Source organism: Malus domestica, chromosome 03 (genome assembly GCF_042453785.1).
Source record: "Malus domestica chromosome 03, GDT2T_hap1".
Lineage (NCBI taxonomy): Eukaryota > Viridiplantae > Streptophyta > Magnoliopsida > Rosales > Rosaceae > Malus > Malus domestica.
In genome coordinates this window covers 24,848,520-24,920,608 of record NC_091663.1, presented here as the reverse complement: position 1 = coordinate 24,920,608, position 72,089 = coordinate 24,848,520, and the positions used below count along the sequence as shown (strand labels likewise).

The window sequence follows — 72,089 nt, the reverse complement described above, 5'->3', positions numbered from 1 at the left end:
ATCCCTTGTTATTTCTTTTTGTTTATTTTTATGTATTTTTGTTCCTAGTTGATGACTTAACTTGTTTTCTTGTTTTTTGTGGTTTATGACTCGAAGTTCTCAACCTATTCATAAGCACATCCGTGACTTTGACGACGATTTTGAATGAACTTTGAGACGAGCAAGGAATCAACAAGAACCCCAACCATCTCAACCTGCACTAGATCTTGGAGAAGACAAAGTAGAAGAGCAAGAGGAGCCCACGGCACAGGTTGTAGAGGAACATCCCAACATGGCAGCGGATAATCAAACAATCAAGGAGCTTTCCGCTTCAGGATTGGACAATGCCGCTCCCCTATGCATCCAATACCCCATGGCTGCCCTAGGGAAGACGGACGAGTTCGAATTGAAATCAAGTTTGTTGCATCACATTCCTAAGTTCCACGAGATGTCCATGGAAGATCCTAATAAACACTTGAAGGAGTTTGAGGTTGTTTGTTAGAGTATGACTCCCGTGAATGTTGATGGGAGCATTTTGAAGATGAAGGCCTTTCCCTTTTCTCTCTTAGAAAAGGCTAAGGATTGGTTGTATGAGCTAGCCCCCGGAACTGTCACATCATGGGAGAGTATGAAACGGGCATTTTTTGAGAAGTTTTTCCCAACTTCTCGAGTCATTCTACTACGCAAAAGGATTAGTGGCATTCAGCAAAACCAAGGTGAATCCTTTCCCACGTACTATGAGCGTTTTAAAACCTTTGTTGCTTTATGTCCACATCACCAGATGAAGGAGGAGCTTCTTCTTCAATATTTCTACAAAGGGCTTTTACCAATTGAACGCCAAATGCTAGACGCCTCAGCGGGAGAAGCGGTAGGAGCTTTGGTGGACAAAACACCTATGGCTGCCAAGACCTTAATTCCTAATCGAGCATTGAATGCTCAACAATATGAAGGCGTTGGTCAAAGGGACACCCCACGGCAACAAGTGAATGAGGTAAGTTCCACATCCGACATTCAATTGCAATTAGCTAATCTTACTTCCATTGTGTCTTAGATGGCCGAAGGAATGAGGATGAAAGAACCAAGTGTATGTGGTGTTTGTTCTATCCAAGGACATGCCTCTGAAAAGTGCCCTCAATTGATTAAAAATGGTGGATGGGAAAGCGCCAATGTAATTGGATTTCAAGGCCAAAACCAGCCAAGGAACGATCCATATTCTAATACATACAATCCAGGTTGAAGAGACCATCCAAATTTCAGGTGGAGGGAGCCCCAACAACCCCAACAACAAGGAGGCTTTAGGCAACAACCTCCGGGCTTCTATACCAAGCAATAAGCACCAACACAAGCCCCATAACAACCTGCCCAAAACACCTCAGGTACATCTTTAGATAATGAGACACTTCTTAAGTTACTCACCAATTTGTCTCAGGGGCAAGAAAATCAAGCCAAAGCAATGCAAAAACAAGACAAAAGGGTGGACCAAATGGAGAAGCAAATTGGGCAGATTGCAGAGTTTGTAAGACAATTCAGAGAGCCAGGTAAGTTGCCTAGTTCAACCGTTGTCAACCCAAAGGGAGGATTCCAATTTGCCAAAGCCATGAGTTTGCGAGTGGAAAACAAGTTGGATATGATCCCCAACCTTCCAAATCACGTTCCAATGAGGTTGAAGAGTTGATAATTGAAGAGAAGAAACAAAGCACCCCCACGGAAAGGGTGGAAACACCTTTGCCGCAGGCCCCAAATGCTCTTAAACCATCCAATTCGGCCAACAAAGGTAAGGAAGTTCCAATTTTGGTTAATACTAACCATATTCCACCCAATGTACCCTTTCCTAGCAGATTTTTGCAAGCCAAGAACGAAGAGGAGGAAAAAGATGTTCTGGAGACGTTTAGAAAGGTGCATGTCAATATCCCACTCCTTCATGCTATAAAGCAAATCCCGAAGTATGCCAAGTTTTTTAAGAAGCTTTGTACAACAAGGAAACGTATTCGGGAGAAAGAAGTGGTACATGTAAACGAGAATGTCTCTGCAATGTTACAAAGAAAGCTGCCACCCAAATGCAAAGATCCGGGTAGTTTTACAATTCCTTGTGTAATTGGTAATACAAGGTTTGAACATGCTATGCTAGATCTAGGTGCATCAATTAATGTCATGCCATATTCTGTTTATGCATCTATGAATCTAGGAGAGCATAAACATGATGGTGTTGTTATTCAACTAGCCAATAGATCTAATGCCTACCCGAAAGGAGTTTTGGAAGATGTGTTGGTGCAAGTAGACCACTTAATTTTTCCTGCAGATTTCTATGTGCTGGACATGGAGGATGCAGCCCACTCTTCACCATCATCAATCTTGCTTGGACGACCTTTCATGAAAACAGCTCAAACCAAGATTGATGTGGCTAAGGGAGCATTAACAATGGCATTTGGTGGTGATATGATTCCCTTTAAAATTCCTGAATCTAATGTGAATCTTACTGATGTTCGTTCTTGTTTTGCCATTGATGTAATTAAAGATATAGGGCAAGAACCTTCAGCACCAACCAAGAAGGATGAATTTCCAACCACCAACGAAGAGGGAATTGGAGTGGAGCACAAAGAACACACCACTGACCTCCAAATGCATAATTTGGCCGAAGGCACATTTGGAAAATATGTTGACAGTGCTGCCACTTCATTGCAACACATTGGTAAGCCACCTATTTCAATTTCGATTCCCATTTCCACTAATAGGTTGTTACCTTGTATGGTGCAGGTCCCCAATCGAATCTGAGTTGGTGGGAATGAATATATTGACTTTAGGATGCTCAACGCCCCAATCAGGAAGGATTATTATTCCCTTCCATTCAGAGAGCCAATGTATAAGTATTTTAAGGAGCATGCTGTGGAGGACATACCCCTCCATACCGTGGGTCCTCTTCAAGCTTAACATGAGGTATCGTCCGGCTGCAAGACGTTAAAGCAAGCGCTTCTTGGGAGGCAACCCATGTATTCAAATAAGGAAGATTTTTTAATCGCTCCACAATCAGTTTTGCGTTTCTAAAAACCTTCCCTTTTCTGCATTTCTATTTTGCCATGATTGTCATATTTTATTTTTGTTGTTTATTTAATTATTTTTGGGTGTGGGTTTATTTTTGAAACATTGACAGATATGCAAGGTATTCTTACATTCATTTTCATGAAAAAAGGAACATTAAGCAGAAAATTACAAGAGGGAGCCTTTACAAAGGCTGCTTAGGAGAAGTCTCAGTAGTCGGCGGAGCCTCAGCAGTCGGCGAAGCACCAGAAGGATGAGGCAGCGGAGGTCGATAATTTGGAGCTTCAGTACGCGGTACAGCCCCAGAAGATGAAGGCAAATGCTGTTGGAACAAACCCACAAACCTCTGATGATCAAGTAAAATCTGACCATCAGATTCCTGCATATGGTCAATCTTCCTCTTCATGTTTGTAGTATAGTTATGTGTGAGCTTGTGCAACTGTTTATTCTCATGCTTGAGCCCTCTAATCTCCTGCTTGAGACTCATCACTTCAGCCGTCAATGATTCAACTTGACGGGTTCGAGCAAATAGGCGTTGGGCCATATTAGACACAGAACCTGCACACTGCATACTGAGAGCCAGAGAATCCTTAACAACCAACTCATTAAACCGTTTGGAAAGTAGTCTGTTATCTTTGGGAGTGACAAGGTTCCGGGCCACCACCGCAGCGGTCATGTCATTCTTTATCACCGAATCCCCAACAGTAAGAGCACCAGTAGGGGATATGAAGGATGGGCGCCATATGTTGTCTAGAGAAGGCGGGACTGCCTCTTCACCAAGGTTCAAGTCAAAACGACAGTCGGAGGGGCCAGACATTTTCAGAGTGTTAAAGAAAGAAGAGGTCGGACAAGTCAAGATCGTAGAAGTACAAGAAGGGAGTTTCTACAGGCAGAAATTCAAGTATGCTTTGAATGTCCTGCGTACCTCTATAAAAATAAGCACTCGATGGGATTTCAGAGATCAAAGAGGCGAGCTCAGAAATCGAAGAAGCCAACTCAAAAATAAAAAAGGCACTAGCTTTCTCAAAAGCTGGGCTTGCTTAGAAACCACGGCCAATCTTCTTTTCCAGATTTGTCCGCACTTGCCACATGCAACATCTGCACTAGACGGGATTTCAGAGATCGAAGAGACAATTCCAGATATCAGAGAGGCATCTGCTTTTCCAGACGTGTCAGCATCTGTCACATGTAGAGTAAGCTTTGCGGACATCACGGGTAGTTTATCGAAACACCGATTCTAACCATTTGCTTTTCGAGACGTGTCAACATCTGTCACATGCAGAGTCAACTTTGCGAAAATCACGGGTAATTTGTCGAAGCGTTTTTCCAGACGTGTCAACATCTCTCACATGCAGAGTCAGCTTTGCGGAAATCACAGGCAGTTTGTCGAAGCGCCGATTCCAGATATCGAAGAGGCACTTATTTTTCCAGACGTGGCAGCGCCTGTCACATGCACACTCTGCCTCGCAGAAATTACGGGCAATCTGTCAAAGATCTCTTGTGAAGTAGAAAGCACGTGAAGTCTACTATTAAATCATTCAACGGTTGCTGACAAGAGTAAAAGAATAGTTCCGGTTATTAATTCCTATAAATGTCACCCTTCACCCTCCATTGCAAGGCAGACATATGATAAGAGCATATTTATGTGACTTAGTTAGCTTGTTCTTGTGCATTTGTGTTGTTATTTCTTAGTTAATTATGTATTTTAAGCTATTTTCGTGTGTTTGTAGGTCATAATAACAAAGTTGGCAAGAAAGTGCATTTTGGAGCATTTTAGAGCATTTTTTAGCCAAGATTGGATAGTGCAAGCATGGAGACATGAGGATGGACGTTTTTGAAGATTTGAAGGCTAGAAATCAACATGTGTGTGTGCAAGTCTGTTGACCTACAACTCCAAACATCCATCCACTACACCCATTACATCCACTCATTACCAAACATCCATCCACTACACCCATTACATCCACTCATTACCAAACACTCATCCACTACCCCCATTACATCCACTCATTACCAAACACTCATCCACTACACCCATTACATCCACTCATTACCAAACATTCATCCACCACACCTATTACATCCACTCATTACCAAACATCTATCCACTACACCCATTGCATCCACTCATTACCAAACATCCACCAACTACACCCATTACATCCACTCATTACCACAACACTCACCCACTACACCCATTACATCCACTCATTACAACTCCATACACTCCTCTCCCTAGCCTATAAATACATCCACCCTTCACCATAATTTGGGGGAGATCTATCCAAAGACACAACATTCACATCTCACAACTCCATACACTTCCACCCATCCACCCTTCACCATAACTCACCTATATCCATCCACCATCATAATTTACCACTCATCCATCAAACCACACCTTGTGCCTTAACAAAGAGAAGAAGGAGTACCCTTGGACGTGCTTGCCATTCAAGTTGGATTGTTGGAGCGTTTTTAAGTATTTTCTTTCTTTTGTTTTCAATGTCTAAATTTGTTTATCTTTGCTTTGTAAGTATGAGGAACTAAACCCCTCTTAGCTAGGGGGAATTCGAAACCATGTTCATGCTTGCAATATGATTTGATTACTTTCAGTTATGATTTCATAAGTTGTGAATTCAATTTGTTTAACTGCTTGGTTGATAACATATTCGTGTATGTTTATTAAGAGTGCACACTTAGTTTGCATGCATGAATATGATGCTAGAGTATAAGGGAGTTTCACCTAATAGTTACAAACTTATATTCACAAGTAGTGGAGGTCGCTTATAAACAATCGCGTTAAATAAATTCTTGGCATAAGTTTCATGCAATTCATAGTTACAAATGTTTCGTCAATGCTTATGATTTTCATAGAACTTAATGATTTTTGCTTGTACCTCTATTTTGCAATTCATATAAGGAACTTTTGGGGAATGCTTTGGGTTGTTGTATGCAATCATCCAATTCAATGAAATTAGGAAAATCTGAGGATTAATTTAAGCGTACCTAATTAATCTGGGGTGTTGAGGTTCATGGTTTATTGAAAAGCAACTGGAAATCGTTTTATATGCAAGTGTGTCATGTGTGGAGAAAGACCTTCTAGCTAGCCCATCATCCATTCAAATCACCAAATTCGTCCAAAATCTGTTTTAAGTCTTTAGTTACTTGTTTTTACTTAAATTCATGCAAAACCAAATCCCCCTTTACTTTAGAGTGTTTAATTAGTTAGAATATGTCCTAGTTGTGTTTTTAAGTGTTTTGAGTTAAGTTAAAACCAATTTTCGTCCAAACTTTGTGTTAGTGGCAGAAACCGCCCTAAAGTTGTTTTTAGGCAGTTTTGAGTCTCTATAATCTGTTTTGAGTCTTGTGGCTTTGTTTTGAGTCTTGTAAGTTTAATTTCATGCTTTTAAGTTTGTTTTCACACATTTAAGTCAGTTTCAAGTGTTTTAGCAATCCCTCATAATCCCCGGCCTAGAACGATCCCTACTTACATTCTTTACTACAATTGACAACAAGAGGGTTTAATTTGTGTGTTAAGTTAATTTTCGCATCAAATTTTTGGCGCCGTTGTCGGGGATTAGCCACTTTGCTAATCCCCCGTTGTTTCTTTTTCATTTTTTTTTTTAGTTACTGATTTTGTTTCTATTTGTGTCTTTTGTTTTTACTTATGATATTTGATTTAGTTTTGTTTCCTTGATTTCAAGTACTAGAGAAGGAAGACATGGATTTTGGTACCATTCAAGCTCAATTGGCGAAACTTACTTCTCAATTGTTACAATATGCCGAAGGGACCACAATGCAAAGTGTCCCTACAGATGGTGTGTCCTATGTGCAAGGATATCCAACTCATCAATGTTCTCAATTCGCAACGAATGAAGATGCTTGGGGTTATCAAGGCCATGGCCAATCAGGGGACAACATGTTTTCCAACGCTTACAATTCGGATTGGAGAGATTATTCAAATTACATGTGTGGAGAACCGCAACAATTCCAACAAGATGGATATTAGCAGCAAGAAGATGAGTTCTATCACTGGCCATATGAACCATCACAGCCACCACAACAATCTGCCCAATTCAATTCAGGTACATCTTTGGATAATGATATGTTTAATAAGTTACTCACCTCTTTGAACCAGGATGTAGAAAACCGAAACAAAGAGGTGCAAAATCAAGCCAAGAAGACGGGTGAATTGGAAAAGCAATTTGGGCAAATTATGGAGTTCACGGCACAAATTCAAGAGCAAAGTGAATTCTCCAACTCAACTGTTGAAAATTTGAAGGAAGATTTTGAAATCCATAATGCTATCACTTTAGGAAGTGCTATGGAGGTTGGAGGTGAACCGAAGACATCCAAACCAAGCCAAAACATGGATGAACAGCTGCTGCTCGAAGAGGAGGAGAGTAACAAGGCCACGACAAGGAAAAAACCACCCTTGCCACAGCCCCATATGGCCTCTATGCCGTCCACTACAACCAAGGTAAGCCTAAATTAAATTCGTACTGACCCCGTTTCACTAATTGTCCTTATTCCTTGCAGGATCATGCAATCTAAGGAAGAAAAAGGTGAGAAAGGCATCTTCGAAACATTTCCAAAGAATCAAGAGCAAGAAATGGATGGGGAATGTCTAGAATTCATCAAAGAAGATACACTTGAGACGAAAATTCCCAAAGAAGTTGGATTTTATGACACGGGAAAAGTCCTAACTCTCAAAACACCAAATCTGGCCAAGTCCCATATCCCTGCAACCTTTAAAGATGTGGTGTTCGTAATTGAGTTTGTGTTGGAGCAAGAAAGTAAGCCATCTTCTCCAACTTCGATTTTATTTTATACTAACTTGCTGATTTTAATGATTCAGGCACCTAAACTAGAATTTAAACCATTGCCGGATCACGTCAAGTATCACCTTCCATTCAAGGATTAATTCCATGCTATGGGCCCTATCTAAGTTTAGAAGGAAGTTTCGTCCGGCTGAAGGACATTAAAGCCAGCACTTCTTGGGAGGCAACCCATGTATTCAAATAAGGAAGATTTTTGAATCGCTTGACAATCAGTTTTGCGTTTCTAAAAACCTTCCCTTTTCTGCATTTCTATTTTGCCATGATTGTCATTTTTTTTTTTATTTAATTATTTTTGGGTGTGGGTTTATTTTTGAAACATTGACATATATGCAAGGTATTCTTACATTCATTTTCATGAAAAAAAGGAACATTAAGCAGAAAATTACAAGAGGGAACTTTCACAAAGGCTGCTTAGGAGAAGTCTCAGTAGTCGGCGGAGCCTCAGCAGTTGGCGGAGCCTCAGCAGTCGGCGGAGCCCCAGAAGGAGGAGGCAACGAAGGTTGATCATTTGGAGCTTCAGTACGCGGTACAGCCCCAAAAGACGAAGGCAAATGCTGTTGGAACAAACCCACAAACCTCTGATGATCAAGTAAGATCTGACCATTAGATTCCTGCATCTGGTCAATCTTCCTCTTCATGTTTGTAGCATAGTTATGTGCGAGCCTATGTAACTGTTTATTCTCATGCTTAAGCCCTTTAATCTCCTGCTGGAGACTCATCACTTCAGCCGCCAATGATTCAACTTGACAGGTTCGGGCAAATAGGCGTTGGGCCATATTAGACACAGAACCTGCGCACTGCACACTGAGAGCCAGAGAATCCTTAACAACCAACTCATCAGACCGTTTGGCAAGTAGTCTGTTATCTTTGGGAGTGACAAGGTTCCTGGCCACCACCGCAGCTGTCATATCATTCTTCATCACCGAATCCCCAACGGTAAGGGGACCAGTAGGGGATATGAAGGATGGGCGCCATATGTTGTCTGGAGAAGGCGGGACTACCTCTTCACCCAGGTTCAAGTCAAAATGACGGTCGGAGAGGCCAGACACTTTCAGAGGTGTTAAAGAAAGAAGAGGTCGGACAAGTCAAGATCGTAGAAGTGCAAGAAGGGAGTTTCTACAGGCAGAAATTCAAGTGTGCTTTTTTAGAGATCGAAAAGGCGAGCTCAGAAATCGAAGAGACCAACTCAAAAATCAAAGAGGCGCTAGCTTTCTCAAAAGTTGGGCTTGCTTAGAAACCACGGCCAATCTTATTTTCCAGATTTGTCTGCACTTGTCACATGCAACCTCTGCACTCGACGGGATTTCAAAGATTGAAAAGGCAATTCCAGATATCGGAAAGGCATATGCTTTTCCAGACGTGTCAGCATCTGTCACATACAGAGTAAGCTTTGCAGAAATCACGGGCAGTTTGTCGAAGCGCCGATTCCGAGACGTGTCAACATCTGTCACATGCAGAGTCAGCTTTGTGAAAATCACGGGTGGTTTTTCGAAGCGTTTTTCCAGACGTGTCAACATCTGTCACATGCAGAGTCAGCTTTGCGGAAATCACGGGTAGTTTGTCAAAGCGTCGTTTCCAGATATCAAAGAGGCATTTGTTTTTTCAGATGTGTCAGCACCTGTCACATGCACAGTCAGCTTTGCGAAAATTACGGGCAATCTGTCAAATATCTCTTGTGAAGTAGAAAGCACGTGAAGTTTACTATTAAATCATCCAACGGTTGCTGACTAGAGTGAAAGAATAGTATCGGTTATTAATTCCTATAAATGTCACCTTTCACCCTCCATTGCAAGGCAGACATACATAACCTTTCTTCTTCTCCGAGAATGCCTTTCCAACAAACCCTCTCGAGTCACTCAGTGTTCCTTATTCCTTGGGGTACCTTTGCAAACAACTCATCCAAAGCAAAAGTATTTCTTATCATGAAGGTTGAAAGCAAGAGTATCTCATATCATGCTTTCTCCCTGTCCTTCTCCTTGTCTTTGTTTTGGGACAAGGAGAAAGAAAGCAAGAGGTGGGCACTTGGAAAGACTGAAGAAAGAAACAGACCAACACCTCTACCTAGTGCCTGCCCGCCATGCAGAAGAAACAAGCAAAGAAGAATGCAGACTGCACAATCAAATCAACCCAGCAGAAGGAGTCTGATTTGAAACCAATGAACTCTCATATTCGTCGCTCAGAATTCCAAACCAGTTCGAGATCACAGCTATGGAAAGATAACAAGATCATCTATCTCCAAAACCAGATTTACGTTCTAAAACTCTACTCTGTCTAATTTTTACTTTGCCATACTTGTCATGTTTATTCGTTGTATGTTTGTGTGAGTTTATGCTTGAAACATTGAGGACAATGTTTGATTTAAGTGTGGGGGAGGTAACCATTGTTTTGCATGAAATTCGTAGGAGTTTATCACCCGTTACTTCTAGTGTTGTTCCTTGCTATTTTAAGTGTTTTTAAGCTGTTTTGGAGTGTTTCAATGTGTTTTGACATAAAAATCTGAAAATCTCATAAAAATTTGAAAAATTGTTTTCAAAACCCCAAAAAGAGTTATTTTGGTATGTTTATTTGTGTCTTAGGGTATCTTCCAACACAAGGATGAGGATTTGGTTTTTAATTACATGACTGTTAAAGAGAATTATAAACATGGAAGAAAATTTGATTTACTCTTTGGTGTATGCTTGGTTGTGGTTATAATTTATGAACTCACATGCAATCATAAAAGGAAAATTCAGTTTTTTTTTTTTGTAACATGCTTGAAAGAAGGAACTCAAACTAACGTTACATCCTTGAGAGACTTGGGCCTAAAATGTTTATTTGGAGAGTTATTAATCTGTGCAACTTTTTTTTTGTTTTCTAAAGTCGTTGCATGATCTCATTATTCTTTGCTTGGTTGCTACTTAGAAGGCGTTTCATCATTTAGTTCCAAATGCTAGAACTCATGCCTATTTCATTCAAAGCATGTTATTGATTTGCATAACACATATTCAAGATGAAGTTGTTTAGTGAGCCAAGAGCCAAAATGCCTATCCCGTTCATTATGTGTTTAAGTTTAACCCCATTGAGCCTTGTGTTGCCTATGTTCTTTGTTACCCACACTATCCTCACCTAGCCTAGATTAAGACCATCCATACCCTTGTTCTTGAAGCATAGTAAAAAATAATTTAGAACGAATTCCTTTTGTTGAACTTTTGCAGAAAAACAAGCATAGAAAAGTTGTGAAAAATAGCCCTAAGTGTTGCATGAATCTTCCCTTTGTATTTAAAAGTTGATTCTGCATTCTAAAGTGAATTCCAAAGTGTCTATTTCATTGCTTTGCTTACTATCGCTTCAAGAACATTTGTTATTCCTACCTTTTCTTTATTAGCCAATACCCCAAGCCCCGTTACAACTCTTGACTTCTATCTTGAGTGTTGTGTGTTTCAATTTATGGAGTTTGAAATTGATATGAGCATAGTAGTAGCATTCCATTCATGAGATCATATATATACATGAATTAATAATTCCAGAAATTGCTTCTTTGTTGAAAACCATATGTGAGTAGTAGTTTTCATGTTTACATCAATCTTCTCACATATACCTAGTATAGGGAGTGTAGTCAGAAATTCTTGTGTGAAAATAAGAGTGTATCTAGTAAGGAATTGAGGAAATTCTCTAAGGCATGTTACTATATTCAAAATGCTGTTTTAATTTATTAAATGTGAGCTAGTGAATGGTGACTATGATTAAGTATGCTCGAGCGTAAGGAATGCTTACTTCTATGTAAGTGGTGATCTTTGGCATGTCATGTTTCATTGAAAATCCCTAAGGCAAATGTTGGAAGGTTAGGTTATGTTTTGTTTGTTTTGTTTCGTTTTGTTTCTTTTGTTTTGCTCAAGGACTAGCAAAAGCTAAGCGTGGGGGAATTTGATAGGAGCATATTTATGCGACTTAGTTAGCTTGTTCTTGTGCATTTGTGTTGTTATTTCTTAGTTAATTATGTATTTTAAGCTATTTTCGTGTGTTTGTAGGTCATAATAACAAAGTTGGCAAGAAAGTGCATTTTGGAGCATTTTAGAGCATTTTTGAGCCAAGATTGGATAGTGCAAGCATGGAGACATGAGGATGGACGTTTTTGAAGATTTGAAGGCTAGAAATCAACATGTGTGTGTGCAAGTTTGTTGACCTACAACTCCAAACATCCATCCACTACACCCATTACATCCACTCATTACCAAACATCCACCCACTACACCCATTACATCCACTCATTACCAAACACTCATCCACTACACCCATTACATCCACTCATTACCAAACATTCATCCACCACACCCATTACATCCACTCATTACCAAACATCCATCCACTACACCCATTGCATCCACTCATTACCAAACATCCACCCACTACACCCATTACATCCACACATTACCACAACACTCACCCACTACACCCATTACATCCACTCATTACAACTTTATACACTCCTCTCCCTAGCCTATAAATACATCCACCCTTCACCATAATTTGGGGGAGATCTATCGAAAGACACTACATTCACATCTCACAACTCCATACACTTCCACCCATCCACCCTTCACCATAACTCACCTATATCCATCCACCACCATAATTTACCTCTCATCCATCAAACCACACCTTGTGCCGCAACAAAAAGAAGAATGAGGACCCTTGGACGTGCTTGCCATTCAAGTTGGATTGTTGGAGCGTTTTTAAGTGTTTTCTTTCTTTTGTTTTCAATGTCTAAATTTGTTTATCTTTGCTTTGTAAGTATGAGGAACTAAACCCCTCTTAGCTAGGGGGAATTCGAAACCATGTTCATGCTTGCAATATGATTTGATTACTTTCAGTTATGATTTCATAAGTTGTGAATTCAATTTGTTTAACTGCTTGATTGATAACTTATTCGTGTATGTTTATTAAGAGTGCACACTTAGTTTGCATGCATGAATATGATGCTAGAGTATAAGGGAGTTTCACCTAATAGTTACAAACTTATATTCACAAGTAGTGGAGGTCGCTTATAAACGATCGCGTTAAATAAATTCTTGGCATAAGTTTCATGCAATTCATAGTTACAAGTGTTTCCTCAATGCTTATGATTTTCATAGAACTTAATGACTCTTGCTTGTACCTCTATTATGCAATTCATATAGGGAACTTGTGGGGAATGCTTTGGGTTGTTGTATGCAATCATCCAATTCAATGAAATTAGGAAAATCTGAGGATTAATTTAAGCGTACCTAATTAATCTGGGGTGTTGAGGTTCATGGTTTATTGAAAAGCAACTGGAAATCGTTTTATATGCAAGTGTGTCATGTGTGGAGAAAGACCTTCTAGCTAGCCCATCATGCATTCAAATCACCAAATTCGTCCAAAATCTGTTTTAAGTCTTTAGTTACTTGTTTTTACTTAAATCCATCCAAAACCAAATCTCCCTTTACTTTAGAGTGTTTAATTAGTTAGAATATGTCCTAGTTGTGTTTTTAAGTGTTTTGAGTTAAGTTAAAACAAATTTTCATCCAAACTTTGTGTTAGTGGCAAAAACCGCCTTAGAGTTTTTTTTAGACAGTTTTGAGTCTCTATAATCTGTTTTGAGTCTTGTGGCTTTGTTTTAAGTCTTGTAAATTTAATTTCATGCTTTTAAGTTTGTTTTCACACATTTAAGTCAGTTTCAAGTGTTTTAACAATCCCTCCTAATCCCCGGCCTAGAACGATCCCTACTTACATTCTTTACTACAATTGACAACAAGAGGGTTTAATTTGTGTGTTAAGTTAATTTTCGCATCAACATACATCACCTTTCTTCTTCTCCGAGAATGCCTTTCCAACAAACCCTCTCGAGTCAATCAGTGTTCCTTATTTCTTGGGGTACCTCTGCAAACAACTCATCCAAAGCAAAAGTATTTCATATCATGAAGGTTGAAAGCAAGAGTATCTCATATCATGCTTTCTCCCTGTCTTTCTCCTTGTCGTTGTGTTGGGACAAGGAGAAAGAGAGCAATCAGCCAGCACTTGGTATCAACCTTTCGAGCTGGAACCGACTGCTTAGAACCCCTTCCTAATTGCTTACCTAGCCTTGCTCTCGAGTACTCATCTTCATTATTTTATGCTTCCTCTTCGTCTACCACATCTACATGGGGAACAAATAAGGAAAGTGAAAATGATACCTCAAAGCATGTGGAGACAATTTGCCAATTCATCCTCAGCTAGGGACAAGGAGAAAGAAAGCAAGAGGTGGGCACTTGGAAAGATTGAAGAAAGAAACAGACCAACACCTCTACCTCGTGCCTGCCTACCGTGCAGAAGAAACAAGCAGAGAAGAATGCAAAGTGCACAATCAAATCAACCCAGCAGAAGGAGTCTGATTTGAAACTAAGGAACTCTCATATTCCTCGCTCAGAATTCCAAACCAATTCGAGATCAAAGCTGTGGAAAGACAATAAGATCATCTATCTCCAAAACCAGATTTGCGTTCTTAAACTCTACTCTGTCTAGTTTTTACTATGCGATACTTGTCATGTTTATTAGTTGTTTGTTTGTTTGCTTGTTTTTTTTTTTTTTTTGTGAGTTTATGCTTGAAACATTGAGGACAATGTTTGATTTAAGTGTGGGGGGGTAACCATTGTTTTGCATGAAATTCGTAGGAGTTTATCACCCATTACTTCTAGTGTTGTACCTTGCTGTTTTAAGTGTTTTAAGCTGTTTTGGAGTGTTTCAGTGTGTTTTGACATAAAAATCCAAAAATCTCTTAAAAATTTGAAAAACTGTTTTGAAAAACCCAAAAAGAGTTGTTTTTTGTATGTTTATTTGTGTCTTAGGGTACCTTCCAACACAATGATGAGGATTTGGTTTTTAATTACATGACTGTTAAAGAGAGTTATAAACATGGATGAAAATTTGATTTACTCTTTGGTGTATGCTTGGTTGTGGTTATAATTTATGAATTCACATGCAATCATAAAAGGGAAAATCAGTTTTTTTTTGTAACATGCTTGAAAGAAGGAACTCAAACTAACGTCATAGCCTTGAGAGACTTGGGCCTAAACGTTTATTTGGAGAATTATTAATCTGTGCAATTTTTTTTGTTTTCTAAAGTCGTTGCATGATCTTATTATTCTTTGCTTCTTTGCTACTTAGAAGGCGTTTCATCATTTAGTTCCAAATGCTAGAACTCATGCCTATTTCATTCAAAGCATGTTATTGATTTGCATAACACATATTCAAGATGAAGTTGTTTACTGAGCCAAGAGCCAAAAAGCCTATCCCGTTCATTATGTGTTTAAGTTTAACCCCGTTGAGCCTTGTGTTGCCTATGTTCTTTGTTACCCACACTATCCTCACCTAGCCTAGATTAGGACCATCCATACCCTTGTTCTTGAAGCATAGTAAAGCATAATTTAGAAGGAATTCCTTTTGTTGAACTCTTGCAGAAAAACAAGTGTGGGGGAAGTGATTCTTGTGTGTATGTGTGCCAAAGTCCTTCATAAGGCATGGGTAGAAAAGGAAAAGAAAAAGAAAAATTCGTGAAAAATATAATGAAAAGAAGAAAAGTTGTGAAAAGAGTTGAAAAATTTATGAGAAAAAGCTCTAAAGTGTTTGTTGAAGAAATGGTCCAAAACATTGAATTCGACCCTTAGTGTTGCATGAATCTTCCCTTTGTGTTTCAATGTTGATTTTTGCATTCTAAAGTAAATTCCAAGTGTCGATTCCATTACTTTGCTTGCTATCGCTTTAAGAACGTTTGTTATTCTTATCCTTTCTTTGTTAGCCATTACCCCCAAGCCCTGTTACAACCCTTGACTTCAATATGGAGTGTTGTGTGTTTCAATTTGTGGAGTTTGAAATTGATATGAGCATATGGTGTCACTAGTTCTCGCATCTAAGTAGTAGCATTCCATTCATGAGATCATATATATAGAATGAAAAGAAGAAAAGTTGTGAAAAATAGCCCTAAGTGTTGCATGAATCTTCCCTTTGTATTTAAAAGTTGATTCTGCATTCTAAAGTGAATTCCAAAGTGTCTATTTCATTGCTTTGCTTACTATCGCTTTAAGAACATTTGTTATTCCTATCCTTTCTTTATTAGCCAATACCCCAAGCCCCGTTACAACTTTTGACTTCTATCTTGAGTGTTGTGTGTTTCAATTTGTGGAGTTTGAAATTGATATGAGCATATGGTGTCACTCGTTCTCGCATCTAAGTAGTAGCATTCCATTCATGAGATCATATATATACATGAATTAATAATTCCAGAAATTGCTTCTTTGTTGAAAACCATATGTGAGTACCAGTTTTCATGTTTACATCAATCTTCTCACATATACCTAGTATAGGGAGTGTAGTCATAAATTCTTGTGTGAAAATAAGAGTGTATCTAGTAAGGAATTGAGGAAATTCTCTAAGGCATGTTACTATATTCAAAATGCTATTTTAATTGATTAAATGTTAGCTACTGAATGGTGACTTTGATTAAGTATGCTCGAGGGTAAGGAATGCTTAATTCTATGTAAGTGGTGATCTTTGGCATGTCATGTTTCATTGAAAATCCCTGAGGCAAATGTTGGAAGGTTAGGTTATGTTTTGTTTGTTTTGTTTCTTTTGTATTGCTCGAGGACTAGTAAAAGCTAAGTGTAAGGGAATTTGATAGGAGCATATTTATGCAACTTAGTTAGCTTGTTCTTGTGCATTTGTGTTGTTATTTCTTAGTTAATTATGTATTTTAAGCTATTTTCGTGTGTTGTAGGTCATAATAACAAAGTTGGCAAGAAAGTGCATTTTGGAGCATTTTAGAGCATTTTTGAGCCAAGGTTGGATAGTACAAGCATGGAGACATGAGGATGGACGTTTTTGAAGATTTGAAGGCCAGAAATCAGCATGTGTGTGTGCAAGTCTGTTGACCTACAACTCCAAACATCCATCCACTACACCCATTACATCCACTCATTACCAAACATCCATCCACTAGACCCATGACATCCACTCATTACCAAACATCCACCCACTACACCCATTACATCGACTCATTACCAAACACTCATCCACTACACCCATTACATCGACTCATTACCACAACACTCACCCACTACACCCATTACATCCACTCATTACCAAACACTCATCCAATACACCCATTACATCCACTCATTACCAAACATCCACCCACTACACCCATTACATCCACTCATTACCACAACACTCACCCACTACACCCATTACATCCACTCATTACAACTTCATACACTCCTCTCCCTAGCCTATAAATACATCCACCCTTCACCATAATGTGAGGCGGAGATCTATTCAAAAGACACTACATTCATATCTTACAACCTTCATCCAAACACTTCCATTCATCCTCACATCCATTCCTCCATACAAACAAACATTCAAACACTCACTAACACCTTGTGCCATAGCAAAGGAATGGAAGGAAAGTGCTTGGATGTGCTTGCTTTCCAACTTGGATCGTTGGAGCGTTTAGGTATTTTCTTTCTTTTGTTTTCAATGTCTAAATTTGTTTATCTTTACTTTGTGAGTATGAGGAACTAAACCCCCCTTAGCTAGTGGGGAATTTGAAACCATGTTCATGCTTACAATATGATTTGATTACTTTCAGTTGTGATTCATAAGTTGTGAATTCAATTTACTTATCCATTTGAATTAAAATTGATTTGTGTATGTTGGTTGAGAGTGCACACTTAATTTCCATGCATAAATATGATGCTAGGATATAAGGGAGTTTCACCTAATCGTTATGAACTTATATTCACAAGTAGTAAAGGTTGTTCGTCACAACCGTGTTAAGTAAATTCTTGGCATAAGTTTCATGCAATTCATAGTTACAAGTGTTTCGTCAATGCTTATGATTTTCATAGAACTTAATGATTCTTGCTTGTATCTCTATTATGCAATTCATGTAGGGAACTTGTGGGGAATGCTTTGGGTTGTTGTATGCAATCATCCAATTCAATGAAATTAGGAAAATCTGAGGATTAATTTAAGCGTACCTAATTAATCTGGGGTGTTGAGGTTCATGGTTTATTGAAAAGCAACTGGAAATCGTTTTATGTGCAAGTGTGTCATGTGTGGAGAAGAACCCTCTAGCTAGCCCATCATCCATAGTTTAACCATCACCCATCAATTCACCTAAATTTGCCTAAAAATCTGTTTAAATTATTCTTGCTTTGTTTTCCTTATTTTCGTCCAAAACCAAAATCCCCTTTATTTTATTAAAGTCATATTAGTTAGTACTTGTTTTAGATTGTGTTTTTAAGTGTTTTAAATCAAGATAACATCAATTTTCATCCAAACTTTATGTTAGTGGCAGAAACTGCCTTAGAGTTGTTTTTAGGCAGTTTTGAGTCTCTATAATTTGTTTTGAGTTTTGTGGCTTTGTTTTGAGTCTTGTAAGTTTAATTTCATGCTTTTAAGTTTGTTTTCACATATTTAAGTCAGTTTCAAGTGTTTTAGCAATCCCTCCTAATCCCCGGCCTAGAACGATCCCTACTTACATTCTTTACTACAATTGACAACAATAGGGTTTAATTTGTGTGTTAAGTTAATTTTCGCATCACAACTCCTAGCATCAAAGTTCAACTGCATCTAAGGGATCATTTTCTAAGAAAATCAAAAGTTACTCATTCTTTCTACCATTATGGCCGGACTAAACATGTTTCCAATTATGGTCATTTTGCTTTTGGCGAATTGCGCACTTCCAACGTTGGCGTATTTGGATGACTTGCCGGACGTGGTTGAGTGCAAAAAACATTTCAGCATAAAGTATGCATTCGACGTGTACAACTATGTTTTCAAAGGGAAGAAAATTGGTGACTTTAGTTGCCGGGCCCTTGTGACGTTGGGAAGACCGTGCCATAATGTTTTCGTGAACAACACCTTTACTTATGAGCACACCGGAAACAGAACTGCCATTCAAGCTAGAGCTGACCGAGTATTTAATCATTGTATAATTGTAACTTCTGTCCCACCTCATTCTTCGCTATCTTAAGCAGAAAATTGAACTTCTATAGGGCTAACAAATTTGTGGGATATTTCCTAAGTCAGAATAAAATTTCGATGTATTTGCTTTGATGCCTTGTTACGACTTCACTTTGTCGCATTAAGTTGTAAAGCATTATCTAAATGATTGAGGAATGAACGATAGTAATAAAACAACTACCACGCCAACTTAAAAACACGTCACGAAACATTGTAAGTAATAGAGATTAGTTTTACATTTGTTCGTCCTTTACTCGTGCATTACGTTCGGTTATTGCAGCTACACTGCATATTGATGTGTAATGTAACATCCCACATCGCCCAAGGGAGAGGATCCTATAAGGCTTATATGTATATTGTCATCTCTACCTAGCACGAGGCCTTTTAGAAGCTCACTGTCTTCGGGTTCCATCGGAACTCCGAAGTTAAGTGAGTTCGTGCGAAAGCAATCCCATGATGGGTGACCCACTGGGAAGTTCTCATGTGAGTTCCCAGAAAAAAAAAATAGTGAGGGCGTGGTCGGGGCCCAAAGCAGACAATATCGTGCTACGGTGGAGTCAATCCCGGAATGTGGTGGGAGCTTGGGCCGGGATGTGACATGTAATGCTTATTTTTCTAGAAACTTATTTTGCTCTTCGCCATGGCGTATTGCCCAAACTTCTTACAAAACGACGTTGAAATAGGCTTATGAAAGACTTTCGATTGACTCTTATTAGCCCTTTGGTTCAAGTTGTTATGGACATGCCACACTTTATAAAAAGTGTGTTCATTTTGCACCGCAAAAAGGGAAGCAAGAAAAATAATATGTACAATGCTTTATGGAACTCCACTCCAAAGAAATTATTTATATATATAAGAGGTACAATTCCAGTCATAAAAATTATTATAACTCTGTATCTTCTTTTTTTCTTTGGTTTGAATAACCAAAACCAGAACATTTGTTGAATAATTTTAAACTTATCATTGATGCAACTGCAACTCATTACCATTATATTCGGGCTTGTGGGGCATGAGTATTGTACCATACGCAGTAGGGTGCGATATAATACTAATTTGTGCTAAAATGAGTACCAAGAAAGTGGTGCTCATTTACTTAATCTATTGGACTTCAACAATTCTTCGCTTCTTGCTCATTTACTTAATCTATTGGACTTCAACAATTCTTCGCTTCTTAACATATTAATCTCTTACTCCACATTTTCATTTTGATATAGTAGGAATAATGATGCCGAGAAATACGTTTGTCCATTTACTGCAGAACAATTAAGGCTAGTCGCGCTCTTTTTCTTGCTTGACATCTCATTTTCACGCAACGATATCCACTAACACGACATGAAAGTTTAGTTCACGATTTTTGCAACTTTATTGTAACAAACTTGTCTATGTATTAATTTGAAACAAATAATTTTTGTGTGAAATAATAAATAGCTATGTGATTGTTGAGATTAATTAAACAATTTATGGGAACTTGTAAGTTGCGTTTATGGTACCAAAATATATATCAAATTAGAAACTCTTGTATTTGATACCTCACATCAGTAAATACGTTGCTAAAGTAGTTTTAAAGGAAAATGCGTTTTTCATTTTACGAATGACCGCACCTTTGCCTTGTCCCTTATAAATGTACAACTCCTTGCGTCAAAGTATAACTGCATCTAAGGGATCATTTTCTAAGAAAATCAAAAGTTAGTCATTCTTTCCCCCATTATGGCTGAACTAAACATGTTTCCAATTATGGTCATTTTGCTTTTGGCGAATTGTGCACTTCCAACGTTGGCGCATTTGGATGACTCGCTGGCCGTGGTTGAGTGCAAAAAACATTTCAGCATAAAGTATGCATTTGACGTGTACAACTATGTTTTCAAAGGGTAGAAAATTGGTGACTTTAGTTGCCGGGCCCTTATGGCATTGGGAAGACCATGCCATAATGTTTTCGTGAACAGCACCTTTACTTATGAGCACACCGGAAACAGAACTACCATTCAAGCTAGAGCTGACCGAGTATTTAATCGTTGTATAATTGCAACTTCCGTCCCACCTCATTCTTCGCTATCTTAAGCAAAGAATTGAACTTGTCTAGGGCTAACAAATTTGTGGGATATTTCATGTGTCAGAATAAAATTTCGATGTATTTGCTTGATGCCTTGTTACGACTTCACTTTGTTGCTTTGAGTTGTAAAACATTATCTAAATGATTGAGGAATGAACAATAGTAACAAAACAACTACCACACCAACTTAAAAAACTTCGTGAAACATTGTAAGTAATAGAGATAAATTTTACATTTGTTTGACCTTTACATGTGCATACCGTTTGGTTATTGCAGCTACACTGCATATTGATGTGTAATGCTTATTTTTCTAGAAGCTTACGTTGCTTGTATGATCACGATCTTCCTAGTAACAGTCATACATGTCTTCTTCATTGTTTCCGGGTCCAAGTTGAGAAAGATGAAAACTTTGCCATGCCATATTGTGCAAAATTCTTAAAACGATATTGAAATAGGCTTATTAAAGGCTGTTGATTGACTCCTATTGGCCTTTTTGTTCAAGTTGTTATGAACATGGTACACTTTGTAAAAGTGTGTTCATTTTGCGCACCTCTCCGTATCTTTTTCTTTCTTTTTTTTACCCTTTTTTTCTTTGGTCTGAATAACCAAAGCTTGAATATTTGTTGAATGATTTGAAACTTATTATTGACGCAATTGTAGCTTGTTAACGTTATATTCGGGCGTGTGGGGCATAAGTATTGTACCGTACGCAGTAGGGTGCGACATAATATTTGTGCTAAAATGAATTTACCAAGAAAGAGGTGCTCATTTACTTTGTACTTCAACAATTCTTCACTTCTTAACCAATTTAATCTCTTACGTCAAATTTTCATATTGACATAGTAGGAATAATAATGCTGGAGAAATATGTTTCTTCATTTACTGCAGAACAATTATGGCTTGTCATTTTCTTTTTCCTGCTTGTCATCTCTTTTTCACGCAACGATAGTCACTAACACAACATGCAAGTTTCGTTCACGGTTTTCGCAAACTCTGTTGTAATAAACTAGTCATTGAATTAATTTGCAAACAAGTTATATTTGTGCGAAATAATAAATAGCTATGTGATTATTGAGATTAATTAAACAATTTATGGGAACTTGTAAGTTGCGTTTGTGCCACCAAAATAAATACCAAATTAGAAACTCTCATATTTGATACCTCACATCAATAAATACATTGCTAAAGTAGTTTTAAAGGAAAATGCGTTTTTCATTTTTCGAATGACTCGCACATTTGCCTCATCCATTATAAGTGTTGCGTCAAAGTTCAACTGCATCTAAGGGATCATTTTCTAAGAAAATCAAATGTTACTCGTTCTTTCCACAATTATGGCCAGATTAAACATGTATCCAATTGTCATAGAAACTACTCACTCCTTGGCTAGTTCCCAAGGCTAGTGCGTGGTCCAGCCCCTCTGCCTTGGATTGAGGCTTGCCCTTTGGAATGGTAAATAAATTCATCACCTTCCCCGGTGAAATTTTCTCGGTGTTCTATGTCGTACCTCTTTGGTTTTAGCATCAAATGCTGCAATAGAATTTGAAGAAGAAGAACGTCATTGAAATTATACTGAATTTGAAGGGGGGGGAAACGTAGAAAACACTAAGCATATTGAGTGTCAAGCTTCTCATAATATTTATTGCCAACACTCTCAACACCTACAAGCCTTGCCCATATATTGTGGATCATAGTTTGCCTACAGCAATCAAATAAAATTTGTTAGATACACTAGAGAAACAAAATGACAAATCCACCACTCACTTCGCAAAAGTACTTGCCCTACAAATGCACCCAAAGTTTTCTTGTTAAATGCAGGTTCTCGTTCTACCAGTGTAACCATACTTAATAGTCAACATTGGACATTACATAATCAAGTTACAAAATATCATTTTTTCAAGTCCCAGAACAGATGCACCCTAACGAGAAATATGAATGTAATTGAAGTTACAAATCCAAGACCTAACATGTATATGGAAGTTGAAAGGTTAGTTATACATTGTAAACCAAAATAAAACAGAATCACTGAAAACGTATGTTTTGACAGGAAACTGAGCATATATGGTATATATATCATGTGCATGTAGTACACATGGTGTGCATATCATATGCATGTCGTGTACATACAATGTATATAGTGCGTATTTACATATTTGGTACATAGTTTAGGACATGGTAAGCGCTCAAGATAACATAGATACATAGTCCTCATGTTTATGTATTATATAATAGTTAGCAAATACATTGCACAACTATGTTACTTTGCTTAACATTCTAGTAGTTGTTGATAATTTATAGTTGTCACAGCCCGACGCATCCAGCTAAAGTTACTCAGCAGTTCATTCAATGGAAAAACAGAGATAATACAATCAAAGCATCTAGTACATTAACATCCAATTCAACGATCTTTTGCATAGTAAAGTAATATGGTTTTGTCCCCAGAGAAGTGGATGGATAAACTTAAGCATATTTAGTAATTACAAATGAACCATTTACACATGCTTTCTTTCTAAAAATAAAATTCCCAATTTATAATAACTTGAGCTATATTTATTTATAATAGCACAAGTTTTGCAGATTTGATATTTTTCAATATATAGCTATAAACAATTGTTTTATGTTACATTCACCTCTCACAGACCCTGCGTAAAGCGGGAGCCTTGTGCACTGGGTACGACCTTTTTAAACAATTGTTTTATGTTACATTCAAAACAAAGGAAACAAATAAACAAAGGAAACAAATAATGAGAGGGAAAGCGTTAAAGAAGAGAAAATTGAGCCTTTTTGAACTAGCAATCTCCAAGGGCCCTAGAAACTTCAAGGCGCCTCTGGAGTCGTCCATTTGAACTCACACTACCGCCATCCTATGTGACAACACAACATGTTTCAATTAGATTCATATAGAAGTTATAAAACATGAATTACATGCACAAGAAATCTTATAAAAAAGGTCGTACCCAGTGCACAAGACTCCCGCTTTACGCAGGGTCTGGGAGAGGTGAATGTCGGCTAGCCTTACCCCCATTTATGGAAATAAAATATTATTATCCGGACTTGAGGAAAAATGAAATCATCAGTCCCCCAGAAAGTAGCAGACATAAAAAGCAATATAAACTCAACTAAGTCTTAATCACACTTTACATATACATAATCCTTACCTTCTGCATACGAGCACGCTCCGGTACGCTCGTGCATAGGTGGCTTCGGGTTTCCTGATTAAACAATCTCTTTCAGATTACATGCTTCATTTGAACCATGTAGCAGTCCCTCGGTGGGAGATGATCGAGTTATTGATATTAAACTCAACTGGTCAAAACGTGTGAGATAGATGATTTTTACATTACGGGAGAATAATGGTTACAAAGCTGATTAAATACTCAGATATACATAGATTAACTAGAAGACAACACAGCTAAACAAAGTTAACAAACTCTAACATATTCTTTTAATAACATTGACTCTAACATATAAGAAACTAACCAAGTCTTGACCGTTGATATTTGATGATTGTCAGAAGGTCTTTACTCCTAAAAGTTGATAAGGTTGGTCCATCACAAATGACATAGAGATAAGGAACAAGTAGAAAACTATAAGCTTTAGTCATTTGCATCACCCCAAACTTAGAAGTCACTAGAAAAATGCCCGCGCGTTGCTACGGGACTTGAATGCACCAGCCTTAACTACATGAATAAGACACATTTAACCTGAAAAAAAATTCAACATAATCATGAACGAACAAAAAGGATAGATGAGTGATCGGTGTAGGTAAGATAAGTAGCTTAACTTTTATATACATTCAACCGAGCTGATTACAAAAGATGTGGTTGCAAAAAATGCTCTGTTTCCCTAAGCAACATGCATTTTACATATGTATTGCCTTTAAAGTTAAGATGGCAAAATATATGTCCTGGAGGCCAGTCACCTGTTTTAGCAGTTAAACAAAAAAACATAAAAAGTGTTTCGTTCTGGTTGCAGCAGCTAAGCAACTAAGTAGAAGAATGTTTGTTCAAGTTGATGCAATGAGAGTTCTCGTTATACATGAACACTAAGCAAAATTAACTGGGTTAGTTTGTTGATATGCAACCCAAAATTAACACTAATAAAAATAGCACTTGAATCATATGCATAAGCAAAAGCAGATATTAAACATGAGAAAAAATACATGGAAAAGAAAACAATGTTAAATATCCTAGGTGCTCCATTTATAATTCTTCTCTATTTCTATATATTTAAACTACCAATTATCAGCACAAATATTTCATTTCCTTGCAACTACCACAACCACATATAAAACATACTTGATAGAGCATGTAATTGCTTTAAGTACATCTTTATCAAAAAATTCATTGGCTCGGAAATGCAGAGTGTTGCAATGGAAACATGAAAACCGAATATAGGAGTGTGAATTAAGTGTGCCGTATGCTATATCAATGTCAACATTTCATTTTTACTTAAAATAGCCCCAAAGATTATATAATAATACAGAACTCCCCAAACCACTTGCCATAACAAAAAAATGCTGAGAATAAACATGTGTCAATATGTAGCTAAAGGAAGACATAAACTACAAATCAACAGTGAATAAAAACAAAATCTCAGAGACCAAACATGCACAAACATGCAGCAAAAAGCAAAAAAAATGTTGGAAAAACTGACCTTAATTGTGATTCTAACGAAAACAGCGAGGTTGAATGAACCTACGGATCATGCGTAACCCTCTCCTAAAACCAAACCAAACGCAAGATAAGCTAAATAACAAATAACTTTATTCAATAAATTTACAAAATTAACTCCAAATCACTAAATTAGCCTCTTGAATTCAGCTAGAGAACTCATCAGGAAACCCAACATTTTTTTAGAATATGATTAGCATTCTCACCTGTCATTTTCAATGCGAATTTCACACTTGCTTTCGACTCTTGCATTGTCAACCACTTTTGTTCCAAATCTTGTATTCCAGTAACCGGTCCCCAACATCTTGCAATTAAATAAAGGAGCATTGTAAGATTGCAGAGATGCATAGAACAGATAAAGCTAATGACAGAAACCTAAGCTACTTCACCTCTTCCATAAGTCCATGTCTCCACCCAAGCCTAAACATCCCGACATTGCCCTGATAAGTGTGTTGTCCTCACCTGCAAGATTTACAAAGAAGCAGAGAAATTGATGCATAACCAGAGATTAAAAAATTGCAGCCAGACTAAAAGGAACAAATTGAAAACACTAAAAAGAAAACAGCCAACTGACCTCATAAACCTTTACCTGTGCTTCTCTTTTACATGCTCCTTCTGCATAAACTTCTATAGTGTTTATTTCTCCTTTTCGATTTAGAAATCCGCAATTCTGCTATAGAAAATGAGAGAATTGAATTACACATATTTTAGAATGACATTCCACCCTCTCCTGCCAATATCCTTTTAGAATGACATTCCTACCCATTTGCAAAACAAATTACAAACAAATCATAAAAGTGTCTTCATTCAGAAAACCTCACTTCTAAACGTGTCATGTCCAAAATTCTCCCATTTTCAACATGTATTTTTCAAGAAGAGACATACACCGGCACACATACAATGAAAATCATATGAAAAAAAAGAGCCAAGAAATCACATAAAAGCATCAATCTTCGAAATTTTATTTTCCTTTCTCTCAATTATCACAGTCACCAAACAAAGGGTAAGTCTACAAATGTCAATTTTTATGCCACAAATTTGTGATGCATTACAATCTAAAATCACACACATACAATCATACATACACATACATGAGAGGAAAGGAAGCAAATATTTTCAACAAACGCGATGGAATTCCTTACCTGATAAAGGTTTGGTCCGGTGATGTGTACTATCCAGACTTTGCACATCCAGAAAGTGAAAAATATGACCTACCAAGGAAATCAAAGCATGCATGTGTTAGGTTTATCATTTGTCTGTCAAACTGTGCAGTAGAGACCAAAATCAAAGACATCGGTGTGTTTTACCTTTGAATCCAGTTTCCAGACTGATTTGCAGTGGCGGACTGCATACGAAGTTGCAGGCCTCCTTGATTTTCTTTTGCTTAGCGGGAGAGAAGGAGGCTCTGGGTTTATTGGGGAGATGATCGAAGCTTATGGAAAACTTATACAGCTACCCAATGGAAAACAAACGGTATTAGGCATAAAAACAGAGTAAAATGTAGAATCAATTCAGAAACTGGTAATGGCTTTATTAAAAAACAAAAAGTAATGAGCTTCTGTTGTTTAGAATGTCGTATTTTCAAAAACAAAAGGTTCAGATTTTGAATCTAAACTCAATTTTGTTCTTTGAAAAAAAGTGAAGGATAAACTTTCTTGTCAAAAAACACATTTGGCCATACGTCTATGATTTTAGGGAGAGAGAGAGAGAGAGAGGGAGATACCTCCTGCCTTTGCTGGAAACTTGCCAACAGGAGATTTTCTAGGGGCTGAGCCTTTAATCCTGCATAAATCAAAAGACCCATTTCAGTTCCAATATCAAAATCAAAAACTTCAAATTCAAGCAAAAGCTGGGATTTTTTGTTCCTGGTTTGTACAAATCAAATTAAAATCAGATTCTCAATTACCTTGCAGTTTCTTGTTTGCATCGGAGGCTAGCCCTGAGATAACCTCTTGAACTCCCAGGGCTGAGACTCACTCCTGAGATCACCTTCGTACCGCCCGAAACTGTGTACTGCAGCTCCTGCAACCGAGCCACACATCTATCCATCTTCACAAACCCACATAACAACACAAAACCATTAGTCCAAAACACACACTAAACTTTCATTCAATTAAGTCTCAAAAACTTTAATTAAGTTAAAAAGAACAGTCCAATATATACAGAAACCGAGAAAAACAGAACAAACAGTGGTGCAAAGGTGTATAATGACACTAAATCTTCAAATGAAAAAAAAAATACCCAAACCAATATAAAAGCCAAAGTCATCCCTAGCAACTGTAAAATAACAATTAAAAAACGAAACTCATATAAGTTCACAACAAATTAAAACGCCTAGATCAACATTAACATTAAATTAGCTACAAACCTAGATAAACCAACACTAAATTAGACTATACTAATAACACATAAGCTTCAAACCAATGCCAAATCAAAAATTTGGATAAAACCAACAACAAAACCACACCTTGTTCCTGTTCTGTCTCCCTTCCCTTGCTTTTCTCTTTTGCCCACTCCCCACATTAAGCCTTTTCCCCTCATTTTTTTTCTCTTTTGGCTGCTCACTTAACCCGTATTTTTTTTTCTCTTCACCTTGCTCGATTTCCAGCCCCCCCCCCCTTTTTCTTCCACATCTATATTTTTTTCCTCATTTTTTCCATCACTACTCTTGACACTAATTCTCCACTCTTTTTATCTATTAATTATTTCACTCGGTCAAAACATGGGATCACATTTTCTCAAGCAGCCCAAAAAAACTGACCAACCCAAAATCAGAAAAACATCCAAACTAAAACATACAATCACCATTGTCAAGCAGCAAACGATAAATTAGAAATACAAAACAAAGAAAAAAAAACAGAAACACACTAAAACATGCCATCGGTGAACACCATACCTTGGAAAGGGTAGACACACGCAGCTATTCGAGACCAATCCCACCGAAACAAAATTTGTGCGTTTCGACAAAAGGAGAAGAAATCCAAATCTCAACCAATTGGCCCGTCGTCTGAAAATCGAGAGCGCAAACAAAATCCCAAAATAAACCAAAAGTAGGGTTTCCTTGGTGGGTATTTTGTGAGAGGGAAATCAGAAGATTTGAGGACGGAAGAAAAGAAGGGAAAGGTGGGTTCGTGGTGAGTGAAGGGGTGAAAAGAAATCCCTGGAAATCCGCCTACCCCATACTTCTCCCTTACTCTCTCTCTCCCTAAACCCATACCTCCCTGCCGAAAATCCTCTCCCCTAAATCCCGACGATCCTCTCCCTCCAACCTGTCAACCCTTCTGTCCCCCTTCCCTCCCTCCAACCTGTCAACCCTTCTGTCCCCCTTCCCTCTCTCTCCCTGAGTCAAATTTGAGAGAAACGGTGCTCTAGGTGTTCGTCGCAGGAATCTCCTGGCGGACGAGCACACAGCTCCCCTGGGAGAATGGCGTCGGTCTGTCGTACTTCTGCTTTCTTCTTGGGCTCGCTCGGGCAAGCCTTTGTCGGGCAGATCTTGGTCGGGCAATACACACTTCGGGCAAGGCTCGTCGGACAGTTCTGAAAGAGAAGGACAGAGTTAATTTGAAAGGGTGCCTTCGTGGGGCCTTAGATGTAGGCCTTAAGGCTCATAATCAAGATTAACTTTGTCGTGCTCAGGCGTGCCACTGCCATCTTCAGTATGGCAGATGTTGAATGGGTGTTAAGCTTTGATTGAATATGTATACGCCCGAGAAACCAAGTTAGATATAACAGGTGCCTTTGTAAGGCCTTAGGTATAGGCCTTGAGGCTTCCTGTCAAACTAAACCAGCGCTTGGATGTATCATATTTGGTCTTTTATGGTTGCCAGAGTCTTATCACTATTATACTTTTGATTATCTGAATCCAAGAGGTAGGACGAACCCAAATGAGTGCCTTTGTAGGGCCTTAGGTATAAGCCTTGAGGCTTCCCATCAGAGTTAATCCTTATACTCGGACCAACTAGACCACAACATGAAATGAAGCTAAATAGATGCCTTCGTGGGGCCTTAGGTGTAGGCCTTGAGGCTTTCTATCAGAATTCACTCCATGCTTAAGCCTTTTCTACGAATCAAGATATAATAGCAACAAAACGGAGAAATAGATTGATTACTTGCGCCCCAAGTAACTTCGGACTTCTCGCTTATCAAGGATTGTCGTGGATGGGTTAAGTCCACATAGAGTTCTTTTTTATGCCTTGAGGCCAAGGACTTTTAAACTGATCTTTAAATTACATGCCCGTCGGGCTTAAGACTTAGATCTGATTTGAACTCTGACGCGATTCAGATCGGATCCAAGTACTGAAGACTCATTTTCATTATGACTTTGCTAGAAATAACTTGTATATAACTGGGAATATATAACATGTTATTGTGCTTTTAAAAGAAAGAAAAGACAAAGACAGAGCAAAGATAGTCGGGTAAGTTTGAACCTTATCGGCCAAGGCTGAACTTCTTACAAAATCTATCTTTGTGGTTCTGTCAGAGGTCTGAAAGCTTTTAGAGGGGTTGACGGGGGAGAAGAGGATACAAAATGAATCGATACCACCATGAACAAGGTAGCAGAGCTATTACAGGGGTTTGGGAAGGTTTATCCCGAATGGGATGAAGGCTTGTGCTGACTACAGCTTTGTTGAAGGCAAATCTGGCTTGAGCAGAGTTTTGGCTTTTGTTTGTTTGTTTGAGTGTTCTTAATTCTGTCTTCTCTTCCTCCTTTTATAGACGACTTCAGCTTGGGTTCCTGTAGCAAATAGCGGTGCCCGAATGCGGTTTGGTGATGACTCACTAGCTTTTTTACATGAATGCCACCAATAAAGTACTTTATTGGGCTGTGCAGTGACTGAATGACCTACCCCCTGTGGTCTTTGAGCAGGTAAGCAGGTGGCCTTTGTAACTTGTGCCCAGCCGAAAGCCTCTTTCCTGCCTCCTAAGTTTTCCTCTGGGCCTTGGGTTTGGGCCGGCTTTCTCTCTGGCCCAAAGTTCAGATTTTATTCCAAACAGTGCCCCCTTCAATTGATGTTAAGGTTGGGATCCCAAGCGCCAACATTAAATGAATAACAGCATGCGTGCCCTTTGAGCTTCTTGCGACCTTTAAACTGCCTTCTGGTTCTCTATAAATTCTGGCTTTGGAAACCCCTTTCAAATCATCACCTCCTCTTCATTTTGGTCTTCACCCTTCATCCACCTTGAATCCTTCCGTCTCCCCACTGAGAAATAGGTTCCTCAGGTTTTGAGTGGAGTTTCCTGAAACTCCCCCTTCGTGAGAAAAAAGAAAGTTTTCACCTGATGATTGCTACCTCCAACACCTTTGGTCGATCACCCCTCTACCTCCAACACCCTTGGTCAGGAGGTCTCCCCTTGATGACTGATCTTCCCACAACTTGTGGTGATAAGTCGGGCTTCATCATCATACATGGTGAAGATCTTGTGGGAGGGTCCTCTACCAAGCTCATGTTGGCCGCACAACCCGATCACCTGATTGGGTTCAACCAAGAAGATAGCGGGAAACCAGTTGAAGACACCAACACTTTCAGAGAGGATCAAATGTAATACATAAGATTTGGTATCTTGTAATCTCATCAATTTGTCGACATGAAATAAGTATTTTTATCTATTTCTGCACCTCTGTCTTCTTTAAATGTTTGGATGAACAAAATACCGTATGTGAATTTCTAAGGTCCGTCCCACTCTGCTCCCTCTTCGATATAACAATCCCTAACATCCCATAATGTAGGACAATATTTCTTCAAGAATTTTGCATTAATAGGGTGTTTCTGCTCATTGCCTTCGAGGTCTGCTAGATAATATCCTCCTTTGTTCAAAACCCTACTAATAATAAAAGGACCTTCCCATGTCGGGCTCCATTTCCCAAAGCCACGCAGCTGAGCGCCTAGCGGGAGGACCGTTTTCCACGCTAAATCTCCTTCCTTGAAAGACTTTAACTTCACCCTTTTGTTATAAGCTCGGGCAACAACAATCTTTCCTTCTTGAATCTGGTTCAAGGCTTCAATTCGGGCTGCATCCAGATCTTCAATACCTTGACACATGGCTTCGATATATTCTGCACTATGCAACCCAAATTGGTTTTGAATTCTTACGGAACTGACGTTGATTTCCATAGGAAGCACCGCATCTTACCCGAAAGTTAAGGCATAAGGAGTCGTGCCTGTCCCCGCTCTTTTAGAAGTCCGGTATGCCCACAACGTGTTCCCTAGCATCTCATGCCACCTTTCTGGACTATCAATCACCATCCTTTTAATAATGTTGACCAAGATCTTGTTGCTAGCCTCTGCTTGCCCATTTGACTGAGGGTAGTATGGACTGGATTGGATCATCTTTATTTTGTACTTGCTTGCAAACTCTTCAACCTCCTTTGAAATAAAAGATGGCCCACGATCCGTTACTATAGTTTCAGGCACCCCATACCTGTGCAGGATCTTGGTCTCAATAAAATTCTTGACCACGGCTGAAGTTATGGATTTTACTGCCGATGCTTCTACCCATTTGGTGAAGTAATCCGTTGCCACAATTATGAAAGTATGTCCCTTACTAGAGGCCGGATAAATCTGCCCGATGAAGTCCATTGCCCATCCTCGGAACGGCCAAGGCTTGACCACTGGATTGAGAGGTATTGATGGTACGTGCTGGAGAGGTCCATGTCTCTGACATTCTTCACATCCGCGGGCATAGGACTTACAATCTTTTTCCATGTCGGGCCAGAAATAACCATACCTTCTGAGTAGCCATCTCATCTTTGTTCCCGCTTGATGTGCTCCACATATTCCCTCATGTACTTCGGCCATTACTCTCATGGATTCCTCTAGGCCTAAGCATTTTAATAGCAACCCATCTGGGGTCTTTCTCAACAGATTTTTTGTCCACAAGACATACTTGGTTGCTTGCTGCCTGTTCTTCTTACTTGTGGGTGAATAAGGATCTTTCAGATACTGAGTAATAGGTGTCCTCCAATCTTCCACCTCGGTCTCTAGAACCATTACATCCAGACTGAACCTCCGATCTAAGATAGAGGGAAGGTTTCTTGTTTGGATCTCAACATCAACACCATACCTCCTTTCTTGCATTGGCACTCCTGAAGCTAGTTGCGCCATTTCATTGGCTGCCAAGTTAGATCCCCTAGGAATGTGATTGACTGATATCTCAGACTCCCACAAACTTAGCAGTTGTGTTGCTGCCATATAGTACCCTGCCATAGTGATATGTCTGCATTTGAACTCGCCATTTAGTTGATTTATCACTAACTCTGAATCACCAAAGATCTCTACCTCAGTTGCCCCCAAGTCCATCAGGATTTCTAGGCCGATAATCAATGCCTCATACTCCGCCCGATTATTGGTATTTTCTTGATAATCAAGTAGGAAGGAATAGTAATGATAAACCCCTTGAGGGTTTATAATCACAATTCCAGCTCCTGCTGCCCTCTGAGTGTAGGATCCATCGAAATATAGCTTCCAAGGTGTAATCCAAAGACCTGCTACTCTCCTTATCTCTTCCTGGATCCAATCTTCTTTGACCGAAACATCACTTCTTGGTGGGATCCATATATTAGCAACTTCTAAACTTCCCGGGATATTGATTTCCTCGCTTTGAGACTCCTGATGTTCGGTCAGGAAGTCAACAATTGCCTGGCCTTTGACTGCCCTCTGGGGTATGTACTGAAAACTGAATTCTGATAATGCTAGAATCCACTTTCCAATCCTCCCTGCTAGCATAGGTCTTGACAACATATACTTTATCACATCTGTTTTGGCGATAATGTGCACATGACAAGGTAGCATGTAATGCCTTAGCTTGCTGGCAGTAAAATATAGAGCCAAACACAGTTTTTCCACCGGAGAATATCTTGTTTCTACCTCGGTCAGAATTCTGCTGAGGTAATACACAGCCTGCTCTTTTCCTCCTTCATTATTCTGGGCTAGTAGACTCCCAATTGATCTTTCCGATGCAGAAATATATAGTTTCAATGGCTTTCCCCTTTGAGGTGGCACCAGCACTGGTGGGGAAGTTAAGTAAGCCTTGATGCTATCAAATGCCTGCTGGTGGGTAGGCCCCCACTCAAAATTCTCCCTATCCTTCAATCTCAGTAGCGGAGTTAGTGGCTGGATTTTGCCCTCCAAATTGGCAATGAATCTTCTTAAGAAGTTGATTTTACCTAGCAATCTCTGAAGCTGTACTTTGTTGGTAGGTGGAAGTGACTCTAATATTGCCCGAGACTTATTTTTGTCCACCTCCACACCTCTCTGATGCACCAAGAATCCCAAAAAATTGCCCGCTCTTACTCCAAAAGCGCATTTCTTTGGATTCATCTTCAACTTGTGGATCCGCATCCTTATCAATGCTTGCTTGAGGTCCACGAGATGCTGCTCTTCTGTCTTAGATTTCACCACAATGTCATCGATATACACCTCCATGCTTTGGCCAATTAAATCATGAAAAATGGCATTCATTGCCCTTTGATACGTGGCGCCTGCATTTTTGAGCCCGAATGGCATGACCAGATATTCATATGCCCCCACATGACCAGGACATCTAAAAGCTGTCTTATGAATATCCTCTGGCGCCATCTTTATTTGATTGTAACCGGCATTTCCATCCATAAACGATAAAACTTTATGCTTTGCTACAGCATCTATGGATAAGTCAGCCATGGGCATGGGATATTCATCCTTTGGTGTGGCGCTATTAATATTCCTATAATCAACACAACACCGTACTGCTTTTGTTATAGCTTTTAAAACGGGTACAATGTTGGCTAGCCACTCTACATATTTGGCTGGTCTAATAAAGCCAGCTTTCACCAGCCTTTCAATTTCTTCTTTGACTTTTTCTTCTATCTCCTTTGACATCCTTCGTGGTGCCTGCTTGACAGGTTTATATCCTTCCTTGATGGGCATTCTATGTTCCACCAAGGCTGGGTCTAATCCTGGCATCTCGGTGTAATGCCAAGCAAAACAATCTTTGAATTCTTGCAAAAGAGAGATAATCTTGGCCCGATCTTCAATCCTTAATAAACCGCTGATTTGAATTGGTCTCGGATCCTCTTCTGTGCCTAGATCAATAACTTCCAATGGATCCTGGACTTCTGGAGGTGGCTTATCAGGTTCTGCACACAAAAATTCAACTAACTCCGGGTTCTCGGGCAGACCGTCTGGCTCGTCTATATCGTAGACGCATTCGGCCATTTGAATGGCCTTATCTAACTCCTCTGTGCAAGATTCTTCCTCATTTTCCTGCTGGCTGGTAGAAACTTTCCCCTGCCACTCCTGCTCTTCTTTATCCAAGAGCTTTTCTTCCTGTCTTCTTCCCTTTCCATACACCAACAGTCTTTTAATCAGGGATTTGACTGCCATGACCTGATCTTTCTTCTTTTGTTCGATCATTGATGGTATAGAGAGTTTGGTATAAGACAGGGTCTCTCCCACTCCTCCTTGGTAAGGAGCATCCCTTGTTCTAGAAGCTTTCGGGCCGTCACCTTGGTAGGGCGGCCGTTCTCATCAGCTCCTAAACATTTCAAGATTCCCACGTTGGGATTGTAGAAACTTGCTTCTGCAACATTAGCTGAGGGGAGGAACGGCCGTGATTCGGCCTCTACCAACTCCCAAAAGCTTGATCCTTCAGTACTTGCCTCGTGGTATACAGCCACTTGTTGATGAAGAGTAGAAGGTATGGCTAAACTTTGATGAATCCAATCTCTTCCAAGTAGGGCCCCGTAAGTGGAAGTGCAGTCTACTACAAAGAACGCCAACATTATTTTCTTGGACCCCAGATCTACCTCCAAAGGTAATATCCCATGAGTCCTGGTGATGGCACCTGAAAAGCTCGAGACTGTAAGGTTTGTGGGAATAAGATCTTCAGTGCTTCTCCCCATCCTCTTCATCTGCTTGGCTGGCAATATGTTAACAGCCGCTCCTCCATCAATCAAAATTCTTTTGAAAGGTACACCTTCCAGATGAGCTGAAACGTATATAGGCTTCAGGTGGTTGGCCAACGAAATACTTGGGCGGCTGAACACCATTTTATCTGTGTAAATCCGTAGGGGACCATCTTTAGGTACTTTTGAGGATTCAACCTTGCCTGAGTCCTCCTCTGTAACTACCTCCACATTGACGTGAGCCATCATCGGCTCAGTTGTTAAATAATCACCTTCCATGGTAGCGGGCTGGTCAGGCCTGGCGCCAAACATGGCGGATAATACATACGTCATGTTGATGTGGAAGTTGCTAGGTTCGAGCAAATCCTCCTTCTTACTCCCAATGTGATCCATGAACTCGTCTAACCAGGCCATTGCATCGGCTGGTAGTAAGGGCTCTGGTATCCCTTCCTGTTGTGGTTGATTCATGTCTCCATACAGCGCTTGCTTTGGAACTTCACCAAACGGATCCAAAGGCAGAAAGGTTGGTCTCCTCTCAGATGCAACAGTTTCCTCATGGGTGGGCCCTGGCCTCCAACCAGGTGTTGGCATCATAGTCAGATCTTCCTGAGCCCTTCTTAAGATCCTATACTTGCCAGGATGTTGGCTTTGTGGCACATGATTCCCCATACCCTCCGTCTTACCGTTGGCCCTTTCTACTTCCTTCTTACTTCGCCAACGAAGCTGACTACTACTTCCAGATGTTGCCCTCTCTGGCTTTTGATTTTTTGAGGCTTCAGAGGTGATGGGGGTCATCAGGGAATTCATGTAGGCTTTGTGCTGCCTTTGAACCCTTCTGACCATGGATGCTCCCATTGGTCTGGTGGGCTGCCCATCTTTTCCAACTACATACCATTTCCGCCCACGATATGCAGGAGTTGCTTTCTTAACAGGATTAGCTATCCCATCAGTTCTTCTGACTTCCTTCCCCTTTTGGCCATTTTGAAGCTGCTCTATACTTCTTTGGAGTTTGGCTTCCATGTCCTCTGCCTTGTCAGAAACTTCATAGTTTCGAAACTCGTCAGAAACTTCATAGTTTCGAAATACTTCTGACAACGCCTTGGGTTGGGAATCACCTCCTAAACGTTGAAAAACGCTTCGGGAAGTATTTTTTCTTGTTGCCTGCTTGAGCCTTTCGCGGGTTTCTCTTTTAATTAACTCGTGATCAATAAGGACTCCAGCTGGGGGAATCTCGAGTTCACATTCACACTGGCATTTACTACACATAACCAGCCCTTTGATTATGGCAGCCTTTGGGTACTCGGATGGTTTGCCTATCCCTTCCGTAGGTCGTTTGGCTAGTTTCCCTTCTTCTTCTTCCCTTATAATTTTCCCTTTTCCTTTCTCTGCCCAGGTCATGTTGAGCATGTTTACCGGGGCTTCAGAAAAGGGCAACACAGGGTTGACTATGACTATCTCATCTGGTTGGGTAGTCCTGTGTCTTTCTCCTTTGGGAGGAGCCAAACCTGTCTCATTTCTAGAGCCTAGGGAGGCTTCATTCAGTCTCTGTAGCATTTGAAACAATGTATTCTGTAAATCTTCTGGCATGTTTATCTTTATCTTCAGATCAGAGGGTCCCACTGGGCGTGCCAAAACTATGTTCGTCGCAGGAATCTCCTGGCGGACGAGCACACAGCTCCCCTGGGAGAATGGCGTCGGTTGAGGGTATCTGTCGTACTTCTGCTTTCTTCTTGGGCTCGCTCGGGCAAGCCTTTGTCGGGCAGATCTTGGTCGGGCAAGACACACTTCGGGCAAGGCTCGTCGGACAGTTCTGAAAGAGAAGGACAGAGTTAATTTGAAAGGGTGCCTTCGTGGGGCCTTAGATGTAGGCCTTAAGGCTCACAATCAAGATTAACTTTGTCGTGCTCAAGCGTGCCACTGCCATCTTCAGTATGGCAGATGTTGAATGGGTGTTAAGCTTTGATTGAATATGTATACGCCCGAGAAACCAAGTTAGATATAACAGGTGCCTTTGTGAGGCCTTAGGTATAGGCCTTGAGGCTTCCTGTCAAACTAAACCAGCGCTTGGATGTATCATATTTGGTCTTTTATGGTTGCCAGAGTCTTATCACTATTATACTTTTGATTATCTGAATCCAAGAGGTAGGACGAACCCAAATGAGTGCCTTTGTAGGGCCTTAGGTATAGGCCTTGAGGCTTCCCATCAGAGTTAATCCTTATACTCGGACCAACTAGACCACAACATGAAATGAAGCTAAATAGATGCCTTCGTGGGGCCTTAGGTGTAGGCCTTGAGGCTTTCTATCAGAATTCACTCCATGCTTAAGCCTTTTCTACGAATCAAGATATAATAGCAACAAAACGGAGAAATAGATTGATTACTTGCGCCCCAAGTAACTTCGGACTTCTCGCTTATCAAGGATTGTCGTGGATGGGTTAAGTCCACATAGAGTTCTTTTTTATGCCTTGAGGCCAAGGACTTTTAAACTGATCTTTAAATTACATGCCCGCCGGGCTTAAGACTTAGATCTGATTTGAACTCTGACGCGATTCAGATCGGATCCAAGTACTGAAGACTCATTTTCATTATGACTTTGCTAGAAATAACTTGTATATAACTGGGAATATATAACATGTTATTGTGCTTTTAAAAGAAAGAAAAGACAAAGACAGAGCAAAGATAGTCGGGTAAGTTTGAACCTTATCGGCCAAGGCTGAACTTCTTACAAAATCTATCTTTGTGGTTCTGTCAGAGGTCTGAAAGCTTTTAGAGGGGTTGACGGGGGAGAAGAGGATACAAAATGAATCGATACCACCATGAACAAGGTAGCAGAGCTATTACAGGGGTTTGGGAAGGTTTATCCCGAATGGGATGAAGGCTTGTGCTGACTACAGCTTTGTTGAAGGCAAATCTGGCTTGAGCAGAGTTTTGGCTTTTGTTTGTTTGTTTGAGTGTTCTTAATTCTGTCTTCTCTTCCTCCTTTTATAGACGACTTCAGCTTGGGTTCCTGTAGCAAATAGCGGTGCCCGAATGCGGTTTGGTGATGACTCACTAGCTTTTTTACATGAATGCCACCAATAAAGTACTTTATTGGGCTGTGCAGTGACTGAATGACCTACCCCCTGTGGTCTTTGAGCAGGTAAGCAGGTGGCCTTTGTAACTTGTGCCCAGCCGAAAGCCTCTTTCCTGCCTCCTAAGTTTTCCTCTGGGCCTTGGGTTTGGGCCGGCTTTCTCTCTGGCCCAAAGTTCAGATTTTATTCCAAACACTAGGGTTGTAGGAAATGAGACTTACAGAGTGAGAAAAAGGAAGGATGGGGATTTGATGGATGGTTACCGAGAGAGAGTCGGGAGAGAGAGATAGGGAAGGAAAAGGCGGTGGCAATTTTGTAAATAAAGTGAAATTTGGCTCAAACCCACGGACAAAATTACCCTTCTAAGTTGTAATAATTACCCTTCCAACCCAGCCAGAGATATGGTGGTAGTGATGTAAATAAAGCAAAATCGAGGGTCAATCATTTGACTGTAGCTAAGCTACAGTCAAATCCCTCCTCAATTTTAGAATAGATAATATCCTTATTACTATTGAGATTATTAAGGTAAATATTGCATTCTTATAACACCAATGCTCATTCTATTGAACCGAAATGAATAACATGCACCATTATGAAAACCATATCAGCTCATAAAGAACCAGTACGAGTCTAGAAAGTTCATTAAACTACAGATCAGGCACATATAAACATAAAACTGGTTCAAGGACCACTTATAATAAAAAAAAAACCCATAATTCTCCATCCATAAGAACTAAATGACACATCCCGATCCGGAATGTCCACTTGGACTCCGAATCAAGTTGTGCTAGCCGATACTTGGAAGGTGACGAAACCATAAGTGTAGTGATGTGGAAAATGTGAATAAATTTAAACCTAAAGGTGCCTAAATACAAGAGTCTGTGGTGACCAGGAATGAACCCATTTCACACGTGATGTCAGAGCATAAGTAAAGTACAGTAAGATAGGATAACGATTATACCCTCAAAGGTAGCCACCTATACTGAGATTTGCCAAGAATCATCGCCGATACAAAAGTTCAGCAACTAAAACTTGGAAGGGCGAAAAACAAGGATAAGTGGGCCTGAAAATAAAGTTTTAGTAAAAACCTTTCAAAACGTTATAATCCCTCACCGTAAAACATGTATAGTTTCAAGAAAATCATACTACGTTTAAGTATGAAATTAATGCAAATCAACAATAAATTCAGACATATGCCAATCGTAACATCTCAACAGTAACATAATAGAATTAGGTGCTCATCAATCTATGCTAGCACACAAGTTAGAGTCGCCTAATGCAACCTGTATGACTGGACTGATGCTCATCAATCTATGCTAGCACACAAGCCGGAGTTGCCTAATGCAACATGTACGACATGACTGGGTGTAATCATAATATACGCTCTAGTGATACAATCACATGAAAATTGGCGCTATTCGCGGTCACATACAAGTCGAAATTGCCTATTGCAACTTGTACAACAAGATGTCGGAGTTGCCTATTGCAACCTGTACGACATGATTGACACCTACTTGCATCCAAGGCGAGCGTGCGTTGCGGATGTGAACATACACGTGAAAGACTAGTCATGGCCCTGGGCAAGCACTAACACCAAGTGCAACAATGATGAGCAGACTACATAAATATAAGCATGCCATAACGATTCAATAATTCTAGTCAGCATAATAAACTTACTTACGCATCCCGTAGTATTATTTTAGCATTTCACAACAGTACAACATTTCTTATAACATTATTTAATCATGGCATACGCATAAAGAATTTATTAATGCTTGTATATATGAAGACTAACTAATACATATATATAAAAAGAAAAGACCCACTCACCTGAAGTCCACGCTACAACTCCTTAGCACGAATATCGAGGCATCACGAACGTTCGTCGCCTAGAACAAATATTAAATCACATCTCAGAATTCTTATGGATAGAACACATAACTTACATAAAACACATCCCAATGACGTTCTAGAATGATTTGTAACCCATTGACCAAAAGTCAATTGTCAATCAAAGGTCGACGATAGGGTCCACAACCCTACGCAAGTCGATCCAGAAGATCCGCACCTCAGATTTCCAATCCGAAACTCCCAAGAGTTTCAACAAGCTTCTAGAACAACATCCTAAAGTTTCAAAATGATCCAACGGTCGGATCTCTGCCAATGGCTAAAATTAAGTGGCAATCGATGTTTAGATTTACGAACTTAGAAAACTCATCCGGGAAGATCCGTATGTTAGATTTCTGATCCGTTAGTTCCTAATATCCTTAAATATTATGTACTATTACGTATTAAAGTTTGGTGACGATCCAATGGTCGGATCGTCGAATCATATAATAATCAAGTGGCGGCCCTTAACAGAAATATAACCAAACGGAATTTCGTCAATCGGATGTCTAATATGGAATTGGGGCACCCATTTTAGCCTAGGGAGGTCAAGTGGTGTCTCTATCCACACGCCGCCACCATGCGCCGCCGCACACGGTGGCCAGCTACCCCGACTCGTTGGAAAATTCAACTATTTCCAAAAATTCTCAAATTTTATAGGAATGAATATCTCAACGAGTGGAGTAATTTTCATACCTATCGCCAAGTCCAATTTGGCTGAGAAAAGCCCAAATTTCACTCAAACCAGCCGGAAACCCTAGAATGGGTAGCTTTGATTCGCTGTCACGGGTGCTCAACCACCCCTAAGGTTGTTTAGGCCTTGTTCCTGGGCTCAAGGGGAGTCTAATGGTGGTGGAGATCGACGTGATTGCTTTCAAAATAGAGCAGATCACCGCCGTGCTGTCCCTGGAACCCACGGTTATGTTCTTCGCGATATAGGTCAAAACCCCAAGCAAAATGGAGAGGGAAGGCCGGTGGAAAGTTTCTAGGTGATGGTTTGGTGAAATTCGCAAGAAAAACGATGGAAGAGCGCTAGAATTTTCGTCGGGCAACCGGGTAGTGATGGGGAGGGGAAAAACGAGTCACCCGAATCCCCTGGTTTTCTCGTTTCCTCCTTTCCCTCATGTTTCTCCCTTCTCTTCTCCCCCATTGATCAGCCTCCTCTTCCTCTCTCCTCTCCCGATTCGCCACAACCACCTCTTCTTTTCTCTCCCAAAACTCTTCTTTTCAATTGGCCTCCCACTTCCTCCTTTATTTCTAATTGGGCAGCCCCAAATCCCTCATTTCTCTCCTTATCTTTCCATTCACAGCCACAGACGTGGCTTCCCAGATTTTCTTCAACAATGTTGGAGCCTTCCAGAAAATGATCAATTGACCAATTTGTCCTCAACTTCGTTCGTTAATAACTCCTTCGTTATAACTCCAAATTGTGTTCCGTTTACGCTCACGCGTCTGTAACGACGAGTACTACGAAGATACGCCAAGAAAATAGATCTTACGTGCCCCGACAAAACGGTCAACAAAAGTTAATACATTTGCCTCGAAAGGTATTTTTGAAATTTCACATTTTAAAATTATAAAAATCGTAGTAATTAGGGACAGGTCGTTACACTAAAAGTTAAGAATAAACATGCAACACAACAATAATCACGCCAATCACCATGTGGCACACCGGTACAAATAATCTGTACTTGGTTAAAGTATTATTGAATTTGTTCTGTTATGTCCTCAACTCATTCAAGCACAAGTGCAGTTAACAAGTTTGATTACAATACTTAAAATTAAAACTAATCAATACTTAAAATAAACACAATTATACATGCCGAATGAGAGTTAACACAGTAACAAAAATCACATGCTTTTACTTTTGACAGAAAAAAAAAAAAAAAAGATTTATCAAACCTATGCTCAATCTTCTCTTCTCAACCTCTAACCACATGCAGCTTCTCAATGTTAAATTCTTAAAGAAAACAACAAAAGTAACCACCCACAAACACCGCAATTAGGTACTCAAATACTCACAGAAATATGATTGCTTAGACTTACAAAATTGGATCAGATTAGGATGAAACTTAATTTTAGCAAAATGTAAGAATTGGGGAAAAAGAAGCGATTATGGGAGAATCGGGAGATGTACTCATATGAAAACGAATGTAATTGCTAAAGGTGATTTGGGTGGCGACGGCGATAAGCGTTTCCGTGAGGCCTCCGGTGACGGTATCTAGGAGGACTCGGTGGACTCCATTGTCTTTTTCCTTCGGAGAATAAGATAGAGAGAGAGACTCTAAAGCCTTCACAGAAATTGGAAATTGGTTTGAACTTTGCAGGTCGCTATCTGCTATCAAACTCAAGTACAACTCTTGCACGTTAAAACCTAGATCGCAGATCGAAAGGGGTTAGGGCTAGGGTTAGTAATTTGTGAAGAAATTGAATGCGGGTTGGGAACAAGGTATTAAATATCGATGATATCGGAAATATCAGTAGTCTAAAAATACGGAAATTTCGATGGAAATATCGGGATATTATCGATATCGATAAAAATTGAATAAAAACAACGAAAATTGTAAGAAAAACTTGGAAATTTTTATTGAAACTTTGCAGGATGTTTATTTAGTCAATCATCTATTAGTTTATCACAAAAAATTGGAAGGAAATGCATTGCATGATAGATATAACTGATTTAAGTTGATTATATAGCGAGCTAGCAAACATTGTGAGTGTAGAAAATATGTAGTAATTAATGAAAGAAGTTTAAACACACTATAATCATTTATATATAATGAATTAGTACAATATTTTACACTTTATACATTGCACGGTAAGATACATGAGTGACTTAGTAAGGTCTAAAATATCGATGATATCGGAAATATCGGTAGTCCAAAAACACGGAAATTTCGATGAAAATATCGGGATATTATGGATATTTTAAACCATGGTTGGGAAGAAGAAGAAGAGAGTGTGTAGATGTCATAGAGAAGAGAGAAGAGAGAAGAGAGGAGAGAGAAATAAGAAAATGTGAAGAATTAACTCATATATGGCAATTTGATTATTTCAAGATGTAGAAAAAAATCATATTTGTGTCCGAATATTATGCGTGGTGTGTGCTAGGCTTGGCAATTTTTGACATGATATGTTAATCTGACATGATATGACACAAAATTAACAGGTTATCGAGCAGGTTATCGGGTTGATATGATAACGAATCGGGTCGTTATCGGATAACCCGATAAGCACATGTTAAGATAACGGGTTTGTTCGGATATATTCATAAGTAAACACGATAAGTAAAATATTAATTTAATAATTTTATACCCTAAAAATACTATATCATATATATATATATATATATATTAAATTTTATAAAATTTGGAAAAAAATGAGGTAATATATTTTTATAAGGAAAACTAGTGAAAAGGGTTTGCAAAATTTGTTTTAAAGATAAGGACAAAATAAATGGTAAAATGAATAGTATTGTTTTGAATGAAAACTTCGGGTTTCAAAGGCACTAAATTTGAAACTACAGGTTCAATTTAGTTTTATGAACAATGAGTTCATAATGAGAGGTTCTTGCAGGAAACACATAATGCAATATACTAATTTAAATATAGTGGGTTTGAGTTTGATTTTTTAATGTAAAAAACAAGGTTCTAAAAAAAGCTAGGCTCTAGTCGGGCGGCCAGCTAGGGCCTAGCCCCTAGGTGGCCGATGTGGATTTAAGTATATGTGTCAAATTTTAGAACTTTTTATGTTGATTTTGTAACATTTAATCAGCCCATTTATTTTAGGGAACTTTAACGAAAAGCACCCGGTACTGTTCACTTTAACGAAAAACCATATTTTTACACTAAAAAGTCAATCTTGATACTATTCACTTTACCTTTTATTTTGTCCTTATCATTAAAACTCAAAGTTTTCAAGCCATTTTCATTAGTTTTCCTTTTATTTTAATCATTGTTGGGCCCTTGTTTTTTTATTAAAAATAAACAAGGCCTTTGTTTTTCATTAAAAATAAATTGGGCCTTGTTTTAAAGAAATGCCACCTAAGTTCCTAACCAAAATAAACCCTAACTCTAATTGCAAATACTTCTACCGCTCCATTTAATTGCAGATCGCTAACCAAAATAAACCCTAACTCTAATTGCAAAATTGCACTGTCGCCCCATTTAATTGCAGATCGCTAACCAAAATAAACCCTAACTCTAATTGCAAAATTGCACTGTCGCCCCATTTATCTGCAATTGCAGATACCTACTTCGCTTTCTCTCTCTCTCCCTCTCCCTCTCCATCTCCCCAGCCAAGTCGTCCCTCTTCTTTCTTCTTTACCTTGCAATTGCCGATCCACTATCTCGTCCCACATCTTTACCCTTTAATTGCATATCGATGTCTATCGCTCTCATCCCAGCCAAATCATCTCACTTCTTTTTCTCTGCAATTGCAGACCAAAACCCATCAGGATGGTCGCCCAATCATCCAACCTCATTACCACAGCAGAAAAATGGCATTGTAATCGACTTACCATCAAAATCGCCTAGCGGTCGCCGAGGCCGCCTAACCCGCCCAACGCCCGTCTAGGCGCCACCTAATACCCTTTCCGATTTCTTCTATGATTTTGGTTTAATCATGGTGACGAACCACCGCCCAATGCCTAGGCCACGTTTTCGAACATTGGTAAAAATGTGGTTTTTTGTTAAAATGAACAGTACTGTGAGCTTTTCGTTAAAATTCCCATTTTTATATGGTATAGTATTATTATTTTATTTCTTTTCATAATTATTTTGGTAAAATTCTCATAATTTGAATGGTTATAATGTTTGGTTTTTCTATACTTAGTTTATGTGGAAGAGAGTTCTGATGTAAAAAACCTTACTGAAAACATCATCAACATAACTCTTGAAGACAATAGATCAAGCAAAAGTTTCAATACAATTTTTGCATGATGATCGATGAAAATTGAAGGATTTTGTAAAAGGAATAACATGCAAGGTTGTGAGTTTCAATGACAAAGTTTTTACTTTTGAGAAAGGCTTCACAACTTTGAAAAAAAAATTCATTCATTTTGCATATCCTTGCACATTTGATATTTTGCAGTAGACTAGTAGTGTATTGGTGCTTTTTGATTAAGCTCTTATTTTCAAGTGTAAATGTAGTACTTAACAATAAATGTGATTTTATCCTTTGAAGTAATATTTATGTGGCAATGTGGTATGTGCAAATTTAAGAAAAAGAAAAATTTCTTCACGGGTTAGGTCATTTTACTTGTTGGTAAAGTGACCCGACTTGTTAAGGATCCGTTAAGATAACGGGTGTGACACAACACGGCCTTTTAAGATAACATGTATTACACGAACACGACGCAAAACACAAGGCCTAGCGTGTGCATGTTGTATGCATATTAAAAAAAATCTATTTCTATCCCAAGATTAAGAAATTGTTGTTGCATTCCTATTGGAATAAGAATATGATTGTGTAAATCCTAACATATCTAGGAATATCTTTTATATTCCCGTAGTTAATATCCTATTAAGTTGTAATCCTAAAAGGGTAATGAATTAACTTTGTCTACTACTATAAATAAATGCACAATGGAGTGAAATAGAACACACTCACAGTTACACGTCTCTCTCTTCTCTCTACTATTGCCGTATTTTTATCTCTATGACCTTCATAATTGTTCAGTAAATTATGGTTATAACAATTGTCTCATTTTGAGGTATTTCCCTTTTTTTTTTTTTTTTTTTAATTATGTAGTATAGGGTAGCTAGGTGATTGGTCTGTAAAACACCAAGGACTCACGCGCTGTCTCTCTCTCCGCCCCAAGCACTGTGTCTATCGCTGCTCTCTATCACCTTCCCTGCTAAATAAAATCCCATCTTTTGGGTTTCTTAATCATGCGACATATAATCCAGTCAATTTTCCGGGAAAATTTGAGCGAGAAGGTATAAAAAGCGTGTTTTATTTTGTTTAATTATGGTAGTTTCGGTTTGAGAGTGTTGGTGGGGTCGGATTGGTTTTTGCTTTGGAGGGTGTAACAATGGCGGGAGTAGCAATAATCCTAGATCTGTTGCGGAAAAAACCAAGTCCCAGTACAGTCCAAGCATTACACTCTGCTGGGTATTTTTCGGCCAAAGCCGCCGCTTCTGCCGCTGCTGCGTCTGTCGCCGCCGGTGCTCCTTATGCTTATAAGGCATTATTCGGGTACTCTCTCTCTCTCTCAATTGTGTTTTCTTTTATATATCTGTGTGTGTTTTTGTTACGATGAATTCGGTTTCGATGATATGGAGTTGATTTTGTATTGTATAATGCTATTCTGATTTGAATTCTTTGATATGAAATTTAGATACGATTTGGGTAAGTGCTATAGCCCGTTGGTGCATTTGTATTTGAGAATCGGAAATCAGTGATCTCAATTTTTTTTGTTATTTCGCCATTAGTATTCATGGTGGTTATTGTATGGTGAGCGTGGGGATTTGATCATACCCTGAAACTTGATTTCCGATGGGTTTCACATTGGTTGATGACAAACTATAGGATGTGAACAAGTTTGAGTGCGGATAAAGGTTCAGTCGGCTAATTTTTCAATCGAACAATTCGGGGAAGTTCTAAACTTTTCGAAGCTGTAGAGTTGGCCTCTGTGATTATGGTTGGTTGTGTTTGATTAATAACCTTCTGGGGTATAGTTCATTATTGGTATTTTATATGGTTAAAGCTGGAGAAATATATTTGGGATTGTTCTTCTGGTGTAGGTAGTACAAAATGTTGATATCAGGACACTAAAACTTTTGCGCTATTGGTTTTCGTTTTCAGTTGATTCTGCCTTCATATCCTTTCTTGAGCTTGCTGCATAAATTTAAAATCAACAGCTCATATTATACTTTCCTTTTCTTACTTTCCCATGTCAATGTTATTTCATTATTACTTTGAGGATTGTTGTCGGCTGAAGTTTGACTGTGTACTAACTTTTTAGTATGCAACAGTAATTTCAGGGTGCCGGTTGCCCATTGTGATGCTGGGACAGCATGGTCTGAAGATTATGTTTCTAATATACGAAGTGCATCTCAACGAATCTTTCAGAGCGACTCTCATAATTACAGTACCAAGGAATACAAAATTGAGTTAAAGCCTCTATTCTCGGCTTTTGAATTGAGAACTCTAACTATGACAACCTTGAGGTCATTTTTAATGTTCTTTTTACCTCTTTTGGAGCCTCGTACAAACTTGGAAGAGGATGATGATGACTTCCTGCCGGACACTGAAGAAAAGAAACCTATAGATTATGTTGTTCCTCTCAAAAAATCAGTAGTGCAGATTATTCGTGAGGTCAGTTGTTTTTTCCGACGTTCTTGTTTCTGTTTTGAATTTAGTTTAAGAAGCTCCATTCATACACGTCGTCTTTAAATTATTTCCGTTGGTTCCATGGTGTCTCTGAACAGTGGTTTTCGGAATTAAAAGCCGTAATGATTATTTTTTATACTTTGTTGGTCATAACACCAGACATGATATGCCTCAGATAGTTGACTCAACCCTCTGTGAACGACTCATTGTAGAATGAAGATACCTTATTGGAAATTTTGTCCAGCGAAGATAACATTAATTTTGAGGAACGCCTTACTGAAATTATGATACTTTTAAATCCGTATGCACTACGCATCATAAGTATCCACAATAGTTATTAGCAATTGATGGATCTTTGAAGGAGGATTCCATGTTAACAGTTAGGTGCTTATTTTCATGTTTTTTTTTTTTTATACTTTTAAATCAGTATGCGCTGCTTGTACATCATAAGTTATTTGAATTCTATGGATCTTTAAAGGTGGATAAATTTAAACAGAATTAGGTGCTCAGCTGTTTTTGTCTTGTTCGTCGATGTGTATAGTTCTGCTGGTTTATAGACCAGATGCAAGTGTGTACTAATCATATTTATTTTGAAAGTCAATTTGATCACGAAACAAGTTATTTCTGAAATGTGATGGAAATGTTCATTAGTTGTTGAATCAACAACCAGTTGATTTTACCTCTTTGCATTCACCTTTCGATTTTTTTTCTTCTTTATTTACTTTTTAGCACAGGAAATTTATTCTCTCTCTCCCCGCCACCACCCACATCACACAATACAGCTTTCACCTGAAGCAGTTCTAGGGTTTTCTTTTTGCCCAAATATAACTACTTAATTAAACAGCATACAAAATTTTGCACTTCTATTGTTGAACTCAACAAAGTTTTGCATCTTCCAATTGAGTTACGTTTTGCATCCATTGCAGACTTCTGTTGTAACCACTAGACGGATTTTGGAACGAATTTGTGTCCATTATGTATCAGAGAGAATGGCATGGAAACTTCTCAAAGGTAATTTCTTTCCACAATAATCCCAAATCTACTTTTATTTGAGAAGATTAAGTTTAAAAAACAAGCGTGTAAATATGATTAATTAATTAGTTATATGTTTTGCTTCTTCAAATACGCGACTGACAAACAAAATCTACAGATGTTCCTAAGTCTGCCATGCGGAAAGCTGGAAGAAGATTGCCTACTTTAGTTTTCTTCTTTAGTGTTAGCAAAACAACTTTCAGAGGTAATATTCTAATCATGTATTCTGTCAAATATGAAACCAAAAAATGGCGTGGTCACTGTTGTTGGTTGATTGAGCTTTCATTCTCACTGTGCTGTCCATGTTTACTTGTTTACTCAGGGCACTTTCTAGGTGTGGCAGCGTCATGGCTCATCCAAGTTGGCATTGAAGTCTACCGATATATATCTCGTACAATAAAGTCTAGAGAAGAGGTTGATGACATCGATACGGCAGAACAAGTTAGGATTCTTGGGAAGAGGGTTACAGTTACTACCATCAGGTGTGGTGCATCACTAGTTTTTGCTTCCATTGGGGCCGGTATTGGTGCCTCCCTTATCCGCCCTTCATCTGGCCAGTGGATTGGTAAGTGAATTACCTAATTGGTCTGTATCTATTATTAAGTGAATCATCTGTAAGTGTATATGTAATTTTTCTTTCTTTTTTTCGCAGGCTGTCTTTTGGGGGATTTGGCAGGGCCTTTTATTGTAACAGCTTGCCTTGGGAGAGTTTACCATGGAGAACTTTGAGTCCCGGGATGACTTGTCTGACGTATTGTTTGCACATGGGCAAATTTAAGTGGCTTAAACGAGACAGTTCTTAACTTTACGATGATGGAGTTCTTGACAGCAATACCACCTGCTTGAAATCAGTTAAAGCAGGTGTTGAAGGAGAAGTTTCACAACCGTTGGGAGTTTCTCCTTTCTGAAATTATGTCTTTCCATTCTGATTCTGTGCTTTTGTGGGAACCTTTTAAAGTTACACAGTTTGGTCCCTGAATTTAATCATGAATCAAGGTGAACAAGATAATCAATATTTAGCATTATTTTTATTTTTACAATTTTACAAGCGCTATTGAGGATAGAATTAAATAGACATCGAGTACAGGGTGAATGCAGTTAACTACTTGAACGACAAGCTCCTACCTTTGCATGATTATATCGTGTCCCAGATCGTGACAACCGATACTACTACAATTCCAAACAGCACAGCCAGGAACTTGTAATTGGTGTGTCAACAGAGACTGCCTTGTGAGCTGTGTAACCCTTTGAAAGCAGATGGTTTATGGATACGTATATGAACATACCGCATGCCAGACCTATCGAAATGGCGGAGGTCCATTCCGCCTTCTATCTTGAGTTGTGCCCAACTCCGATACCAGTCGGACTGGAAATGGAGGCAGAAAACCATATGCCGGGCATGATAAGGAGGGACAGTCCGGAATCATTGAACTTGAGGGTCACCGTCCTGCTTAGTATACACATACAAAACCACAGAAAGTCTTGTTTGAATCACTCTGAAAGTGCATGAGAGCTGTTCCCAGAAATATACCACCAGCAAACTGTGTGCCTAGAATCAGAAACCCCTCGTTCCACTTGAAGAAGTAGGACGACATTCCGGCTGAAAATGTCCCCATAAAGAAAACTGTGCATGAAATCTTTACGAGTATTAGGGGCTTGGTGCAAAGGCTGCGAATGCCGTTGTTTCTTGTTGGTTTCACTTTGATCATCGTCGTGGCTTCTGTAGGCCAATGTGGAGAGCGTGAGGAAGAGGAAGAGGAAGAGAAAGAGAGCTTGAGAAGATTGTAGCAATCCATGTTCTAGTGGTGCATGAGAAAAAGTTGAAGGTTTGGATTGTAAGCATATAATAACATAGCATAGGATCACAGTTATTGACATGCATCAAGAAGTGAATGAACACAATACTTAACTTGCAAATAAACCAGAAAAGAAAGCAAAGAAGTCAAGTTCATTTGGCCGAATCGAAGTCTTCCTCCTCACGCGTCAGGTAGTCGACAGCCGGCACTCCATAATTACGTCGAATCCTTATGAAAATGAATCCAGAACGAAATCGCGCTAAAGCTAGGGCGTCACCCGTAAGTGGCGCGCTGTGTGGCCCGAGCACAGTGATAAGTGAGCAAGGGTCGCTGTATCTCCATCGGCACCCGGATGCAGTGTTAAATGAGCAAGGGGGCTATAGAAACTTCTTTTCGAACGACTCCACTCAAAGTTGTTTGGGAGCATATGCTCCTATCAACTTTACACGGGACACACAAAAGAAGTACTTTGATCCTATTAGACGGGGAAGGGTGAAGAAGCTGGGACAGAAGGGTAGAGTTCAAGAGAGCAAAATGCGTTTAGGAACGTGGAATATAGGAACCTTGACGGGAAAATCTATGGAAGTAGTAGAAGTTATGGTGAGGAGAAGGATAAATATTATGTGCTTACAAGAAACTAAGTGGGTTGGGCATAAGGCAAAGGATCTAGAAAACTCAGGGTTTAAACTATGGTATTCGGGCACAAATAGAACGAGAAACGGTGTTGGCATCATCGTGGACAAGACCTTGACACAAGATGTTGTAGATGTCAAGAGGGTAGGAGATAGAATCATGGCAATCAAGATTGTAATAGGACAAGAACTTATCAATGTGATTAGTGCGTACGCACCTCAAGTAGGGTTGGATACGAGTTCGAAGGAGAAATTTTGGGAAGACCTTGGAGACTTGGTGCAAGGAATTGCTCAGACGGAGAAGTTATTTATAGGAGGAGATTTAAATGGACACGTGGGCAGGGAGACAGGCAACTATGGAGGTTTTCATGGTGGCCATGGTTTTGGGGAGAGAAACGAGGATGGGGAAGCTATCTTGGATTTTGCAATGGCATATGATCTCTTCTTAGCCAACACCTTTAAGAAGAGAGAAGAACATGTGATCACTTACAAGAGTGGGTTGTCAAAAACATAAATAGATTTTCTTCTAATGAGGAAAGGGGATCGTATAACTTGTAAGGATTGCAAAGTTATACCAGGAGAGAGCGTGGCTAATCAACATCGCTTGTTGGTGATGGATGTACATATCAAAAGAGTGAGAAAAAAGAACAAGACTTGGAAGTGCCCAAGGACTAGATGGTGGAATCTAAAAGAAGAAAAACAAGCCATTTTCAAAGAGAAAGTAATCACCCAGTGTGTGTGGGATAGAGAGGGGGAAGCTAACCAAATGTGGGATTCCATGGCTAGTTGTATCCGAAAAGTAGCAAAAGAGGTATTAGGAGAGTCTAAGGGCTTTGCCCCACACCAAAAGGAATCTTGGTGGTGGAATGAGGAGGTACAAACAAAGGTGAAGGCTAAGAAGGAATGTTGTAAAGCCTTATACAAGGATATGACCGATGAAAATGGTGGAAGGTATAGAAAAGCGAAGCAAGAGGCGAAGAAAGCTGTGAGAGAAGCTAAGTTAGCGGCTTATGACGATATGTATAAGCGACTAGATACCAAAGAAGGAGAGTTGGATATCTATAAACTAGCTAGAGCAAGGGAAAAGAAGACAAGGGACCTAAACCAAGTGAGGTGCATCAAGGATGAGGATGGAAAGGTTCTTGCTACAGAGAACGCGGTTAAAGACAGATGGAAAGGTTATTTTCATAATCTTTTCAATGAAGGACATGAAAGGAGTGCTTCTTTAGGGGAGTTGAGTAACTCAGAAGAGTGTAGAAACTACTCTTTTTATCATAGAATCCGGAAGGAAGAAATGGTTGTAGCTTTGAAGAAGATGAAGCATAGAAAAGCAGTAGGCCCAGACGATATACCAATCGAAGTGTGGAAAGTTTTGGGAGAGACAGGTATAACATGGCTCACTGACCTTTTCAATAGGATTTTGAAAACGAAGAAGATGCCAAATGAGTGGCGAACGAGCACTTTGGTGCCTATCTACAAGAATAAAGGCGATGTACAAAATTGCATGAACTATAGGGGTATTAAGCTAATGAGTCATACAATGAAGCTCTGGGAGAGAGTCATTGAGCATAGATTGAGGCAAGAGACACGGGTTTCGGACAACCAATTCGGGTTCATGCCAGGGCGCTCAACCATGGAGGCAATCTATCTCTTACGAAGATTGATGAAAAGATATAGAGATGGGAAAAAGGATTTACACATGGTCTTTATAGATTTGGAAAAAGCTTATGATAGGGTCCCAAAAGACATTCTTTGGAGGATTTTAGAGAAGAAAGGAGTACGAGTAGCATATATCCAAGCTATACAGGATATGTATGAAGGAGCAAAGACTGCCATAAAAACTCATGAAGGACAAACCGAAAGCTTTCCCATAACTGTAGGATTACATCAAGGCTCATCCTTAAGTCCTTACCTTTTTGCGTTGGTAATGGATGAGTTAACAGGACATATTCAAGATGATATTCCTTGGTGTATGCTTTTCTCAGACGATATAGTGTTGATAGATGAAACTCAGGAAGGGGTAAATGCAAAGCTTAACCTTTGGAGAGAAGTGTTGGAATCTAAAGGTCTTCGCCTAAGCCGATCAAAGACAGAATATATGGAGTGCAAGTTCACTGCAAATGGAGGCCAAAACGAGTTAGGGGTGAGGATCGGAGATCAAGAAATACCAAAGAGTGACCGTTTTCGTTACCTAGGATCTATCTTGCAAAAGAACGGAGAATTAGATGGAGATCTCAACCATAGAATACAAGCTGGATGGATGAAGTGGAAGAGTGCATCCGGTGTGTTGTGTGACCGCCGTATGCCACTGAAGCTCAAGGGAAAATTTTATAGGATGGCAATAAGGCCGGCGATGCTGTATGGCACAGAATGTTGGGCGGTGAAGCATCAACACTTACACAAACTGGGTGTAGCGGAGATGAGGATGCTTCGTTGGATGTGTAGGCACACGAGAAAGGATAAGATTAGGAATGAGGATATCCGGAGTAAAGTAGGAGTAGCCGAAATTGAAGGAAAGATGAGAGAAAATCGGTTACGGTGGTTTGGACATGTGCAAAGAAGGCCTACTGACGCTCCGATTAGAAGATGCGACTATGGGACAGAGGTTCAGGGCCGAAGGGGTAGAGGAAGACCTAGGAAAACTTTGGAAGAGACCCTAAGAAAAGACTTAGAGTACTTGGATCTAACGGAGGACATGACACAAGACAGAACACAATGGCATTCTAAGATTCATATAGCCGATCCCACTCAGTGACTTGGATTTTCCAAGTCTCTAACCGAGAAGTTTTCCTCACTCGGGAAATTAAGGGAACATTACCTCAACCTACATGCTCCACTCACAAAGCTTCAACATACAAGCTTCAACAAAAGAAAATTCAAAGAACTTAGCGAAGAAGGCTTTGGTGTATTTAGCATAATACGTTGAAATGAAGGAAAACTTATTTATTGATATCCCCGATAAGTTACAAATATGTACATATACTTGACAAGAGGGAGCTTTCATAAAGGTTGCTTAGGAGAAGTCTCAGCAGTCGGTAGAGCCCCAGAAAGAGAAGGCACCGGAGGGGGATCATTCGGAGCCTCAGTACTGGACAGAATCCTAAAAGGAGGAGGCATCAGAGGTTGATCATTTGGAGCTTCATTACGCGGTACAGCCCCAGAAGACGAAGGCAATAAATGCCTTTGGAACAAACCCACAAATCTCTGATGATTAAGTAAAAACTGACCATCAGATTCCTTCATCTGGTCAAGCTTCCTCTTCATGTTTGTAGCATAGTCATGTGCGAGCCGGTGCAACTGTTTATTCTCATGCTTGAGCCCTCTAATCTCCTGTTTGAGACTCATCACTTCAGCCGCCAATGATTCAACTTGGCGGGTTCGAGCAAATAGGCGTTGGGCCATATTAGACACAGAACCTGCACACTGAACACTGAGAGCCAGAGAATCCTTAACAGCCAACTCATCAGACCGTTTGGAAAGTAGTAGTCTGTTATCTTTGGGAGTGAGAAGGTTCCTGGCCACTACCGCAGCGGTCATATCATTCTTCATCACGGAATCCCCAACGGTAAGAGGACCAGTAGGGGAGACGAAGGATGGGCGCCATATGTTGTCTGGAGAAGGCGGGGCTGCCTCTTCAACAAGGTTCAAGTCAAAACGACGGTCGGAGGGGCCAGACATTTTCAAAGGTGTTGAAGAGAGAAGAGGTCGGACAAATCAAGATCTTAGAAGTGCAAGAATAGAGCTTCTACTGGTGGATATTCAAGTGTGCTTTGGAACTTAATGTCAGCCCCTATAAAAATTTGCACTCGACGAAGCTTCAGAAATCGAAGAGGCGTTTGCTTTCTCAAAAGCTGGGCTGCTCAGAGACTACGAGGGTCGATCTCAGAAATCGAAGAGGCGTTTGCTTCCTCAAAAGCTGGGCTGCTCAAAGACCACGAAGGCCGATCTCAGAAATCGAAAAGGCTTGCTTTCTCAAAAGCTGGGCTGCTCAGAGACCACGAGGGCCGATCTCAGAAATCGAAGAGGCACCTACTTTTCCAGCCTTGTCAGCACCTATCACACGCACACTCAGCTTTGCGGAAATTATGGGCATTCTGTCGAAGATTTCTGGCGAAGTAGAAAGCACATGAATCGTATTGTTCAATCACCCACTTCCCACACGCAACAATAGCTCATGGGTACCACATATAACTTTGCCAAAGTTCTCTGACAAAGTTGAGACACGTGAAGCTTGCAGCTCCCACTACATCGCTCTGACCAAGAAGGGTAAAAGAATAGCAAAGAAACAACACTAACAAAGTTTAGACACATAAATTTTGAAGGTCTAGCTACCATATTATTACCCACAAGGGTAAAGGAACAGTACCACTGCTGGATAATTGGAAAGTTCCGGTGTGTCAACCTCTGTGCTTCGTGGCAAGGTAGACTAGCAAACATGCCCAACCTTTACTCACATTCGAGAAAACACTCCCAACAAGATTGCTTGCTCCAAAATCGAAGAGGCACCGCCCTCCGAATCTCGAGAGCTAGACTCCCAACATGATTACTTTCTCAAAAATCGAAGAGAGGGTAAAGGAACAGTACCACTGCTGGTTAATTAGAAAGTCCCTGTGTGTCAACCTCTGTGCTTCGTGGCAAGGTAGACTAGCAAACATGCCCAACCTTTACTCACATTCGAGAAAACACTCCCAACAAGATTGCTTGCTCCAAAATCGAAGAGGCACCGCCCTCCGAATCTCGAGAGCCAAACTCCTAACATGATTACTTTCTCAAAAATCGAAGAGAGGGTCAAGGAACAGTACCACTGCTGGATAATTGGAAAGTCCCTGTGTGTCAACCTCTATGCTTCGTGGCAAGGTAGACTAGCAAACATGCCCAACCTTTACTCACATTCGAGAAAACACTCCCAACAAGATTGCTTGCTCCAAAATCGAAGAGGCACCGCCCTCCGAATCTCGAGAGCCAGACTCCCAACATGATTACTTTCTCAAAAATCGAAGACACCGCTCTCCGAATCTCGAGAGCCAAACTTCCAGCAGGATTGCTTTCTCAAAAATCGAAGAGGCATCGTTCTCCGAATCTCGAGAGCCAGATCCCCGACAGGATTACTTGTTCGAAAACCGTAGAGGCACCACTTTCCCAACTTCAAGAGTTGGATCTCCTTGGATAAAGCTTGTCTGTAATCTTCACACGCAACATCAGCTTTCCAGATACCACAGACCATTTTTTCAAAGTGCTCTGACAGAGTTAAAACTTGTGAAGCTGGCAGCTCCCACTACCGTGCTATGACCAAGCAGGGTAAAGGAATAGCATTATTACTTGATGTTAGGGAGACTCCTATATATGTCGACCTCCATCCCCAACGGACAGGCAGACCTGCAAAAATGCTCAACCCTTCCTCTTATCTGAGAGGGCACTCCCAACGAAGCCTTTCGAAATATTCAGCTTTCTTTCCCCCCGATAATACCTCTGTAAACAAGCTATACTAGAGCAAGAATATCTCATATCATCAGGGTTAAAAGCAAGAGTATCCCATATCATGCTTTTTCCCTGTCTTTTCCTTTGGCCTTGTTCTTACCTGCAAGACAAGGAGAAAGAGAGCAATCAGTCAGCACTTGGAATCAAGCTTTCAGCCAGGAACTGACTGCCTGGAACCCCTTACCTGATTACTTACCTGGCATTGCTCTCGAGTACTCATCTTCAACATCTTATGCTTCTAGGGAAGATACCGCATCTGCCTGAGGAACAGATAGGGTAAGTGAGAAGGATACAAGGAAGCATGTGGAGACAAGCGTAACAGCACACGTGCCGATACATCCACTACTCTGTCAAAAGCAAAAGTATCCCATATCAGCAGGGTCGAACGTACTCTAGATTTGATGGACTTGTTTTGACCCTCAAATTCTTCAGTCGTCCTTATACTCTGGAGGAAACCAGAAAACCCTCCAGCCCAGTTCAAGAATAAGCCTGTGGAAAGTTACTTCTTCAAAAGCAAAAGTATCCCATATCATCTCTTCTCATTTTTCTTCTCTTTATCCTTCATGCTGCCTGCAAGATAGGGAGAATGTGAACAATCAGTCAGAGCTCTGATTGCTTACCTTGTCTGTCACATCTTTCAGCAGATCCCCTAGCTCGGCGACTTGGGGGACTCCTACTACATGGTTTGTATCGCGCTTGACCAAGCCTGAAACTACAAGTAAGCTTCAAGTGACATTGATACATTACCTTGTGCATCTCCACCAGTTACAGATACCACCCCTGGATGGAGGAAGAGTACTTCCAGAGAAGATGCCACATCTACCTATGAGACAGATAAGGAAAGTCAAGACGATACCACACTCCGGTACTTAGAAGTTTCGTGGTTACGAGATCATTCTCCCACAATATTTCCTAATGTCATTTGTACTAAATCATTCACTTGTACTCACTAAAGGAGAGCTTGAACCTATGTACTTGTGTAAACCCTTCACAATTAATGAGAACTCCTCTATTCCGTGGACGTAGCCAATCTGGGTGAACCACGTACATCATGTGTTTGCTTTCCTATCTCTATCCATTTATATACTTATCCACACTAATGACCGGAGCAATCTAGCGAAGATCACAAAACGTGACCGTTTTCGCTACCTAGGATCTATCTTGCAAGAGAACAGAGAATTAGATGGAGATCTCAACCATAGAATACAAGCTGGATGGATGAAGTGTAAGAGTGTATCCGGCGTGTTGTGTGACCGTCGTAGGCCACTGAAGCTCAAGGGAAAATTTTATAGGACGGCAATAAGGCCAACGATGTTGTATGGCACAGAATGTTGGGCGGTGAAGCATCAACACGTACACAAAATGGGTGTAGCGGAGATGAGGATGCTTCGTGGGATGTATGGGCACACGAGAAAGGATAAGATTGGGAATGAGGATATCCGAGGTAAAGTAGGAGTAGCCAAAATTGAAGGAAATATGAGAGAAAATCGGTTCCGGTGGTTTGGACATGTGCAAAGAAGGCCTACTGACGCTCCGATTCGAAAATGTGACTATGGGACAGAGGTTCAGGGCCGAAGGGGTATAGGAAGACCTAGGAAAACTTTGGAAGAGACCCTAAGAAAAGACTTGAGTACTTGGATCTAACGGAGGACATGACACAAAACCGAGCGCAATGACGTTCTAGGATTCATATAGCCGACCCCACTTAGTGGGAAAAGGCTTTGTTGTTGTTGTTGTTGTTGAAGTCTTCCTCCTCACGCTTTCTACTAGGTTAACAGCTTCCGCAGCAACACCAAAAGCTGGAAATGCTATATCCCTTTGATCATGGTACCATTACAAAGGTGCAACTTCCGCGCCCATTCAGAGGTAGACATGATGTTAGAGATTAGAGAAGTGATTCTTGTGCGAATCAAATAGAAGAAATAAAATACACAAAACGATGGCATTTGGCTGTAGTTCAATGGCATTAGGATACACTGCTTGACTTGGAAAGCCTGAGGGACTTGTCTTTAGTGGTTAAGGATACTGAGTTCGATCCTCTTCCCCAAATATTGCTTATATATATAAACCGCAAAGCGATCTGTTTATAACTGTATCGATACGCATACAATTTTATGTATTTGTATGTAAGATGATCATCATCCAAATGATTGCCAAGCCACATAAGCAATAAAAACATTCTTGGAGATATTTACAACAGTGCTCTTTATCCTGAACTAGTAACATACAATAGCAAAAATCTAAAATCACATCTATCAATCCATTGCCTTGCTACTTACAAATCTAAACTTTTGTTGACCTTAAAAACTACCAAGCCTACGTGGTGCGTAGGCCGAGTAACTAATGAGCTAACTACATCCTTCGGTTGATGCGGGGCGTGCCAACTCGTCGGCCGTGCTCGGCAGAGGAGTAAAATGTGTTGATGTTGTGTTGAGCGCGTGACTAACTTCTTGATCTTGCGACTGCGGCCAAGGAAGGAACACATCTCGGCCTTTGGGTTCTAGAGCTTGAAGACAAGGCTGCTAGTTATGCGAAGTTCAATATCAAATTCGGCTTTCAATGTGTCGAATGTAGTAACTTGTAACACCTCATTTCGCCGAGAAGGCTAATGAGATGACCTCTGCCAATAAGGATTCGAAAATCATTCTCAACCGAGACTTAGATAGATAACCAGTCGGCCCTGTCGCAGTGCTGTCTATCCAAACTGAAGATGTTCGCCAGTTGTCTTCACAGTGCTATTTATCCAAACTGAAGATGTGTTGGCGAAAAAGGAAAATAAAAAATCTCAAGGTTGTTGAGAGGTTTCGCGTAGAGCGAGGATTTGTGCAAGGCAGTTTGTATGTTGAATTTGAGGGGGCTTTTTTAGTTTTTTGCCGCTTGGTATTTATAGAAATCTGCATGCCCAAGTCACAGAAACCAATCCTAATTGCAATGTGACTCTGAATCTTTATTTGTTGCTATCCTCATGTCTTATCGCATCAATCAAAACTTGTTGTTACCCTGCAACCTGATGCAATCATGATGAGCTAGATTATTGGCATCCTGCCAAGAATATTCAATGATACTTTTATTCCACCATCAGAACCTTTATCTATGCATGTACAATAACCTTCCACCAAAGACCGCATGCATGCATGATGATTCCTTCATCCACTTAAACTCTAAAAGGTAATTCATATAATTGCCATACCCCTAGATAAAGCCTACGTGCACCAATCCCATCCATGAATTAATTAGAAGGTCACACACGGCAGTTCACTTTCCAAAACAATCCCATCTACAGGTTACCAAAGCATGCATGAAGACCATGTATCCCTATGATTCTAATCAGATTGTGTTGCCATCTTATCACCATTTTTACTTCACCCTTATCGTATGCATGCATATCTATCCACCAAAACCGATCCAAACCACACATCCACATGCCAAACATCCAACTCAACTCGAATTGTGCTGCCATGTTTCCAGTTGGAGATATATTTTCATCTTTCATAAGAAAATGTCAAGATAAATCACTAAAAGATAATTATGATAAAAACCATAATATTATCCTTTAATAATAACAAAATTATCTTCATTTTTCATCCAATGATTGGGAGCTATGTCCATTCAACGGCCTTGATTGCACAGGCTAATGATGTAATTTTGGGTCCAAACAACTTCCCACTGCAATCTTCCACAAACAAATCGTGCACGAACAATGACTTCAAGTGTCCCAAATCATCACAACAGCTATTACCCCAATACCCAACAAAACTGCCAGAAACTTGTACTGGGGTTTGTCGACTGAAACTGCTCTGTCGGGTCTATAGCCTTTCGCCAATAAATGATTTATTGCTACGTATATGAACACTCCACATGCTAGACCCATTGAAATTGCAAATATCCAATCAGCCACAGCTCCTTGGGTTGTCGCATCTATTAGGATTTCGATTGCCACACCAATAGGACTTGAAATAGCAAATGCAAAAGCGTAGGCAGCGCATGATAAGAAGGGACAGTTAGGCATCATTCGAAGGACAGCAATGCCCATGGCAATGGCCGCAAATACCTTGTGAAGAGAAATTGTCCATAAGGCTTTCCAAGCATCGGCTTTAGTCTCAGCGACTCCAATTGCAATGCCCTCAAACACAGAGTGGAAACACAAGGCTGCTATCAACAAGATGCTGTCCCCAAGTGAAGTAGCGCTTGCAACCACAGTGTTTTGGGTATGGCTCTGTCAGGTCAATCAAAAATAAGTTTTGAGTCAGTCTCAGAACCACCACCGAGTAATCCCCCAATACGTATGGAAATCCTGAGATGATTACAACCAGAAGATTATGAATTTAGCAAGCATATATCTTACCTGAGTGCCATATTGACCACCCTTCCCTGCTCGGTATTACCTGCTGTGAAAAATAAACTATCACTTGATTGTCCTAGTTTTACAGTCAACCTCAAGTCTAGTTTTGCTTCATAAATTATGGTCGCAATCACAATTCTCAGCAAAAACACACATACAGTTCGTTTAGTGGCACCCCCATCTCCAGTTTGTTAAGTTTGAAAAGGTCGGAGTTCAATCTCATAGACGACAATTGTTACTAAAGAAACAAAAATCCAACACCAAACAGTTGTTTATTCAAGGACAGTGATTTTCAACACACTTTTAGTTCCTTTATATTTTTATATTTTTGGTCATCGAACTGAATAAATCAAACGGAAATAGGTAGGAATGTGATTTTCACACACCCTTTTAGCTACTCACACAAACCTGTAAATTTCTTTATTTTTAGCTATCGGATTGAGTAAATCAAACAAATGCCTACTGACGCTCCAGTTAGAATGTGCGATTAAGGGACAGAGTTTTAGGGCCAAAGGGGTAGTGGAAGACCTAAGAAGACTTTGGAAGAGACTCTAAGAAAAGACTTAGAGTACTTAGATCTAACGGAAGACATGACATAGAACCGAGCCCAATGACATTCTAGGATTCATATAATCAACCTCACTTAGTGAGAAAATGCTTTGTTGCTATTGTTGTTGTTGCTGTTGGATTGAGTAAATCAAACAAAATGAACGAAAATGATTAAAAAGAAGTGTGTGTGAGGCTAAAAAGCGTGTGTGTTTATCATTTCCCGTTCAAGGAATTTCACTCGCTCAGCAAGCAAAGAGAACAAAATCTAGAAGACCAAAAGCATTTACCCTGAACTTGAAGATCAGCAGCAGACACAACACTCTTGTTCTTGAGGAACACATAGGAAATGACACAATCAGCAAGCATTGTAAGCAAGAAGCCCCCACAAGCCAACATAAACGCAAAAGGGTATTCTTCTTGGGTCAAGTCCTTGAAAGTCTCATTGGAATCACTCAGAAAGTGCATCATAGCCGTACCAAAAAAACACACCCCCAGTAAACTGGATACCCAAAACCAAGAACCTGTTGGAAAATATTAGGATTTTAGTTTATTTGAATATTTGGTTTTTGGGCTTAGCCTGTTAACATTAAGGTTTCGGTTTCTTACCTTTTTAGGTTAGGGTTAGTTTATTATAAATAGCATGCTTGTTATTCAGTTTAGAATAAGCTATTCATAATGTAGTCTCTTAGGGTTTTATAACTGTTCCGGCATTCTCGGTTGTTTAATAATATTTCTATTATTTTGTTAGTCTCGTTCGTTGCGCACTCTGATATTCAACTTGGTATCAAAGCGGGTTCGATCCTTAGGGTTCAATCCGTTCTCGTTTGTATCAATTTGTTTGTATTAGTTTTGTTTCCATGATCTTCCGCTGTTTGTGTTTTCGTTTTAGATTTGTTAATTGGTATTGATTGTTTACAAGAAAAAAAAAATAGAAAGGATCTTGATGCTGCTGTTTGTTTGCACAGAAGAAAAAGAAAGGAAAAAAGAAAGGTTTTTGCTGTTTGGTCACATGAAAGAAAAAAGAAAGAAAAATGGGAAGGAAGGAAAGGTTTTTGCTGTTGGATTTTAGGGTACTTTTGGTATTTTGCTTATTAGGGTTTGCTTGGGAGTTTACTATTTAAATCATGCTTTGTATTAGGGTTTATTTGATCATTGAATAAAAATGTTTTCTTTCTCGTAAACAAAAAAGAGCAAAAAAAGAAAAAAAAAAAGGAAAAAGAAAAACAATTGGTTGTTGTTAGTTTACGGTCCATGGGCAACAACAACAACAACAACAAAGCATTTTCCCACTAAGTGGGGTCGGCTATATGAATCCTAGAACGCCATTGCGTGCGGTTTTGTGTCATATCCTTCGTTAGATCCAAGTACTCTAAGTCTTTTCTTAGGGTCTCTTCCAAAGTTTTCCTAGGTCTACCTCTACCTCTTCGGCCCTGAACCTCTATCCCATAGTCACATCTTCGAACTGGAGAGTCAGTAGGCCTTCTTTGTACATGTCCAAACCCATTTTGTGTACATGTTGATGCTTCACCGCCCAACATTCTGTGCCATACAGCATCGCCGGCCTTATTGCCGTCCTATAAAATTTTCCTTTGAGCTTTAGTGGCCTACGACGGTCACACAACACGCCGGAAGCACTCTTCCACTTCATCCATCCAGCTTGTATTCTATGGTTGAGATCTCCATCTAATTCTCCGTTCTTTTGCAAGATAGATCCTAGGTAGCGAAAACAGTCGCTCTTTGGTATTTCCTGGTCTCCGATCCTCACCCCTAACTCATTTTGGCCTCCATTTGCAATGAACTTGAACTCCATATATTCTGTCTTTGATCGACTTAGGCGAAGACCTTTAGATTCCAACACTTCTCTCCAAAAGTTAAGCTTCGCATTTACCCCTTCTGAGTTTCATCTATCAACACTATGTCGTGTGTGAAAAGCATACACTAAGGAATATCATCTTGAATATGTCCTGTTAACTCATCCATTATTAACGCAAAAAGGTAAGGACTTAAGGATTGTTGATGCACAAAATCAGTGAGGACTTTGGTATAACAGAAAGTATTAAGTTTGTGATCTTCGCTAGATTGCTCTGGTCATTAGTGTGGATAAGTATGTAAATGGATAGAGACAGGAAAGCAAACACAAGATGTACGTGGTTCACCCAGATTGGCTACGTCCACGGAGTAGAGGAGTTCTCATTAATTGTGAAAGGTTTACGCAAGTACATAGGTTCAAGCTCTCCTTTAGCGAGTACAAGTGAATGATTTAGTACAAATGACATAGGTGCAAGCTCTCGTCTTCACTTACCTTAACTGTCTCATAGGTAGATGTGGCATCTTCTCTGGAAGTACGCTTCCTCCATCCAGGGGTGGTATCTTTAACTGGTGGAGATGCATAAGGTAATGTATCAATTTCACTTGAAGCTTACTTGTAGTTTCAGGCTTGGTCAAGCGCGATACAAACCATGTAGTAGGAGTCCCCCAAGTCGCCGAGCTAGGGGATCTGCTGAAAGAGGTGACAGACAAGGTAAGCAATCAGAGCTCCAAGCAATCAGTCCCAGATCAGAAGTTTCATTTCGAGTTCCGGCTGATTGTTCTCATTCTCCCTATCTTGCAGGCAGCATGAAGGATAAATAGAAGAAAATGAGAATAGATGATATAAGATACTTTTGCTTTTGAAGAAGTAACTTTCCACAGGCTTATTCTTGAACTGGGCTGGAGGATTTTCTAGTTTCCTCCAGAGTATAAGGTCGACTGAAGAATTTAAGGGTCAAAACACGTCCATCAAATCTAGAGTACGTTCGACCCTGCTGATATGGGATACTTTCGCTGTTGACAAAGTAGTGGATGTATCGGCACGTGTTTTGTTACGCTTGTCTCCATATGCTTCCTTGTATCCTTCTCACTTTCCCTATCTGTTCCTTAGGCAGATGTGGTATCTTCTCTGGAAGCATAAGATGTTGAAGATGGGTACTCGAGAGCAATGCCAGGTAAGTAATCAGGTAAGGGGTTACAGGTAGTCAGTTCCTGACTGGAAGCTTGATTCCAAGTGCTGACTGATTGCTCTCTTTCTCCTTGTCTTGCAGGTAAGAACAAGGCCAAAGGAAAAGACAGGGAAAAAGCATGATATGGGATACTCTTGCTTTTAACCCTGATGATATGAGATATTCTTGCTCTAGTGTAGCTTGTTTACAGAAGTATTATCGGGGGGAAAGAAAACTGAGTATTTCGAGAGGCTTAGTTGGGAGTGCCCTCTCAGATATGAGGAAGGGTTGAGCATTTTTGCAGGTCTGCCTGTCCGTTGAGGATGGAGGTCGACATATATAGGAGTTTCCCTAACAATAAGTAGTAATGCTATTCATTTACCCTGCTTGGTCATAGCACGGTAGTGGGAGCTGCCAGCTTCACGTGTGTCAGAGCACTTTGAAAAAGTGGTCTGTGGTATCTGGAAAGCTGATGTTGCGTGTGAAGATTACAGACAAGCTTTATCCAAGGAGATCTGGCTCTGGAAGTTGAGAAAGCGGTGCCTCTTTGGTTTTCGTACAAGCAATCCTGTCGGGGATCTGGCTCTCAAGATTTGAAAAACGGTGCCTCTTTGATTTTTGAGAGAGCAATCCTGCTGGGAGTCTAGCTCTCGAGATTCGGAGAGCGGTGTCTCTTCGATTTTTGAGAAAGTAATCATGTTGAGAGTCTGGCTCTCGAGATTCAGAGGACGGTGCCTCTTCGATTTTGGAGCAAGCAATCTTGTTGGGAGTGTTTTCTCGAATGTAAGTAAAGGTTGGGCATGTTTGCTAGTTTACCTTGCCACAGAGCACAGAGGTTGACACATAAGGACTTTCCAATTATCCAGCAGCGGTGCTGTTCCTTTACCCTTGTAGGTAATAATATGGTAGCTAGACCTTCAAAATTTATGTGTCTAAACTTTGTTAGTGTTGTTTCTTTGCTATTCTTTTACCCTTCTTGGTCATAGCGATGTAGTGGGAGCTGCAAGCTTCACGTGTCTAAACTTTGTCAGAGATCTTTGGCAAAGTTATCTGTGGTACCCATGAGCTGATGGTGCGTGTGGAAAGTAGATGATTGAACAGTAAGATTCACGTGCTTTCTACTTCACCATAAATCTTTAACAGAATGTCCGTAATTTCAGCAAAGCTAAGTGTGCATGTGACAGGTGCTAACAAGGCTGAAAAAAAACAAGTGCCTCTTCGATTTCTGAGATCGGCCCTCGTGGTCTCTGAGCAGCCCAGCTTTTGAGAAAGCAAGCGCCTCTTCGATTTCTGAGATCGGCCTTCGTGGTCTTTGAGCAGCCCAGCTTTTGAGAAAGCAAATGCCTCTTCGATTTCTGAGATCGGCCCTCGTGGTCTCTGAGCAGCCCAACTTTTGAGAAAGCAAACGCCTCTTCGATTTCTGGGCAGGTGCCTCTTCGATTTCTAAAATATTAGGATTTTAGTTTATTTGAATATTTGGTTTTTGGGCTTAGCCTGTTAACATTAGGGTTTCGGTTTCTTTCCTTTTTAGGTTAGGGTTAGTTTATTATAAATAGCATGCTTGTTATTCAATTTAGAATAAGCTATTCACAATGTAGTCTCTTAGGGTTTTATAACCGTTCCGGCATTCTCGGTTGTTTAATAATATTTCTATTATTTTGTTAGTCTCGTTCGTTGCGCACTCTGATATTCAACTGAACCCTTCATTCCACTTGGAAGAAATAAGGTGAATCTCTGGGTACGAACGTCCCAAAAAATATTATGATGAGGCACCAAATCTTGACTAGTATTAGAGGCCTCGAACGGAGGTCATGCGGGGTTTCGCTGTCGTCAGTGTCGGGTTCGGTTTTGTCGTCGTCGTGGTGGCCGCTGTGGGCTAAGGCGGGGATGGTGAGGCAGAGGAGGAGGAGAGAAGAGAGGAGGAGTAAGCGAGGGAGAGGTGGAGCCATCTTGTTGACTTGTAGGTTTGGAGAGGAGGGAGAGAGGGGCATTGGTTTTAACGGGTTTGGCTGTAGTACGTACTTTTTGGGGGGAAGAAAAACAGAGGGTAATATGGGAATAGGATTGGTACTACAATTTACAATACAGTTGTGTGATATTGACAGGATTTAATATGGTTATCTGAATTGTCAGATACTTCCAACTTTTGAAACGCCAAGATTTTAGTTAGAACGTATAAAAATTAAGATTTAACGACTATACTTCGGAGGATTATTAGAATATTTGATGACATAGAAGAAGAGAAAATGGGTGGTGGATTTTGGTTTTCAAACATCCATCGACGACTTACTTGGAGTGAAAGTACGCAATCGCTTTCTGTATTTTGTGTGGGGTTGTAGATTTGCCATGAATTATTTATTTTTAATCTTTTGGTTTTCCTGAAGAATATTCCACAAACCCCATTTCTTACTATTTTTATAAGAATATATCACCAGGTAGAATCTGACTCGCTTGACCCTGATATTCTCCCAAACACTAAGGTAGGCACGTGCTGGCCGACATTCGAAGATGACGAATCCATATTAGAAAGCATGAGAACAATGAATATGAATAAAATAATAGAAATTTAAATATAATGAATATGCATTTAGGGTGCGTTTGGTACGTGGGACGGGACGGGACGGAACGGGACGAGGCGTTTCGTCCCGCGTTTGGTGCGCCAAAAATGGGTGGAACGGGCTGTTCCACGGGACAGATTTTGAGTGTTTTTGCGTTCCACCTCCCCCCCTGGAACGGGTTTGTTCCACGTTTGTGGAACGCAATGTTTTACCATTTTAAGACAAATATACCCCATGTCTTTTTCAAAAATTACACCTTCGTTCCGTCCCGTCCCGTCCCGTTCCGTCCCGTCCCGTCCCGTTCCATTCTGTTCCGTCTGCGTACCAAACACACCCTTAAGGAACGTGTTCAGAATGAAGAGTTCTATATGCCTTTGGGTGATACTGATACCATTAGTTAGCACATTATATACGAGATATGTTTTATGAAAGGTTTTATGGCATGTTAGGGTTTTCAGAAAATCCATTCAATTTTATATTATTTCTTTTTAGTGTTCTAAATTAGTTGTATACTCTGAACATGTTCCTCATTTGCATATTAATTACAATTAAATTTATAAGTCATATTTATATTTGTTGTTCTCATGCGGTAATATGGCTTTGTCAACTTCGAGTGTCAACCAGCACGTGCCTATAGGGTGAATGCAGTTAACTACTTGAACGACAAGCTCCTTGCTTGGCCGATTATATCAGGTGTCCCAGATCGTGACAACCGATACTACTACTACAATCCCAAACAACACAACCAGAAACTTGTAATGGGGTCAATGGAGACTACCATGTGAGCTGTATAGCCCTTTGAAAGCAGATGGTTGATAGGAGCATATTTATGCGCCTTAGTTAGTTAGTTCTTATGCATTTATGTTGTGTTTTCTTAGTTAAGTTAGTCTTTTAAGCTATTTTCATGTGTTTTCAGGTTTTAGAGACAAAGTGAGCAAAAGGATGCAATTTGGAGCATTTTGGAGCAAAATTGGGCTAAAATGGAGTTCATGCACATGAAGCACAAGGGATGGACGAATTTGAGGAATTGGTGAAGCTAGGAAGGCGTTTCAAAGTTGAAGAATTGAAGATACAAAGTTTCCTAGTTGAAGAAGGAAATGACTTGAATGAAGGATTCCTAAATGAATTGGGATTCCTAATCACTAAAGGAGTCCTAATTGAAGGTGGATTCCTAGATATATGAAGTTTCCTACTCAAGCAAGGTTTCCTACATGAAGAAGAAGAATTAAAGCCAAAGAATCAGCTCAAGATAAGGAGTATTATCCAAAACCTCATCCATAACCTTATCTTAGCTTATCTTATCCAATCAAACCTTATCCTATCCTATCTTATCCTAATCCTAATCTACCTATATTTCAGCTACAAAAGGGATTTCTTTTCCTATTTGGAGACTTAAAACCTGATTTCTAGAAGCCTTATCCCTTCCTACAAAGGTGCCACACCTTATCCCTTGTTTTTTCTAGAAATCAGCCACAAAACAACCTTTCTAGAAGGCCTTATCCCTTGTCCTACAAAAGTGACGCCCCAAACCTTTCTAGAACTTCTAGAAACCTGATTATTCCTTTCCCCCTTGGTTTCTAAAAGCCTTAGCCTTTTCCTTCAAGGATTGTGTGTTATTATCCTATACAAATTAGGCCTTTAAATCCTTTTCCTTTGCTACATAGGGGCTGCGAATTTCAGCCTATAAATACCATCCCTTGCTGCACAAATCATTCACCACCCTCTACCATATTTTCACTACACCATTCACCAATCATCCCTCATTGTGCCGTGAATTTGCAAGGAGAAGAAGGAAGACAACTTGGAGCCGTGCATGCCATTCAAGACGTTGGATTGTCGGAGCGTTTCTAGGTGTTTTCTATCTTTGTTTCAATGTTTAAATTTATTTATCTTTGTTTGTTTGCGAACATGAGGAACTAATTTCTTTATAGTTAGAGGGGAATTCAAAGCCATGATCATATGTTTTATATGACTTGATTTCTTCCAATTATGATTTCATGAATCGTGAATGTGGTTTACTTATCTATTTGATTGATAACATGTTTATGTATGTTGATTGAGGGTCGACACTTAGTTTGCATGCATGAATTTGATGCTAGAGTATAAGGGAATTTCACCTAATCGTTATTAACTTATATTCATAAGTAGTAAAAGTCGCTAGTCACAATTGTGTTAAGTAAATCCTAGGCAAGAGTAACATGCGTATCCCATAGTTATGAATGCCTCGTCAATGCTTATGATTTCCATTGAACTTAATGATCTTTGATATGTGTCTCTATCATGCATATTCCATAGTTAGGGTCCTTGATAAGAATAATTTGGTTGTAATGCGTATCCCATTCAATTCAATGAATCTAGGGAAATCTGAGAATTAATTGGTCAATCTAGTTAATTTGGGGCATTGTCATTTAAGGTTTATTGAAAGAGTAATTGGAAATCGAGTCGTATGCATATGTTTCATGTGTGGAGAAGGAACCCTCTAACTAGCCTTTCACCATCTTAATTTCCATCAAATCGTTTTTGTCAAGTTTGTTTTCAAAGTTTCTGTTTTAAAAGTTAAATTCGTCAAAACCTAACCCCTTGCTTTTAAATCTTGTTTTTAGAGTCAAAACTTGTTTCTTTTAAGTCTTTTGAGTCTTTGAAGTTCTATTTTCGTCCAAATCACTTGTTAGGTCTAGAATTGATCTTTTTGATTGTTTCTTGCTGTTTTTAGTGTTTTAAAGTTAGTTTTGAGTCTATAGAGTCTAGTTTAGTGTTTTTTAGTCTTATTTGTGTTGATTAGCATCCCTAGTTAATCCCCGGTCTAGAACGATCCCTACTTGCTTAAATACTACAATTGTCATCAATAGGGTTTAATTTGTGTGTCAATATAATTTTCACAACAAATTTTGGCGCCGTTGCCGGGGATTAGCAAAATTGCTAATCCCCCTTTGTTTCTTTTTCGTGTCTTTTGTTTTTCGTTTCTGATTTTGTTTCGTTTATTTTACTTTTGATATTTGATTTAGTTTTCTTTCTTTGATTTCAGGTTCTAGAGAAGTAAGACATGGATTTTGCTAACATTCAAGCTCAATTGGCGAATCTTACTTCTCAATTGTCACAGATTGCCGGAAGGACTACAATGCAAAGTGTCCCTACATTTGGTGTGTCTTATGGGCACGGATATCAAACTCATCAACATCCTCAATTCACTGTGAACGAAGATGCTTGGGGTTATCAAGGCTATGATCAACCAAGCAACAACATGTTTTCCAACACTTACAATTCGGCTTGGAGAGATCATTCAAATTATATGTGGGGGGAACCTCAACAATTCCAACAAGATGGATATTGGCAGCAAGAGGAGGAGTTCTATTCAAGACCTATGCAATATGCTCAATCAAACTCAGGTTCGTCAATAAATTATAATCAAATTCTTAATGAATTAAGTTGTTTGGTGCAGGGCTCACAAAATCAAGCCAATGAGGCTCAACAAGATGCATATTGGCAGCCATATGAGGAGTTCTACACCACACCTATACAGCCACCACCGCATACCCCACAACAATTCCAATCAAATTCAAGTATGTCCATGGATAGTGATCAAATTCTTCAAGTACTAACCTCTTTGACGCAGGACCAACAAAATCAAGACAAGAAGTTGGATAAATTGAAGAGTCAAATGGGAGAGATTATGGAATTCATGGTACAAATTCAAGAGCAAAGTGAACTCTCCAACTCAACTGTTGAAAATTCGAAGGAAGATTTTGAAATCCACGATGCTATCACTTTGGGAAGTGCTATGGAGGTTGGAGCTGGCCTAAAAACATCCAAACATAGCCTAGAAGTGGATGAGGAGCTGCTGATTGAGGAGGAGGAAGCAGACATACACACGGCAAGGGTAGAACAACCCTTGCCGCAGCCCCTTAAGCCCTCTAACCCACCCACCACAAGTAAGGACGTCCTAATTTCATTTCATTCTAATGTTATTCCTCCGAATGTCCCTTTTCCTAGCAGGTTTTTGATTCCCAAGAAAGAAGAGAGTGAAAAAGACATCATGGAAGCCTTCCCAAGTGTGCAAAATGATATTCCAATTCTTGGCACACCCACTCAAGTACCAGATTGTGTTGAAGTGTTCAAAGAACCTAGTTCACCACAAAGAAAGAGTCAAGAAAAAGAAGTGGCTGGAGAATTTCAAGAATTCATTAAAGAGGACGTATTTGAAGTAACAAAATCCAAAGAAGTTGAGTTTGATGACACGGGACAAATCACAACCATCGTAGTAAATTTGGCCAAATTCAAAGTCCCTGAAACTTTCAAAGAAGTGGTGTTTGTCATTGAGTTCATGTTGGAGCAAACAGGTAAGCCACCTCCTCGAAATTCAATTTCGTTTTCTACTAACATGCTGTTGATGATTCAGGCACCCACATTAGAATTTAAACCATTGCCGGATCATTTCAAGTATCACCGTCCATTCAAAGATCAATTCCATGCCATGGCCACCAATGGAGCTTAATTGGAGGTATCGTCCGGCTGGAAGACGTTAAAGCAAGCGCTTCTTGGGAGGCAACCCATGCAAATAAAGAAGACCTAGGAAGCTCCGGCATCACAACCAGATTTGCGTTCCTAAACCCTACTCTTTATTGCTTTTACTTTGCCATATTTGTCATGTTTGCTAGTTATGTTATTTGCGTGCTTTTGTGTGAGTCTATGTTTGCAACATTGAGGACAATGTTTGGTTTAAGTGTGGGGGGGTAAACAAAGTGTTTTTGTTGAAAAATTCGTAGGATTTTACCACCTAACATTTCAAAGGTTGTTTTTCACTATTTTTTTAGTGTTTTTAGTATGTTTTGATGTGTCTTTATGTGGCTTTAAAAGGAAATACGAAAATTCAAGAAAAAAAAAATTCGAAAAAGTTTGGAAAAAACCCAAAACAAGAGTCATTTTAGAGTTGTTTTTGTGTGTTTGTTTGTGTCTTAGGGTACCTTCCAACACAA

The 72,089-nt window shown here is 39.7% G+C and overlaps 3 protein-coding genes and 1 long non-coding RNA gene across 7 annotated transcripts; 2 read left to right on the top strand and 2 right to left on the bottom strand.

Moving 5' to 3' along the window:
• Window positions 1–24,663: 24,663 nt before the first annotated feature.
• Window positions 24,664–28,947, bottom strand: LOC139194490 (uncharacterized). 4 transcript variants are annotated; one of them, XR_011579381.1, is made up of 11 exons: window positions 28,880–28,947; window positions 28,471–28,843; window positions 27,481–27,623; window positions 27,298–27,356; window positions 26,882–27,026; window positions 26,717–26,785; window positions 26,149–26,244; window positions 25,964–26,036; window positions 25,781–25,878; window positions 25,558–25,622; window positions 24,664–24,823 (listed from the first exon to the last, which is right to left on the bottom strand). It is a non-coding gene; the product is annotated as an uncharacterized lncRNA (long non-coding RNA). The 4 variants fall into 4 exon arrangements; XR_011579383.1 differs by having other exon boundaries at window positions 25,781–26,036; window positions 26,149–26,247; XR_011579380.1 differs by having other exon boundaries at window positions 25,781–26,036.
• A 17,190-nt stretch (window positions 28,948–46,137) lies between these two features.
• Window positions 46,138–49,823, top strand: LOC103427612 (uncharacterized). The gene is made up of 6 exons (XM_008365683.4): window positions 46,138–46,614; window positions 47,394–47,736; window positions 48,678–48,762; window positions 48,902–48,988; window positions 49,106–49,348; window positions 49,436–49,823. The coding sequence occupies exons 1-6, from the start codon at window positions 46,451–46,453 to the stop codon at window positions 49,510–49,512; spliced, it is 999 nt and encodes a 332-aa protein (XP_008363905.3). The 5' UTR covers window positions 46,138–46,450; the 3' UTR covers window positions 49,513–49,823.
• Window positions 49,824–60,127: 10,304 nt separating this feature from the next.
• LOC103427603 (zinc transporter 11-like) lies at window positions 60,128–66,636 on the bottom strand. Its single transcript, XM_070819192.1, has 4 exons — window positions 66,259–66,636; window positions 61,868–62,101; window positions 61,035–61,074; window positions 60,128–60,905 (listed from the first exon to the last, which is right to left on the bottom strand). Exons 1-4 carry the CDS (start codon window positions 66,263–66,265, stop codon window positions 60,845–60,847), a joined length of 342 nt encoding a protein of 113 aa, XP_070675293.1. The 5' UTR covers window positions 66,266–66,636; the 3' UTR covers window positions 60,128–60,844.
• A 1,423-nt stretch (window positions 66,637–68,059) lies between these two features.
• On the top strand, window positions 68,060–71,831 carry LOC139194489 (uncharacterized). Its single transcript, XM_070819191.1, has 2 exons — window positions 68,060–68,969; window positions 70,142–71,831. The coding sequence occupies exon 2, from the start codon at window positions 70,160–70,162 to the stop codon at window positions 71,606–71,608; it is 1,449 nt and encodes a 482-aa protein (XP_070675292.1). The 5' UTR covers window positions 68,060–68,969; window positions 70,142–70,159; the 3' UTR covers window positions 71,609–71,831.
• The last annotated feature ends 258 nt before the right edge of the window (window positions 71,832–72,089 follow it).

Excerpts from the sequence above, each read along its gene's own strand:
- LOC103427612 (XM_008365683.4), top strand. The coding sequence starts at position 46,451 with ATGGCGGGAGTAGCAATAATCCTAGATCTGTTGCGGAAAAAACCAAGT. Across the intron at positions 47,737-48,677 it reads TAGTGCAGATTATTCGTGAG|ACTTCTGTTGTAACCACTAG; the intron begins GTCAGTTGTTTT and ends CATCCATTGCAG. Across the intron at positions 48,763-48,901 it reads GGCATGGAAACTTCTCAAAG|ATGTTCCTAAGTCTGCCATG; the intron begins GTAATTTCTTTC and ends CAAAATCTACAG.
- LOC103427603 (XM_070819192.1), bottom strand. Across the intron at positions 61,075-61,867 it reads TGCTGATCTTCAAGTTCAGG|GTAATACCGAGCAGGGAAGG; the intron begins GTAAATGCTTTT and ends TTTTCACAGCAG. Across the intron at positions 60,906-61,034 it reads GTGGTCAATATGGCACTCAG|AGCCATACCCAAAACACTGT; the intron begins GTAAGATATATG and ends TTGACCTGACAG.
- LOC139194489 (XM_070819191.1), top strand. The coding sequence starts at position 70,160 with ATGGATTTTGCTAACATTCAAGCTCAATTGGCGAATCTTACTTCTCAA.